This window comes from Azolla caroliniana, unplaced genomic scaffold (genome assembly GCF_043228905.1).
Source record: "Azolla caroliniana isolate FFs.n. ecotype wild unplaced genomic scaffold, voAzoCaro1.0.p SCAF_18, whole genome shotgun sequence".
Lineage (NCBI taxonomy): Eukaryota > Viridiplantae > Streptophyta > Polypodiopsida > Salviniales > Salviniaceae > Azolla > Azolla caroliniana.
The window spans coordinates 8,650,364-8,722,452 of NW_028230453.1; the positions used below are offsets into that span (position 1 = coordinate 8,650,364).

The 72,089-nt window shown below is 42.7% G+C and overlaps 3 protein-coding genes across 4 annotated transcripts in view; all 3 read left to right on the top strand.

The window, feature by feature from the left end:
- The window catches only part of LOC147852349 (uncharacterized), a 4,593-nt gene extending 1,217 nt beyond the window's left edge, over positions 1 to 3,376 (top strand). The window contains exons 3-10 of one of the 2 annotated variants that reach the window (XM_087334363.1): positions 1 to 68; positions 162 to 962; positions 1,086 to 1,159; positions 1,246 to 1,429; positions 1,595 to 1,693; positions 1,878 to 1,944; positions 2,095 to 2,266; positions 2,474 to 3,376. The exon at positions 1 to 68 is cut by the window's left edge and continues 524 nt beyond it. In XM_087334363.1, coding sequence (XP_087190489.1) covers positions 1 to 68; positions 162 to 962; positions 1,086 to 1,159; positions 1,246 to 1,429; positions 1,595 to 1,693; positions 1,878 to 1,944; positions 2,095 to 2,266; positions 2,474 to 3,281 — 2,273 coding nt within the window. In that variant the 3' untranslated portion in view covers positions 3,282 to 3,376. Of the gene's footprint in view, positions 69 to 161; positions 963 to 1,085; positions 1,160 to 1,245; positions 1,430 to 1,594; positions 1,694 to 1,877; positions 1,945 to 2,088; positions 2,267 to 2,473 lie in introns of both variants that reach the window. The other variant, XM_087334362.1, reaches the window with a different exon arrangement.
- A 33,743-nt stretch (positions 3,377 to 37,119) lies between these two features.
- On the top strand, positions 37,120 to 38,898 carry LOC147852350 (adenine nucleotide transporter BT1, chloroplastic/mitochondrial-like). Its single transcript, XM_087334177.1, has 5 exons — positions 37,120 to 37,230; positions 37,313 to 37,417; positions 37,570 to 37,776; positions 37,899 to 38,057; positions 38,160 to 38,898. The coding sequence occupies exons 1-5, from the start codon at positions 37,189 to 37,191 to the stop codon at positions 38,658 to 38,660; spliced, it is 1,014 nt and encodes a 337-aa protein (XP_087190303.1). The 5' UTR covers positions 37,120 to 37,188; the 3' UTR covers positions 38,661 to 38,898.
- A 14,152-nt stretch (positions 38,899 to 53,050) lies between these two features.
- LOC147852351 (vacuolar protein sorting-associated protein 55 homolog) lies at positions 53,051 to 54,705 on the top strand. The gene is made up of 4 exons (XM_087334146.1): positions 53,051 to 53,259; positions 53,347 to 53,386; positions 53,489 to 53,570; positions 53,664 to 54,705. Exons 1-4 carry the CDS (start codon positions 53,128 to 53,130, stop codon positions 53,839 to 53,841), a joined length of 432 nt encoding a protein of 143 aa, XP_087190272.1. The 5' UTR covers positions 53,051 to 53,127; the 3' UTR covers positions 53,842 to 54,705.
- The last annotated feature ends 17,384 nt before the right edge of the window (positions 54,706 to 72,089 follow it).

Here is a 72,089-nt window from a genome sequence, read left to right on the forward strand (position 1 = left end):
CTATGCCCACTCATATCCATAACAATGACCAAGTGTGTGATGAAAGCACGCAACAAGTCTCCTGCAGGGTTAGCATTTAGTAGTAGTTCCTTCCATTTATCAACAATTGTTTTATGTAATTAATCCTGAATTGTTGCCCTTTTTGCTTATTTTGCCTATAGGCTGGAATTCGAAGGCGTTGCTTGGACTTTGAAACTCTAGAAGACCAGAAAAGATCTTCCAATCATGTTCCTTTGTTAGACGTTTCTTTGGATAAATCTTGCCATCCTAATTTTTTGAATACTTTGGGTATGAAGAGTGGATTTCATACCGCTACTACTTCTACTACCTCCACTGCTACTGCACACACAGCATCCAACATGCATTTGGTTTCTGGATACACGATGGACAATCCGACAATGTTCGCTTCCACAAATGAGCATGCATTATATCCTCCTCTCCGACCTGAGTTGGAGATCTGTGCACGAGGTTCCAACTTGGAGGCTCCTTGTCTGAATACTATGAATGAGCTCTCATATAAGGTTTCAGCCATGCATAATTACCCTTGTATCCATCAAAGTCATGAATCTCCCTTAATTGACATAGATAACTCACATGGTCACGTGCCTACGAATGTCTCTAGAGACAGTAATACCAATCATTCACATGGAAATCACTACAATGTATCTGTTGATAACCTCGACCTCGAGGCGGTCCTTTCGCTTGTGGACAGGATTGGTATGAAACCACCAGATGTGAGCAAATCCTTATCAAGTGATGCCCATGTTGCTGGGCTTGGGATGCAAAATTCTTGTTTTCCTACAACTTTTGATATGGATTCTATTCACAACCTTGAGAATAGATTATTTACATGTGGAACAGTCCCTCCAGAGATTTCCCATTGTCATCAATCAGAGTCCAACCACGCCGAAGATGATTCAGGTCATATAAGCTCTGACTGTGGTTCAAACAAAAAGAGGCAAGTGAAAGATTGATACATTTTTGTGCAAACATGTGTATGTATATGTGTTTTCTTCTTCTTCTTCTTCTTCTGTTTTCCTCTCATAGAAATGACAAGTATTTGTTTTGGGTACTATACCAGAAAGCTCTCCATCGATGACAACCCAAGCGGAGAAGGCTGTAAAAATTGCAAGTGCAAGAAATCAAAGTGTCTCAAATTGTGAGTATTTTTTAATGTTTCATGTTTGACATGAAAAAAAACCAATACAAGAGTTTATAATTTTACCTCTTATACCCTTGCTGCAGATACTGCGAATGCTTTGCTGCTGGAGTGTATTGTGTAGGTGGGTGTAGGTGCAGTAATTGCTATAACCGACCCGAGTTTGAGGATATAGTGCTCCAAACCCGAGAACAAATTGAGTCGAGAAATCCTTCGGCCTTTGTCCCGAAGATTATCCGAGCACCTGTTTCTTCACCTACCACAATTGGGGTATATACATTTCTCTCTCTCATGCAATTCTGCTAGAAAAGAACGCAGCATAGTGTGTATTTTGTGAATTTTTGTCTCCAAATGCTCTGCTATTGTGAACATCTTTTGAACTGTAATTCTGAAACAAACAACACATTTTTTGGATCATGTATGCAAAAAACGAAGGAGGAATGCCTTGATGTCACTCCTGCACCCACACGTCACAAACGCGGTTGCAACTGCAAGAAATCTCAGTGTTCGAAAAAGTATTGTGAATGCTATCAGGTATATACATATATGTGCATGTGTGTGCTGCATGTGCATACATACACAGAGTTGGAGTGCATTCTTATTCAATGCAAAAGGAACCCAAATGTTTTCCTGTTAAGTTTTTGATATCTCATTTTCCTTTACTTTTTTCCTTTTGGTTTGAGTTTGTAATTTTTTTTTCCCCAATGGTTGATTGCAGGCTGGCATTGGCTGTGGCGAAGGTTGTCGGTGTGAGGGATGTAGAAATGTCTTCGGAAGAAATGAAGGTTTTGACATATCAAAGCTTTTCAATGATTATTTGATCACACATGATGTTATGATCTTTATGCAGAAAGCAAAAAATGTCTCTAAAACCAAGCAAAAGGAAATAAAAGGCCTATATTAATGCATTACCATCTGCTTGATGATAGGTTCAGCCGAAGTTGATGAAAATGAGCAACAAAAAACTCCTGTAGAGACAATGAGTAGTAGCAATGAGGAAATGATCCAAATGGATTCGAGGCCGACACCAGATCATCATCCTCAATCTGATCAAAAGAACAGAGTCCTTTCTCCAGTTACACCTTACCTTAATAATGAACACTCTGGGTGAGTTTCTTTGTGTGGTTTACTTACTAACAAACTCATTGTAATGCCTAGTTCATAACCATCTCAAATAGCCACCAATAACAACACCTAACTTGCATCGGAATGCATTGATAACTTTTTTTTATTACTAACATTTGAAAATGTAGAATTCGGAACCATTTAACACCTTAACACACTTTCATTTTCTTTTTTTGCAACATAATACAGACCATATGTTCAACCCCTGGTGAAGTCAGGTGAACAAAGCTGCTCCCCATTCACACTTTCAGTATTACCGACAATGGCTTTTAACTCACCATGTCGGATATTCGAGGCATTGGAAGGGAGCCAAAACTTTGGCCAAATCCTGATGAATCCACAATCGAACCTCTCAACTTTCCCCCATAACCTAACTGATGCACCCTCTCATCCTGATGGTCTTAATGACATCTACTCTCTTCATCGGCCTCTCCCACAACTCTCCGAAGATGATTATACTTTGTATTCTCGAATCAGCACATCCCAATCATACTGGCAGAACCAGGGACATTCCATCCCCACAGAATTGCCTGGCTTAACAAGCCAGGAATCATCTCTGATTGAGCATTTACGACCTTCGATCTTCCCTTCCGATAACTATCAATTCCATACACGAGAGCATGATGGTCTCACTGTACCTGTAACTCCCCTTCTTCTTCCCTCTTCTAGCGTAGCGCGACGTAATTTTGAAGATCTTGATGAAATGTCAGAAACACCGTCTTGTTCGCGGGTTTGGTTGGGCGATGAGAACAGCCCGAATGTCTACAACGATCCCAATAGCTTTTGTGCACCTGAAATTGTTCTGAAAACACGGTCGCCCCAACAAAAGAGGGTTTTCTCTCATCATCAGAACTCCAAAAGCGACGGGAGAGAGAGCGTCTCTCCCGGATCAGCATTTAAAAATGGAAGAAAGTTCATCTTGCATGCATTGCCATCATCATCAGGGATGCCTGATAATCATGAGAGCACGACACACCCATACATTGACACGCAGTGATTTTGGTGTAGTTATTCCTTGATAACCTTACTTGTGCACGTTTTAAACACATAATTGTGTGCTCGGGATGATTCATTCCTCTGATAGAGAAATACGATAATGATAGATATTCTTGCTTATGAAAAGTGGTAACGAAGCGACCAATAATCATTTCCTTGAAAGTTTCTCGGCACCAGAGCTCTCGTGACATTTCAATTGAAATCACCTACATGAATGATCATCTCCAACATAGAGTTGGATTATAAATACCCAAACAACAAATAGGCTCCCATTCCAATGTACTCATAATCACCTGTATGAATTTACTCATACATGCTAAAACTCCTTAAACAAGAACAAGAGCCAGTGACTCGACCTGTATTTTACAATGTAGACCTACCTAGTGAGAATTGTTTTCATCATTTCTTTGACAATTGGATGTGTAAAGTTTGTTTGTCTCCTTAAGGCAACAAACATTCATGGCTTAAGCTTACCTTAAGGATGAAATAAAAGTGGTGAAATGAGATTCCATTACAGTGCCCATTTTCCCAGCTTCTTTTTGGGTTTGATGCCATGATAGTTCTTGGCATTGAATTGCTGAAATCATTCCTTCTACATGATTTTTTGGTTGCTACTTCAACAAAACAAAGAGCGACATGTTACCCCAATTGACAGAAAACAATCTCTCAATTTTTTGTTGTGTTCGAATGTGAGCAATTTCTCAATATGGTTCATTTTGAGAACTCATTTTGGGTAATGTCCTTTTGAATGCCTCATATCTTGATGATTAGAGCCATCTTTCTACGCTTCACGTTTTAGAGCTACTAGAGTTTTAAAACCTAAGCTCTAGCGACCTTGACTAAATGCGAAAGTTTTCGACCAATTCATATAATAATGCAAAAGTTTTCAAGTTTGGTTGTTTTGTAGGTAGCTTGGCAAACACACAATGGTGATCACAACTTTTAATGATGATTTTATTTTTTGTTCTCTCTCTATTGCCAGCTTAAGTATGTATTTGTTTGGGTTTTTTAGTACTACATTGTGATTTTCTTCTACATTTCTTCATTGTCTCGAGAAGTTTGTGCAACATCTTGATCTGTTGGCAAAAGAAATTTTCACTATAGCAAATTAATAAACGGGGTTCCTAAAAATCATGAGTAGGTGCACCTATTCAAAATGTTAGAAGGTTTTTGATTTCTCACGATCAATTGTAATGTATTGATAAGGTGTTTTATGGCCTGAAATTGTGGCATCTCTCATTGGGGCTCCACCCTACACCCAATCACATTAATGTGCGCATCAAATTGTCTTGAGGCTTTGAGTGGTGAAGGCATTTGATCAATTGAACTCAATCAACAAAGTTGAGGTAATAATGTATATGACATTTGGATAGTAAATGGTTAATGAATGGTAAATGTGTTACATAATTGCACTTGAGTTAGAACCTAACGAAGCAAACACAAAATTGAATAAATCTTAGAGATTGCTTGAAATAGAAAAATGGATAGATTCATTTATCTTAGGTTGAGTATATCACGTAATGCTCAAGTAGATCCATATGGATGGAGACAAACCTCTTATGTGGAGGATGGGGGGGAGGGGGGGGGGCATAGGTAAGAATGGGAATGATTGAAGGTTTAGTGAGGAAACTAGCGAAACCTTGATAGCACCTTCAAGTTGGTTTTTGACATATATCCTAAGATGATATGCTGTAATGTAGTCAATAATTGATCTGACGTTGCCAATAAATAGGTGCTACTTCTTGGATACCAAGAGTGGGTATAGTAATGCAAAGGTTTACTTTTCTGATCTTGAAGGAACAATCCACAAACACTACCAAATACTCAATCCTGTCCATCTGGCCCATTGATAGTAGATTCTTTGCCTCAACTATCTGGCTAGACTCCTTAGCCAATTCATGTAGACACCACGTGATATTCATCTAGAATGTGTTAAGCGAGTGTTACGATGAATATCGATGGTTGACTGCGACATAAACTAACTAATAAGTTCGACCGAATAGCTAAGGTCCGACTGAGTGATGGTCAAGTATATCAGGTTTTCAACTATTTGTCGGAACCGTGTCAGGTCACAAGTCATTCCCGATTCGGGGCGAAGCTTGACATTCTTGTCAAGGGAGTCGGGATGGATTTGCAATCCGTCATTCTGAACTTGAAGAGCATACTCAACACATAATGTCGTTGCATGATCAGTATGCCTTCCGGGATGCGGATCACTTTGATCTTGAGGATGTAATGAAGGTCTCCCATATCCTTTATTTCGAATGATGCGGCAAGCTAGGACTTTACGCGGTTGATTTCTTCCAGGTCGGCGCCGGTGATGACCAAGTCATCCACATATAGCAGTATGCTAACCGGCCTATTCCAACCTTGTCGGATGAACAATGATGAGTTCGACTTCGACGGAGCAAACCCCATCCAACGCAATCTTTGCGTGATCTTCGTGTTCCAAGCATGCAGGGCTTGCTTTAGTTCGTAAAGGGACTTCTTTAGTCGGCAGGCGACCGATGTGTTCAATCCGGACTGAAATCCGGGGGGTTGCACCATGTACACCTGTTCCTCAAGCTCTCCTTGCAGGAACATATTCTTCACATCCATTTGGTGTAGGTATCACGACACAATGACATAAAATACAACCTACAACCTACAAGATGTCATGCTCAACCATTTTGATTGAACCTACAACCTCACATCAACAAGATGTCATGCTTAACCATTTTGATATGAGCATGCATTTGTATATAGTAGTTTAGTATTCTATAGTCCAACATATAATACATTTCAGAATCAGAATATTCTAGTCGTTAGTATATTCTAGAAATATTGTACGGTATATTCTAGAGATATTTCTCGAGTATATTCTAAAGATATTCAATCACCGAACTTGTATAAATACTTGTAACATCCTTGGTCCCTTTCAAGGGATTGAACACCAGTCATTGACACATCAATCTAGTATTCTCGTTTCATGTCATCTTGTCTCCTTCTTCCTCTTTGTCTTCATGCCCTCATGTCTCTCACAACTTCTAGAGTTCCTAACCTTGTCATTTCTAACTCCAAGTTCGTAGCCCGTCGTTCGTAGCCCCATCATCCGTGCTCTGTCCCAATCTGCACTTGGTGTGTTCGTGATAGTTTGAATCCCTTCCAATTGGAAGCATCATCCATCTTCATCATCGTCTTTGCTTCTAGAGTTACCATCATCACCATAGTTATAGTCGTTCCTTCTAGAGACACTTCCTCATCATCATTGTCTTCATTGCCTCGTCTTTGACATCATCATTTTTCCGCACCTCTTGTTGTCTTCATTGCTACATCGCCCAACCTTCATCATCATCAACATTACTTTGCATGGTCTTTCATTATCTTCATTGTTCCGCCCTCTTCATTGTCATTGTCATCATCTATAGGTATCATTTTGCATTCCGATTTTGGCGAGGATTGATTTCAATCGCTCACCTTCATAGTTCTGGTGGGGGTTACAATCGCTCACTTTCCTGGTGGGAATCGAATCATTGCTCGTTTGCAGTTCATTTTCATTTCGGTTCAAGTTTAACTCCACTTTCCTTTGATGAGGATCGATTTTGAACGCTCACCTTCTCAGTTCCGGTGGGGGTTACAACCGCCCACTTTCCTGGTGGGGATCGAATCATTGCTCGTTTTCACTCCATTTTCATTTCAGTTCAAGTTTCACTCCACTTTCCTTTGGTGAGGATCAAGTTTGAACGCCCACCTTCTCAGTTCCGGTTGGGGTTACAACAGCTCACTTTCCTGGTGGGGATCTAATCATTGCTCGCCTGCACTCCATTTTTATTTTGGTCTACATTTCGCTCCACTTTCTTTTGACGAGGATCGATTTCGATCGCTCACTTTCTAGTTCCGGTGGGGATCACAACCGCTCACTTTCTTGGTGGGTATCAACGTCGGTTTCTCGTTAACGCTACCATTTGTGCTGTGTTTTGGGTCAACCTTGACTATTTAACCTCGACCTCTTCACATGCACTCCTTCGCCCATTGTTGTTCCAGTTCCCAGTGAGGATACTTGTTGCTCCATCATCCGTGCTCCGTCCCAATCCGCGCTTTGTGTGTTCGTGATGGTAGGTACCATCCCTTCACCGCCGCTACTGCAAGCAGCACCCGGACGACTGGCATTTTGGCAATCGGCGCGAATGTTTAGTTGTAATCGATGCCGCGCTGCTATGTGCAACTCTTGGCCACTAGTTGGGCTTTGTATCAGTTAATGGAGCCGTCGCCGTTGTACTTCACTTTGTATACCGACCGAAATCCGATTGGATTCACACCCTTGGGAGCATAAACTAGATCCCATGTTTCTTTCTCCATTAGTGCGCACATCTCTTCCTCCATTGCGGCTCGCCAATTGGCGTCCTTCACCACCTCTGCATAGTTCCCTACCTCACACACTTCCGCCACCTTCGCCATATACACATAATGATGCACCATATGCTCATTATAGCAGTACCAGATCATGGGGTTCTTCTGGCAGGTGGATTGACGCAACTTCTGGTCTGCCGATTCTCTGACCTCAATTCTGGAGGTCCATCTTCACTCCTGGCTGCATCGGATTCACTTCGGTCCGATGCGCCGACCTCTATGCCGTATTCTGGCATCTTCATCTTCCCCTTCTCCTTGCGCATAATCCATCTCCTCGGCTTCTAGCGCAAGGATTGCATGACCGAGTCTTCGCTACTCGCCGACTTCTCATCCGGTTGGCCATCCTGGCTCAACCAATCCGGATTTGGCCCACAGAGCCAGAAGGCGATTGGACTATCTGGAAGTCCATATTCCACCCCATCTCTAACTGAGTTGGTCTCAATGACCTCATCCCTAGTAATCGGCTTGGAGTCTTCGGGAGTCAGAGACAGAAGGGAATACCAAGACATTGATTCCTTAAAGATGACATCATGGCTCACTCACACTTGCTTCGTCTAGGGGTTGTAACACTTGTACCCCGTATGCTCGTGGAGGGTCTTGAACTGCTGTCAGTACCACTTTTGTGACTCTGATCTTGCTCTTGTTGGCTGCCATTGTTGCGTGCCGATCCACCTCGTCCACCACGACCACGGGGCCGGTCCACCTCTGTGTACATTGATGTCAGTGTGCGCATTCGTCGACACACCCACATGATTTTCTTCAACGAGTAGCATTGATCGCAACTCGAAGAAAGAAGGCGTATTCTCCCTTGTGCAGACAGCCGTTCGGAATGCTCCAAACTTAGACGCCAGCCTGCTGACGCAGACCTGAACCATTTGGTCCTCCTCGATGATCACGTTGACGGAGGTGAGGGAGTTGTAGATCTCCTGGATCTAGGCAGTATAATCAGACATAAACAAATATTTTTGTTAGACATTGTTGAGCTCCTATTTGAGCTGCACCTTCCTGGTCGTTGTGCTCGCGGTGAAAATCCATTTGAGTTTCATGTTAGGAATATGTCCCTCTGGGAGGAGCCGATTGGTCGGACTGAGAGCCAACGCTTGAAGATAAGGAGTAGTTGACTGGTCGGACTGAGAGCCGACAATCGAAGATAAGGAGTAGCTGACTAGTCAGGCCGAGAGCCGATAATCGATGACAAGGAGGAGTCGACAGTATAGTAAGTGATCCAAGTCGAAGACACGACCAACTAGTTGGGCCGACCGGATTGTCGATGACAAGGTCGACCAGTTGGGCCGTCTGGATAGGTTACATAGGACTCGGCTAGTCGAATCGACTAGTCGACTAGTCGGCCGATTAACTATTATTGTTATTAGTATAGTAATAGGAAGATAGTAGTTACAGAGGCTACATTTGTAAATAACCCATACTGTGTATAAGTAGAAATACACTTAGGGCAAATAGAGTGGTAGAACAAGAGAGTAGAATAGCACAATAGTTCCTGTGTTAGTAATAGTACTAAAGACGGAGAGGGAATTAGTACTAGAGGTAGAGGAGGATGAGTACTATGAGTACTTAAGAGGAGAAGATGGTGTGGAACTCACGAGAGAGAGAGAGAGAGAGAGAGAGAGAGAGAGATGATGGCAATAGAAGATATATATTATAAGGAGAAAGATACAAGAACAACTAGGAGGCTTAAGACTGACGTTGAACCGAATTGGTTCGAAATAATGCCTTGTGCCTCTTTTTATAGTGTTGTCAGGAGTACTCCTGAAGTTTCTAGAATGTTCCAAAGAAATCTGGAATATACATCAATTTTCTATAGTGAAATAGTAAATGAAAACAAAATTCTTTGTATTATAATGTATAACTCAATGGTAGGGCTTCAACCCATGTGACACAAGGTCATGGGTTCAAATCCTTTTAAAGCCATACCATGCTATATCATGACATCTTGTAGCGAGTGTAGTTACAGAGAGACAAGAGAGTGCATGAGAGAGAGAGAGCGACGATAGAGTTTAATGAACTTACCAAGAACCCTATGTGGTTATCCTTTGAGCATCAAAGAAGAGTTGTAACTGTTCTTTGTGTTCTCTGTGTATAGTGGAAGATCTGCTCTCCCGAGGTTTTCCCCGATTCAGGTTTCCACGTAAAACTGCGTGCATTGTATATCTTTGTCTATTTGTTGTTTTCTATTCTGAGTTGTGTATTTCTGTGAATCTAGAAGTGAGATTCAAGATCCAATCTCTACAAACTGGTATTAGAGCTTGAGGTGCAAGCATGGAAGGAGGTTTTAGCGGCTTCCCAGGCATGATAGTTCTAAACTCGCAGAACTATGCAGATTGGAAGATAAAGATGGAAGACCTTCTCATCGTTAAAGACTTGTATGTGTCATGATATAGCATGATATGGCATTAAAAGGATTTGAACCCATGACCTTGTGTAACATGGGTTAAAGCCCTACCATTAAGCTATACATTGTAATATAAAGATTGTTTTTATTTATTATTTTATTATAGAAAATTGTTATATATTCTAGATTTCTTTGGAACATTCTAGAAACTTCAGGAGTACTCCTGACAACACTATAAAAAGAGGCACAAGGCATTATTTCGAACCCATTAGGTTCAACTCCAGTCTTAAGCCTCCTAGCTATTGTTGTACTTACTCTTCATATAATATATGACCTGTTATCATCATTCTCTCTCTCTCTCTAACACATTATACTATACATGTTGCACCTAACTACAAAACCATATTCTTTGCAGAACGGGGAAACCGTACACATCGATACATGTTAGAGTCCATATCGTTATTGGCTATGCACATTTTGTCCTAAACAAGTTCGCGAGTCTAAGTATCACACTTTGATACAATGCTCTGCCTTTGATCATATTCGACCATGCTTTCAACATGTCTTTGACCGAGCCCAATCCTTGCATGAATTCCTCTCACAACCACAATGTGCACTCTCGATTGCAACATTCATTGGTAAAGTTCATGAACATCAATAGTCACTACTCACTTTCACATGTATCACGTGAAATGTAATATTTTTGGTCTCATAGGTCATATTTGACCTCCGAAGACGATAATATAATCTCTCTCTCTCTCTCTCTCGTGTGTCTTACACACTCCCTTCCTCTTAGTATTAATCCTTATAGTACTTTCCTTCTCTAGTACTAATTCTCTCTCTTATCCTCTTATCCCTCCTTCCCTTCATACTAATCTTCTTATCCTCCCTAGTAAATGGAATCTGTTAGCACTCAAGAATACCAATCTTTTTTCTTAGAGCTCTAGTGCTTAACAGAGAAGTTTGTAGCACTAGATCAAGAAAATCATTGTCGGTTGGGGGATCTTCAACAAATAGCTCTACAAAAACAACAACACGGGGAGCTGACATTACGTGTGAAACAACTTGAAGTGACTATTGACAGTATCATTACAACAACAAGGATCAAATGCTCAAGGGACTCACAAAGAACCCAAGATCGGTCTTTCTATGAAATTTGATGGGACCTGATCATAGTTTAGAGGCTTTCTTAATTAGGTACGTTTAGTGATTCAAATGCATCCTTCTCGATATCCCACCGATGCATCACGAGTGGGAGTAGTAGGCACGTTACTTAGTGGCACGACTTTGGCATGGTTCGCCCCCCTGTTAGAAAAAAAGCTCTGAGTCCCTTGTTAAATAATTTTGAAGAGTTTATTAGCGAGTTTAAAGCTTGTTTTGGAGATATCGACAACGTTAGGATGACAATCAACAAAATCCGAAGATTGCGCCAAGGTGATCGGTCGGCCTTAGCTTATGTTGTGGATTTCCGTCTTCTCGCCACTGATAGTCCTTGGGATGACCACACATTAAAGGAGAAATTTTGTTATGGCCTACGTTATGATGTTAAGGATTTACTCTTGACTTTCCCCGAAGAGCCAAAGTCATTGACAGAAGTAATCAGTCGCGCGGTACGATGCGATAACCGCCTTTTCGAACGACGTTCAAAACGTCAGTTCCAGATGCCAAGGACAAGATCAGAGCCCACCAATGCCTTAGTTGTAGCAAAACCTTTTCCAAGGGAGTCATATAATGTGTCTCCAACAAATAGTCCAACTCCGATGGAAATCGACACCACACGTTGTTGCAGATCATTATCGGAAGAGGAAAAGCAACGACGCCGAGCAAATCGACTATGTCTTTATTGTGGTGGACTGGGGCATATTGTAGTGAACTGTCGCCATAGACCAAGAAGACAGGTAAACCAAATAGTCGCTAGTACTAATTGTACTAAACTCGAGTCTATTTTAGTAGGAATATCTGATAGTCCTAATAGTACTAATAGCCCAAGTTCATCGAACAAATTTGATGTCCTTAGTCAGTGAGAAGAAGAGTTAAACGACTAAGTCTAGCCAAAATAGGAGCTGTTTGGTTGGACAACCCTAGATCCGTGTAGCCCATTAGTGGTTCCATTCTCTCTAAGCAAGTTAGCAATGTGTTCTTAGCTCAAGAAACAATTAGTACTAAAAGTACCCCTCCAATACATATCTTAGCACTCTTAGATTCCAAAACTAATTCTTGTTTCATGGATAGGAATTTTGCGCAAGCTCATCAGATATCCCTAAGAAAACTTCCCTGCCCAGCATTTGTAGTAGTCATTGATGGTCGTCCCATTGCTTCTGGAAATATCATAGAAGAGTCAAAGCCAATTAGTATTGTCTTAGATAATTTGCCATGTGTAGTATCATTTAATATAATTAGTAGTACAAAACATCCCATTGTTTTAGGGTTACCATGGTTCGAATTACACAATCTGGACATAGATTGGAGAACAAGAGAAATTAGGTATCGACAACCCCAAGAACCTACTCATAAGGTTTCAACCATTTTGCTAAATCAATTGCGTGAGGAAGGACGCACAGAATCAATGTTTGTATTCGCAGTATCAGTGAAACCTTCCAACACCGCTGAGGAGTCAACAATTCAACTTCCAAAAAAGTATCATCATTACACCGATGTTTTTGATAAGGTAAAAGCTAGTACTCTTCCTCATCATCGATCGTATGATTATCCCATTGATTTACAACCAGGTAAAGAGCCAGCGAGGGGACCAATCTACAACTTGTCACGAACAGAGCTTGACGTTCTTCAAGCTTACATAGAGGAAAATTTGGCAAACGGGTTCATTCGACATTTAAAATCTCCTACCGGTGCACCCATTTTCTTCGTCAAGAAAAAAGATGGCTCACTTCATCTAGTCGTGGATTACCGTGGGTTGAATAAGGTCACCATCAGGAATAGGTATGCACTTCCCTTGGTCTCGAGTCTTTTAGAAAGGATTAATGGTGCCAAGTTTTTCACAAAAAATCAACTTACGAGGAGCATATAACCTCGTACGGATTCGACCAGGAGACGAATCGAAGACAACTTTCCGCACCTGATATGGGCACTTCGAGTATATGGTTATGCCATTCGGCCTCACAAATGTGCCAACAGTCTTCCATCACATGGCAAATGATATATTCCTAGATCTTTTGGACATCTGTTTAATCATATCTACTTGGATGATCTGCTAGTTTATTCAAAGACACAGGAGGAGCATGATTCTCATGTACTATTAGTACTAAAACGACTACAAGAACATGGTCTTTATGCAAAGCTGGAGAAGTGTAGTTTTGACTGTAGCCAGGTGGAATTTCTCGTCTATGTCATTTCCTCAGAAGGCATCTCTATGGATCCGGCTAAAGTCCAAATTGTGCTAGAGTGGCAGACTCCACGTTTGTTGCGAGATGTGCAATGCTTCCTAGGATTCGCAAACTTCTATTGCAAGTTTATACAAGACTACTCAAAGCTTATTTTGCCGTTTACACAACTTACAAAGAAGGGTCAATCGTTTATTTGGTCTAAGGAAGTGGACATGGCTTTTGAGGGTCTCAAGAAAGCATTTACATCGGCTCATGTTTTAACTCATATTGATCTGCAAAAACCATTTATCATGGAGGCAGACGCGTCAGATTTCGCCCTAGGTAGTATTTTATCACACAACAAGGTGACGATGAGAAGCTACATCCCTTGGTGTTTCACTCATGCAAATTTGATGCCGCCGAAATCAACTACGAGATACATGACAAGGAGCTATTAGCAATCATGGACTCTTTTGCACAATGGAGGCATTTTTTAGAAGGATCTCCTCATCAAGTCATTGTATTCAGTGATCACAAGAATCTTGCCTACTTTCAGAATGTTCGCGTGTTAAATAGACAACAAGCTCAGTGGGCCCCGTTTCTCACTCATTTTGATTTTAAGATTACATATCGTCCGGGCAAGCAACAAGGGAAGGCGGATGCATTATCACGACGCTCGTATCTAGCTCCTCGTCCGGGTGATTTGGTCTTCGACAATCAAAAGCAAGTAATCCAGGGACTGACACAACTTCAAACAATGTGGGTCTTTGACACTCCATTGGATTCCTGCATTATCGACACCATTCGTGAAGATTTGAAGACGGATATTTTCGCTCAAGCTATTCTAGATCAAATCGATTCTTCTCAGGCATCTTGTTCTCGATCACAATAACCTGGTATAGATTATCGGCAATTCAAATGTCATAATGGATTACTCTTCTTTAAGAAACTTTTGTATGTTCCCAATGGTTCGTGCCGCCTTCGAATAGTACAAAATTGTCATGACACATATACAACCAGAAATTTTGGTAGTACTAAAACATTGGATTAGTACACCAATCATTTTGGTGGCCCCATATGTGAAGATTTGTCGAAAACTACGTTCGGACATGTGATACATGTTGTAGAGCGAAGATGCCGAGACATCATTCATATGGTTTTTTGGAGCCATTACCGATCCCAAGCAAACCATGGCAATCTATTTCTCTTTATTTTATCACAGATCTTCCGGATTCGAGGGATTTCAATGCAATCCTAACAATGGTAGATCGATTTACTAAGATGGCACATTTCGTTCCCTGTACTAAAGAAATCACTAGTGAAGAAACCGCTGGAATTGTTATGTGTGAAGTATTTCGGCATCATGGTCTTCCCGAGAGTATCATCAGTGATCGTGGACTGCAATTCATCTCCAAATTTTGGAAGCATCTCTTTAAAATGCTCAAGGTCACTTGCAACCTCTCCTCTGGCTATCATCCCCAAACAGATGGACAAACTGAATGTACCAATCAAACATTGGAACAATATCTTCGGTGTTTCCTAAGCTATCAACAGGGTGATTGGGCGGATATTCTACATTTTGCTCAATTTGATTATAATAATTCTACGCACTCCTCTACTAGGGTTTCACCATTCTACACTTATATAGGCTATCATCCTCGATGGTGTATGTTAGAAACTCTTGAGTTACCCACAAATCCTAGTGTAGAGGATCATTTGGAGTGGTTACGACGAATTCAGGTAGAACTATCTACCCACCTACATCACGCCCAACAAACATGAAGGATTATGCAGATTGTCATCGACATCCATCCCCTTTTAATATTGGAGATTGAGTATGGCTATTACGATGGCACATCAAGACTACTCAACCGTGTGAAAAACTGGATTATCAACGGCTAGGCCCTTTCCATATTAACGGAAAAATTAATGATGTTACTTTTCACCTTGATCTTCCTCCGCAATTACGTATACATCCAATATTTCATAGTTCTTTCCTAGAACCCTATTAGGACAATACTATCCCAAGATCGTATTATACCACCTCCACTCCCCATCGAGCTTGAAGATGGACCTGACTTCGAGGTTGCTGCCATCCTCGACTCCAAGATTGTTTGCAACAAGCTCTATTATTTGGTTGATTGGTTCAGATATAGTCCAAGCAAGCATACTTGGGAACTAGTGACGAATTTGGCGAATGCTTGAGCTCTTCTTGAAGACCTCCATCGTCAATATCCGAACAAACCAGGTCCTCAATCAAAGATGACTCGTAACACTCGTCATTTAAAGGGGGGGATAATGTCATGATATAGCATGGTATGGCTTTAAAAGGATTTGAACCCATGACCTTATATAACATGGGTTGAAGCCCTACCATTAAGCTATATATTGTAATACAAAAAATATTGTTTTCATTTATTATTTCACTATAGAAAATTGATGTATATTCCAGTTTTCTCTGGAACATTCTAGAAACTTTAGGAGTACTCCTGACAACACTATAAAAAGAGGCACAAGGCATTATTTCGAACCAATTCAGTTCAACGCCAGTCTTAAGCCTCCTAGCTATTCTTGTACTTACTATTCATATAATATATCACCTGTTATCATCATTCTCTCTCTCTCGTGAGTCTTACACACTCCCTCCCTCTTAGTACTAATCCTCATAGTACTTTCCTTCTCTAGTACTAATTCTCTCTTTGTTTTTAGTACTATTCCTGATAGTATAAGCCCATGAACAGAGCAAAAATACCCACGAGGGTGTTAGAGTCTGAATGGAAACTTCTGAATAGAAAGGCAGTGGCCACCATCAGACAATATGTTGATGTGAGTGTCCTTCAACATGTGGCAAACGACACAAATGCTTATGAGATGTGGTAGAAGTTGTGATGTCTATATGAGATGAATAACGTCCTCAACAAATCATCTTTGATGAGAAAGATTGTGAGGCTGAAATATAGGGATGGAGAAAGCATAGTGGAGCATGTAAGTACATTCATGGGGTATGTGAACCAACTGGCAACAACCAAGTTTCCCCTTGAGGACGCAATGCAGGCCATCCTACTACTGTGTACCCTGCCAGACAACTGGGAGAATCTGGTGGTGACTCTCAACACCTCGTGTCAAGAAGAGAACTTGTCACCACAAGTGGTAAAGACAAGCAACTTAAATGAGGAGACTAGAAGGAAGGACAAGGGTGTCCTATGCTAGTCAGAGTCAAACTTGATTCAACATACCGACAAAGGAAGGAATCGGCAAATAAGTCTACCAAGAAGGGACAAGTCCTAAGGTAGGTCAAAGTCTAGAAGGAAACTGACATGTTTTTATTGTGGAAAGTTGTCATGACAGAGTGACATCAAATACGTAGTTAGTTGGGGATTGAACCTACATCCTCACATCTACAAGATGTCATGCCTAACCATTTCAATATGAGCATGTATTTATGTATAATAGTTTATTGTTATTCTAGCATATAGTATATAATTTTCAGAATATTTTAGTCTTTAATATATTCTAGAAATATTCTGTGGTGTATTCTAGATGGGTATATTCCACAGATATTTCTCAAGTATATTCTAGAGATATTCAATCTCAAAATTTGTATAAATACTTGTAACCTCCTTGGTCCCTTTCAAGAGATTCAACACTAGTCATTGACACATCAATCTACTATTCTCGTTTCATTCCATCTTGTCTCCTTCTTCATCTCTGTCTTCATGCTCTCCATAGCTTCCTAAGTTCATAGTCTCATCACTCACAACTTCTAGAGTTCTTAGCCTCATCATTTCTAGTTCCATGTTTGTCATCCATGCTCTGTCATAGTCTGCAGTTCATGTGTCCTTGCTAGTTTGAATCCCTTCCAATTGGAAGCATCACCCATCTTCGTTATTGCCCTTGCTTCTAGAGTTACCATTGTCATAGTCCTTGCTTCAAGAGTTACCATCATTAACATCCTTGGTTTTAGAGTCGCCATCGTCACCATAGTCAAAATCATTCCTTGTAGAGAAGCTTCCTCATCATCATTGTCTTCATTGCCTCATCTTCGACATTATGATTTTTCAACACTTCTTGTTGTCTTCATCAAATGGATTGATTTCGATCACTCACCTTCACAGTTCCAGTGGGGGTTACAACCACTCACTTTCATGGTGGGGTTCGAATCATTGCCCGTTTGCAATCCAATTTCATTTTAGTTCAAGTCTCGTGCCACATTCCTTTGGTGAGGATCGATTTTGATCGCTCATCATCTAGTTCTGGTGGGGGTCACAACCACTCACTTTCCTGGTGGGGATCACGTCTGTTTCTCACTAGCGCTATCGTTTGTGCCATGTTTTGGGTCAACCTCGACTATTTACCCTCTTATAATAGAAGAAGTCGAGTCGACCGCTTCACTTGCACTCCTTCGCCCGTTTGTGTTCCAGTTCTTGGTGAGGGCCGGATGGTCGCTCACTCCGGTTCGTGTTCCAGTTCCCGGTGAGGACTGCATGGTCATTCAGACTCGTTTGTGTGTCCGATGAGGACTGCACCTGGTCACTCACATTCTCATTCTCGGTGAGGGTTGCAAATGGTCGCTCACGCCTGCTCGTGGTCTAGTTCCCGGTGAGAGGGCCGCATGGTCGCTCACTCCCGCTCGTGTTCCAGTTCCCAGTGAGGGCCGCTTGGCCACTCACTCTCGCTCGTGTTCCAGTTCCCGGTGAGGACCGCATGGCCGCTCATGCCCGTTCGTGTTCCAATTCCCGGTGAGGGCCACACATGGTCGCTCACTCTTGATCGTGTTCCAATTCTTGGTGAGGGTCGCATGGTCGCTCACTCCTGTTCGTGTTCCAGTTCCCGGTGAGGACCGCTGTTAACTCTTAGGGCCGGACAATGGCCTAACATAGGGTGTCTACGGAAGACACTTCACCAAAGGGGTGTTACGGCAACAGGATTAGACTCAACGATTAATCCGACTTAATTAAGTTACTTAGCAAGATCGTCCTTAATATTCACACGCGTAAGATATAACAATGAATGCAGAACGACAATTAACACAGAGAGATAACAACACTAAGCTTTATTACTTAACCGTTGTTCATTACATTGTATCCGGGCCTTTAAATAGGTTTCCAGTATGTATTACAAAACGGTGCCATCCGCACCTGTTCGGGATCGGTCCAGATCCGGAACGGCATACCGATTCCGGTCCGTCCGTCCACACTCATAGCTTACCTACAACCATTCCTACTAATTAAATGACTCCCCGTTTCACACTCTAGACTCCTTTGCCGGCCGGGCCGGTAACACATGGCACGCCCTTGTATGTTGAATCCACATCCGACCCTTGCTATTCCTCGTCCAAAATATCCAGAATGCTTTGTTCGAGAGTCTCCAATGGTTCATCTGGAATTGGTTGTTGTTGTTGCTGCTCTGTTGATGGCTGCTGCGACGGGTCCGTTGGTGGCGGCTGCGGCTGCTCCTCCATTTGTTGCTCTGACACCGGCGTCTCCGTCGTTGCTCCCTCCGTCGTAGTGGTCTCCGGTGTACTGGTTCCGGGCTGGCCCTCGGCCGGCGACGGTTCCTCATCACTAAGGTTAACCGTTGCCGCTTCCCGTGCTTTTTCTTCCAGAACCCAGGACCGCTCGTAGCTTTCAAACTGGATTTGAGCGTCCAGCCTATCATCATCTAGCTGAGCTACGAGTTGCCGGACCTGCGCCAGCTGTTCATCCGCCAGGACTTGGAAGTCATCGGCCAACTCGTCCCGTATGGTGGTGAAGTCCTCAGAAGTCAACGTGTAACAATCATCTCCTTCCTTCCGCCGGTTTGCCACGTCTGCCCGTAGTAATTGGAGTTCCGCCGCATTTTGTGCCCACTTTGTCCACCATCTTACGGAGCTTTCGTCAATCAAGCGTTTTGTCTGATTCAACCATGCCCGGAGGATGCACTGAATCTGGCCCTTTCCCAACTGCGATTTGGTCTCCGCAGCTTGCCGTTCCTCCTTCAATTGCTTGATGATTTTGACGTTGTCTTCCACGTGCTCCTTGTAATGCGTCAATTGCCTTTGATATGTGCTTCGTAATTTCTGCAATACCGTTGACGCTCTCTCCTTTTCTTCCTGCTTTTGCCTCTGGAGCTCCATCCGGACCTTCTCCGCCTTGTCCAACCGTCTTGTATTTTCTGCACGTTCGTCGGCGATCGCCGTCACGGCCCGATCAACTTCCTGCTGGAGGTCGGCCATACGTTCCTTATGCTCTGTTTCCAGCCGTTTGTAGTCCCGGTGCAGGTGCTCAAAATCATCTGTCTTTTGCTTGAGCCGTGTGTTGATCTGTCGACGGGCCCGGTCCTCACGGTCCTTCTACTGGCGGAGCTCTTCCTTTAGCCGTTCCATTTCCGTTTCCGCCATCTTTCGCAACTTGTCCTTTTCCTGTAGCACTTTGTCTTTTTCCTCCCTTAGCCGGTCGTACGCTTGATGGCCTTTCCGAAGGCTCTCCTCTGCCCGGCGAAGGTTCTCAGTAGTCTTCTTTAATTCGGCTTCGGCCGCTGTCTTCAATTCCCGTTCTCGGCTCCTTAGCGCTTCTTGTGCGACAAGTTCATCTTTCAATTCCGCAAGCTCCTGGGCTTGCGCCGCATCTCTCTTTGGAACGATTTTCGTTGCCGGGGTCTTATTGGTATGTACAGGTTGATCTGTTTCTTTATTCTGTACACTTACCGGAGTCACCGGTGATTGGATCTGTGTTGTCGTTAAGGCCATTTTGGCCATCTCTACCGTGACCTGATCCAAGTCTCTTTCAAGGCACCGGATTCTGGACCGGGCCGTCTCTAGTTGTTCAGTTGTGACGAGCAACCGTTCGCTTTGCGCTCTTTCTTCCGCCTCAATATACCCCACTGCTCCGGCAATCTGTTCGCTTATCCACCGGAGCCACATGCTACCGGTGCTTTGTGATTGCGTTTGCCCGGAGGTTTGACGGATGGGCTCGCTTGTAGATGGGTGGTCCCGCTTGATTGCGCCGAGTTGCAATTCCGTTTCTGCCCGTGGACCACCCTGCTGTCCTGGTTCCCCTTGCGCTTCTTCTTGGTTGGCCGAGGGAGGTTGCATTGACCTTTCCGGCTTTGGCGGGATGGGACTTGCCGGTGTTGCCGGTGGTGCCGGGGCTTCTGATTCCGGTGCCATGCGCACCGGTTCCGGTTCTTGCCTTGGCATGGGAGTCTCAGTATGGGGAGCCGGTGTTCCCTCCGTCTGAGGGTCCGAACATTTCCCGACTGCCTCAAGGGTCCTTGCCGACAACCGTCGCTGGAGGTGCTCCGTAGGCTCCTCCTCTATTTCCTCTTCCTGAGTCCCGGCATTGAGTTTTGCCGCCAAGGGGTCCGCTTCTCTATTCACCGGTCGGCGAAGTGTAACCTTTACGGGCCGTGCCGGTGGTTCCTCCTGCGCATCCGTTGGCCGCTTCCGGCTGGCGCTCTCCTTTCCCGCCTGTTCTACGTCCGCCGCCTTCCCTTTAGTGGCCTTAGAGGCCAACAACTGTTGTCTTTTGGAAGCCATCTTTGGGGTGCCGTCCGCCACTCTTCCTTGCTTCTTGGGCTGGACGGGTGGCACAAGCAAGGTGAGCCACTGCGTTACGGCGTGCCATATCCTCCGTCCGTCTCGGCCTTCTTTGCCGTCTTTGCCTCTAACGATCTCAATCGCCACACACAACCCGTCTGCGATCAATACCGGCCAATCCACCTTGATCCCTTCATAGGTGGCGATGATCATTCTTGCCCGGTTATGTGGCATGACAGGGGGTCTAGGGTACACATGGCCGTATTCGTGGAGCACACGAGCAATCTCGCGGAACATCATATCTCCGCCGCCCTGTGTCCGGTAGCCCTTGATGGCTAGGGAGTACTCACCAAAATACCTGATGAGTTGCTCCGAGGTCGGATTGTCAATCGTGAGTATGCCTCCCTCCGGAAGGCTTGTTAACGCTCGAATCGCCTCCGCCGTTATGACCTCTGTGTCGATTTCTTTGATCACCTTGTCGGCTTCTTTGTGTGGTGGTACCTTCATAATCATCAAGAAGCCCTCGAGCCCGTGTTGCTTTAGCCAGGTCTTGGCGGCTTCCGACAGCGTTTGCAGGTCCATGTTTGTGTCGAGGTCGGCTTTTGGTGGCGAGATTGGCTGGTGATGAGAGTGAGAGTGAGTGAGAGAGAGTTCAGAAGGTGGGGGTTCTCTGTGTGTAGGTTCTCGTCTGATGATCTTGCAGTGCCTTGGTGCTTCTGTGCTCCTAGGTTCGTGAAAGTAGAGGGTCTCCACGCGTAGTGGTTTTTCTCTGTGCATTCTGGTGCCTTTTTCGAGTGTGTGCACGTCGTGTACTAAAATAGCATTATGTCCTGTGGTGGCGCTTAAATGCCCACTACGTACCTTTTTGCTCCTCGCTCTTTCGTCCATTCATTCCTCGCTTTTGCATGATTACTTCGTTTTATTTATTTATTATTTATTATTTTATTGTTAATGTGACGTTACTTGTCCGTTGGTCCAATCGGACCCTTACCGGCCTCATTCTCCCCAGTTACCTGCTCGCCGTTTCTGCCGTCTTGGTGGTTGCCGTTTCCCTCATAGGTTGCCATTTCCGCACTGGTGTCGGTCCTTTGCTCAAATGGGTTTTTGGGCATCGGTCCTCTATATGGCTTCAATCGGAATCCGTTGACCCATTTGCCTAGCACTTCGCCGGCAAGTGTCCCTAACTGGTAGGACCCATTATACTCACGTGTCAGCCAATACGGTCCGGTCCATCTAAACCGTAGTTTACCCGGCATCTTGCTCATCTAGGTCTGAAATACTAACACCGGTTTGCCGATTGCGAACATTTTTTCGTTTCCTTTCCTGTGCCGGTCGACAAATGCTTTCTGTCGCCGTTGTTCCAATTCTAAGTGCAGGATGCTTTTCCAGTCGTTGTTCCTTGAGTTCACACAACGTTGTTAACCGTATTGCCTCCGACTCCTTCTCGTTCAGCCGTTCCCGTAGCTGGATCCGTAAGCTGGGTACTTGGAATTCCACTGGCATTACCGCCTCTAGTTCGAACACTAACCGGAACGGTGTTGTTCGGATGCTCGTTTTATATGCCGTCCGGTATGCCCAAAGCGCGCTATGTAGCTTGGTATCCCAATCCGTTCGGTTTTCGTTGACGATCTTCCGGAGGACATTCTGGAGCGTTTTGTTCATCGATTCCGCTAACTCGTTTGCTTGCAGATAGTATGGTGTGCTCCGTTTATAGGCAACGACATAGAATGTCGTCAGGCTTTCAACTACTTGGCCGAGAAAGTGCCCCCCTTGGTTGCTTATTAATTCGATTGGGCACCCGTAACGGCCCCAGATGTACTCGTATAGAAATTTCTCCGTTGACGCAGCGGTGATGTCTCTTAAGGCTTTGGCCTCCACCCATTTCGTGCAGTAATCCATTGCGACAATGACGTACCGATTACCCGTTCTCATTGCCGGTGGTTTGAACGGTCCAACAAAGTCCAGTCCCCACTTCTGGAATGGCTCGAGTGGTAGTACCAGCTGGTGTGGCATACGAGCCTGCTCCGTTGGCTGGCCCATTCGCTAGCATAGGTCACATTCTTTTGCGTATCGTACCGCATCTCTTAATGTCGTTGGCCACCATAGGCCACTTTGCCATATTTTCCTAACCGTCGCATCTCCGGCATAGTGACCTGCGGCAACTCCGCAGTGGGCTTCCCTCAGTATCAGGACCTTTTCATCGCTGCGCACAACCCGTCTCCATATGCCGTCCGCGCCCTTGTGGTAAAGTGTGTCTTGTAGTAAGCAGAAATGTCGGCTTTGCACCGCCAGACGTTTCCGTTCGTCCCGGTTCATCTCTTCCGGAGGCAGTCCTGTGCTCAGAAACTGGTGCATGTTTGTGAGCCACTTGTCTTCTTGTGCCACCGTCTCATCTGCTGCCGTTTCCGTAGTATCGGAGCATCCGGCTGTGCCACCGGATCTGGCCTAAGAACCGGCTTAATGCCTTTGCCGTTGCCGGCGCCGGCGCTTCTAATATGGCTTTCACTTTGTCCGGGTCGACTGCAATACCTTCCTGGCTCACAATATGTCCTAATAAAGTTCCACTAGACACGCCAAATACACACTTTGCCGGATTCAAGCTTAGCCAGTACGCTCTACACTTTTCTAGACAAAGACGGAGGTGCTGAAAATGGTCCTCCTCCCGGCTATAGACGGCGAAATCGTCAAGGAAAACCTACATAAAAGCCGGGATATATTCACCAAAGATTTCCATGATGATTCGTTGAAATGTTGCCAGTGCCGTTTTGAGTCCGAACATCATCACCATGGCCACAAACACCACCCATTCGGTGACGAAAGCCGTTTTCTCTTGGTCGTCGGGGTGCATCCGGATTTGATTATACCCGCTGAATCCGTCTAGAAAGCTATAGACCTCATGGTCGGCGACGGCATCCAACACTCCATCTGTGAACGGGAGTGGAAACGCATCCGTTACCGTAGCCGCATTGAGTTTCCGGTAGTCCACACAAACTCGAATTTTTCCGTTCTTCTTCGGTACGACTACGATCGGGCTCAACCATGTCGCTTTCTTTACCGGACGGATAAAGCCAACTCTTAACAGTTTGTCGATTTCCTCCTTGGCTTTGGCGGCATAATTGGGATTCATCCGGTACCGTCTTTGTGCCACTGGTTTTGCGTCCTTGCTCAAGTGAACCTGATGCTGGTATAACTGAGGGTCGAGTCCTCGCATGTCTTCGTATGACCAGGCGAACACATCGCGAAATTCCGTGAGAAGTGTGATCATCGTCGTTTTGTCTCCGGTCTTCATCTCCTTGGCGATGTGCACCGGTTTTGTTTCGTCCGTGGTCCCTAGGTTCACCTCTTCAAGTTGCGACGCTTTTACGCGCTGTGAAACGGCCATTTCCCGTTCCAACGCTTCCTGCGCTTGCCGTAACTCCCGGATTGTGTCTTTATCCGGTTCTGCTTCAGCCTGTTCCGGCTACGGTAAGTATGGTGCTACTGCTTCAGCAATGTCAATTTCGAAGAGGGGTATGATCTTCGGGTTTTCCTGCAAGTACTGAGCTTCTTCTTCGTCAGCTAACCCTTCTAGCATGTTGACGCACTCTGCATACAATGGTGTACATTCCTTGCCAGTGCTCGTCCTTGGCTGTGTTGGTACCTGTACCTTGGCTTTTCCTCGTCGGAAGGTAATTATATTTTTCCTCCAATTCTGTTTGATATGTGCCATTTTCAACCATGGCCGCCCCGACAATAGTGGGTATGCGCCTTGTGCCTGTAATTGTAGCACTACTGCCGAGATGTGAAATGTATGACCGCCCACGGTGACTTCTAATTTCCGTATTAATCCTGTCGGCCGTACTGAGCTTGTATCGGCCATCCGTAACCAGAACGGACACGGCTCCCACTCGTGGATTCCTAGGGCATCACACGTCAGGAGGCTTATTACATTCACCCCGGAGCCTCCGTCTATAACTGTGCCGGGGAGTTCTTTCCCTTTTACAATGGCAGTGATTACCGGACTGTTGGTGTCTACCACCATTGGTCCCTCCTCCGGATTCGAGAAGAGTACCAGTGCCGGTGATGATTCTCCTACCATCATGGCCGTCTTCAGTCCTTCCGTGAATCTTGGCACGAGCTGTAGGAGTCTTCCTAGTGGCAGCGTAATCTGGCATTCTTGCAATGCCTGCCATATCTCGTTCTCGAAGTGACTGCCGCTGGCATGCCCTACGGTGTTCTCCTTTTGCCACTGTAAGTCTGTGACATTCTGCTCGTTTGCTTTCTTTACCCATTCCGTCGCTTGCTTCCGAATGGTCTCCTACGTCTCCCATTCCTTGGCCATGCCCTTCGACCTTGTGGTCACATGCTGCAGATCTGCCACCTCAGGGACTACCATATTTACTGCCGGTCGTTTTTCATAGCTCTTCACCGGGCATTGATTACTATAATGACCTTCCTGTCGACAGTAGTAGCAGTAGGCTTTCCGGGTATTGCTGGATTCGGCATTGTCTGTTGTACCCGAGGCCGGTCCTGTGGTAAGTGCAGGGTTTTGGGCCGGTTGGCTGCTTGAAGCTCCTTGTTCCGGATCCCGTAGGTAGCTGCCTTTTTTGAAATGCCGTTTTTTGTTATAGTTCTTCTTATTGCGGTACTCTTGACGAGGTTGCTCGTTATATCTACCGTATTCCTCCCGTTGCTGACGATACCCGGGGGAGTGCTCCCAGTCGTAATGTTCGTATCGTCTATTGTAATCCCGGTACCGATCATATCTATCATGCCGGTCATAGTTATCTCGCCGATCACCGTACCGGACATCATTCTCCCGTCGATCGCCATACCGGACATCCTGTGCCGGTCGGTCGCGGTCCATTCGCCGCCAGCGTTCCTCTTCTTCATCCTGGCTGCTGCGTGGCTCTATTTGTCGGATGGGCGGTGCTTGCCGATTCAATAGATTATACTCGCACCTATTCGTTGTATGGCCCTTGGATTGACAGATTACACATTGTGTCCTCATAGTGCATTCTAGTGCCGAGTGTCCGGAATTCAAGCAAGTTGTGCACTGTATTATTGCTTGCCGAAACCGGAGGTCTTCATCGGACGGTAACGCCCGTTGGAGTGCTCCCAGTGTGAGCCAGGAGCTTGTCTTTTCCATCTCTCTCACCCGGTCAATGACCTGGTCGATGGTACTTGTGCGGAAGTCAATTACTGTGCAAACCGTGCGTAGGGGTTCCCGGAGCACATTTAGGAATATAGTCCGTAATTCCTCCTCCGGGGGTGCGCGGGCAAGCTGACTATGCATCCGTTGAAACCGGATGACAAATTGGGGAATGCTCTCCCCTGCCTCCTGTCGGATGGTATAAAATAAGCCCACCATTATTGTCTAGTCCACCTCCTTTTGGAAAAAATGCAAGAATTTAGCTTTTAAATTTGCGACGGTGGTGATGGTAGATGGGTCCTGCGTCCGGCGCATCTTGCTGCCGGTCCCTCCAATGTGACGCCAAATTCTGCTATCTTAGAGCGTTCCTCTTCTTCCGGGGTCAATTGCTAGGACACATGGTTTGCTTCCCATGTCTGTTCAAAGGTGTGAACATGAGCTTCCGCGTCCGGATCATCTCTATACTTGGAGTACTGGAACGACATGTCGTCGTCCGGTATCGGTGCGCGGGCTGGCAGTGTTGGTGGTTGTTCCGGGATTTTCTCCGGTGTCAGTGGTCTTTCCTGATTTGTTTCCGGCGTCGGTGGTCTTTCCTCTTCTTTTGGTAATGGAGGCCTCTCCTCTTTGACTTCTGGTGTCGGAGGTCGCTCTTCCTCTGCTGGTTTCGGAGGTTCCAGTCTTAGCACTTCCGGTTCCGGTGTCGGTAAGGTGTCCGATCCTTCGTCCTCCAGTCCTCCCGGGGTTTCGCTGCTGCTACGGTAGTTCGTGTGCACGCTGTATTCCCCTTCGGAATCCGATTCATACGCTGAAAAGGCTTCTGCTTCGCCTTCTCCGTTTGCCAACGCCTGGAGAAGGGATTCGGTTTCCCGGAGGTTGCTTAGGCTGCTGCCGTCATCCGGGTGCGATGTTTGCTGTAACCAGAGGGAGTCCTCCGCTACTCTTCGGATTACGTTGGAAAACGAGCGATCCGCTCTAATTTCCTGCACCGCTTGCTGGAAAGCCTCTCGTCTCCTTTGCCTTTCGGCAAGGCGTTGAGTTTGATCTGTAACCAGGTCGTCCGTTGATCTAGTCATCCATCTGTGTCGTCGTTCGCTGCAAAAATAGGAATCGTGGTTGCCAAAAACTGTGTTAACTCTTAGGGCCGGACAATGGCCTAACACAGGGTGTCTACGGAAGACACTTCACCAAAGGGGTGTTACGGCAACAGGATTAGACTCAACGATTAATCCGACTTAATTAAGTTACTTAGCAAGATCGTCCTTAATATTCACACGCGTAAGATATAACAATGAATGCAGAACGGCAATTAACACAGAGAGATAACAACACTAAGCTTTATTACTTAACCGTTGTTCATTACATTGTATCCGGGCCTTTAAATAGGTTTCCTGTCTGTATTACAAAACGGTGCCATCCGCACCTGTTCGAGATCGGTCCGGATCCGGAACGGCATACCGATTCCGGTCCGTCCGTCCACACTCATAGCTTACCTACAAGCCTTCCTACTAATTAAATGACTCCCCGTTTCACACTCTGGACTCCTTTGCCGGCCGGGCCGGTAACAACCGCATGGTCGCTCGCGCTCGTTCATGTTCCCGATGAGGACTACACATGATTGCTTGTGTTCCAGTTCCCGGTGAGGGCTGCATGGTGACTCACTCCCACTCGTGTTGTAGTTCCCAATGAGGGCTTCCTGGTCGCTCACTCCCGTTCATGTTCGAGTTTGAGTTCTTGGTGAGGGCCGCATGGCTGCTCACCCCGTTCCTGTTCTAGTTCCCGGTGAGGGTCGCATGGTCGCTCACCCCGTTCGAGTTCTAGTTGTTGGTGAGGGCCGCATGGTCGCTCACGCCCGTTCATGTTCCAGTTCCCGGTGAGGGTCGCATGGTCACTCATGCCCGTTCATGTTCTAGTTCTCGGTGAGGGCCGCACATGGTCGCTCAATCCTATTCCTGTTCCAATTCTCAATGAGGACCGCATGGTCACTCACGGACGTTCATGTTCTCGATGAGGACTGCACATGATCACTCATGTTTGTTAGTGTTCTAGTCTTTGGTGAGGACCACACATGGTCGCTCACACCTGTAAGGGTTCTAGTTTCCGGTGAGGACTATACATGGTCGCTCACACCTGTTCATGTTCCCGATGAGAACTGCACATGATCGCTCACACCTGTTGGGGTTCCAGTTTCTGGTGAGGATTGTACATGGTCGCTCACGCCTGTCGTTCCAATCTCCGGTGAGGACCGCACATGGTCACTCAAGTCCCTTGTTGTTCTAATCTCCGTTGAGGACCACACATGGTGGCTCAAGTCCGTCAGTGTTCTAGTCTTCGGTGAGGACAACATATGGTTCCTCACTCCCGTTGGTGCTCCAATTCCCATCCACCCCTACACCACGCTTTCAAAAAGGTGGCCTAAAGGGGAGGATAATGTCATGACAAAATGACATCAAATACGTACTTAGTTGAGGATTGAACCTACAACCTCACATCTACAAGACGTCATGCCTAACCATTTTGATATTAGCATGTATTTATATATAATAGTTTCTTGTTATTCTAGCATACATAATTTCCAGAATATTCTAGTCTTTAGTATATTTTCGAAATATTCTATGGTGTATTCTAGAGATATTTCTCAGGTATATTCTAGAGATATTCAATCTCAGAATTGGTATAAATACTTGTAACCTCCTTGGTCCCTTTCAAGGGATTCAACACCAGTCATTGACACATCAATCTCGTATTCTCGTTTCATTCCATCTTGTCTCCTTCTTCATCTCTGTCTTCATTTTCTCCATAGCTTCCTAAGTTCATAGTCTCATCACTCACAACTTCTAGAGTTCTTAGCCTCGTCATTTCTAGTTCCACGTTCGTCATCCATGCTCCGTCGCAGTCTGCAGTTGGTGTGTCCGTGAGAAAATCCTAGACACTTCCAGAAGGACTGCTGACTGTCAACTCAAGAAGGACAAAGGTGTTGGTAATAATGTCGAACCCAGGAAGATTCCTAATGAAAAGGGCACATCCGCCGTACCTACGAGTGCAGAGGAGATCTTGTTCATTTGTGAGCAGGCAAGCACAAATCTTGCAAATGAAGAGTGCACCTAGGTGATCGACTCCGGTGCATCTTTCCATATCACTCCTTTGAGAGAGTGCTTCTCGACTTACATAGCTGGGGACCACGACTATGTAAAGATGGGAGATAATGGTGAGTGCAAGATAGCCGGCATAGGAAGTGTAAGGCCGATGACGTTGACAGGTTGTTGACTCACTTTGAGGGAAGTTCAACATGTCCCCAATATCAGATTGAATTTGTATCAACTGGAAGGTATGATGATGATGTCACAAACATGACTTCCACGTTTTCGAAAAGGCGGCTATAAAGGGGAGGATAATGTCATAGACATGACAACAATCATGTCAAGATTCGAATTGTTCACCTCTTGTATATAATTCAGTGTTATATTCTAACCAACACATCCATATACATGGTCATGTTATCTATATCTTAGTAGATTATCTATTCCAAGTTCTAGGAGTTTTTAGAAGCTTCCAAAAAGCTAGCTTCTGCATGAACATGGGTTGATGCATGGAATTACATGTAGAGGCCACAAACATGTATAAATACATGTATCTTCCTTGATCCCTTTCAATGTCCATTCAACACCAGTCATTGACACATCAATCTAGTCTTCTCATTTCATGCCATATTGTCTCTGTGATCTTCATATTTGTCTTCATGCTCTCGAGTTAATCCTAGCTTCCTAAGCTCATAGTCTCATAACTCACAACTTCTAGAGTTCCTAGCCTCGTCACACTTCTAGTTCCAAGTTCTTAGCTTGTCACTTGTAGCCCCATCATCTGTGCTCCACCTGAGCCTCTGGTTGGTGTGTCCGTGTTAGTTTTAATCCCTTCCAACTGGAAACATCACCCGTCTTCGTCATCGCCCTTACTTCCAGAGTTATCATCATCATCCCTATCTTTGCACTTCTTATCATCTTCCATATCCTTATCTCTGCGTTTTTTGTCATTGTCATCCTTCTCCCTGTGTTTCCTGCCGTTTTCATCATTGTCTATGTGTTTCTTATCATCATCATCCCTATCTATGTGTTTCTTATCATCTTCATCGTTGTCCCTGGGTTTTCTATCGTCCTCTATATGTCTGTCTTTGTGTTTCTTTTTATCCTCAATGTCTCGATCTCTGTGTTTCTTATCCTCTTCATCTACTTCTTTGTTTCCATCATTGCCATAGACACAATCATTGCTTTCGGAGACGCGTCCTCAACATCGTTGTCTTCATTGCTTTGTCTTCGACATCATCATCTTCAACACCTCTTGGTGTTGTCATCAACACTACTTTGCTTAGCCTTCATCGACACTACTTTGCCTAGTGGTCATCGACGTCATGTGTCCCAGTTCCTGGTCGCTCACGCCCGTTCGTGTTCGTGTCTCTGATGAGGACCGCACATGGTCGCTCACGTCCGTTCGTGTTCGTGTCTACGGTGAGAACCGCACAAGGTCGCTCATGCCCATTGGTATCCCAGTTCCCGGTGAGGACCACACATGGTCGATCGCACCCATTGGTGTTCGTGTCTCCAGTGAGGACCACACAAGGTTGCTCATGCCCGTTGGTGTTCGTGTCTCCGGTGAGGACTGCACATGGTCGCTCACGCCCATTGGTGTTCGTGTCTCTGGGAGGACCGTACATGGTCGCTCATGCCCGTTGGTGCTTCAATTCCCGATGAAGGACCATACATGGTCGCTCATGTTCACTCATGTTCCATTCTCCGGTGAGGACCACACATGGTCAGCCACTCCTCAACCTACTTCAGTTTTCTCTTTCAGCTCACCCCTACACCACGCTTCTGAAAAGGAGGCCATAAAGGGGAGAATAATGTCACGAACATGACTACCACGCTTCCGAAAAGGTGGTCGTAAAGGGGAGGATAATGTTACGGACATGACAACAGTCATGTCAAGATTCAAACTCTTCACCTCTTGTATATAGTCAAGTGCTATATTTTTTATAAAAATTATCCTCCATTAGTATTAAGATTAAAATAGCCAAAGGCAAGATACTCAAGTGCTATATTCTAACCAACACATCCATATAGATGCTCATGTTATCTATAACTTAGTAGATTATTAGTAGATTATTTATTCCAAGTTCTAGGAGTTTTTAGAAGCTTTTGCATGAAAATGGGTCGATGCATAGAACTATATGTAGAGGCCACAAACATGTGTTGAGAGATCAAGCTCAACTTAGTTTAGTTAGTTAGTCAACCATGTAACTTCGTAGTTACCTAGGTAGAATCTAGTTAGAAGTGTTGACTATAATGCCTTAAATAGGACCTTGTACTTAAGTGGGATATTCTAGATCCTCCACTCCTAAGTACATTTAATATAGGACTTACACCGTGGTACCTATATTCCACTCATACATGTGCACCCTTGCACATGAGATGTATATATACCTCATTGTGGGTATTTTTGTATTTGATGATGATAATGCTAATTTAATATACTTACTCATCCCCCATCTTGTGTTGTTCATAAGTGTATCTCTCTCTCTCTCTCTCTCTCTCTTCCTCTCACACATACACACACATATCACATAATCTTCCGCTTACTAACTTTATCACATAATTAGGTACTAATTAACTCTTAATTACTTACCTAATTCTTAACATGGTATCAGAGCGTGTGGTTTAGCACATCCACTAAGCCCACCCAACTCTTCATAATTGTGTGTTCGAAACGCCGACGACAAATTCCGGCCATTCAAACACACAATTGTGCCGCTATGTGATTGAAGGAAGAAAAACAAAAGAAGAGAAGACACAATCAACATGAACACACAAATGGGTAGCTCGCTCCCTAGTGAAAAGCTAGACCGGAGCAATTATTCATCTTGGGAGTACAAGATGACCCAATACCTCGTCGGCCAAGGGTATTGGAGCTACATCAACAGTGCACAAGAAAATCGACCCAACTCGAAAAATGCCGACTATTCAACATGGGAGCAAGCGGCAAGTCGAGTCATGTATTGCTTGGCAACATGTGTCCACGACCACATGCTTAGTCACATTCGAGACACCAAGACGCCCAAAGAGGTGTGGGAGAACTTAAAGAAAATGTTCGCCGCGAACACGACCGCCCGAAAGCTTCAACTCTGACAAGAGTTGAACAACATTCGGCAAAAAGACATGTCCATGTCGGACTACACCGCCAAGATCAAGAGCATTTGCGACTCGCTTGGCTCCATCAAAATAAACATCGACAAAGACGAGATGGTTCAAGTATGCTTGGGTGGCCTCGCACAACGATTCAATCCATTACGGACGGCAATCTTGGCGAGAGAAAACCCTCATTCATTCTTCGACCTCCAATCAATGCTATTGGTCGAAGAGAACCACGTCCGAACCAAAAGAAAGACGTTGGAAGGACAAATGTTCTTCTAGAATTCGGACGGTGGCCGAGGAGGAGGTCACGATGGTAGAAGAGGTCAATTCAACCCATCACACGAAGGGAACTCAAACCTTCACAGAAGCCATCGAGGAACCTTGGGAAGAATGGGGAGCTTCCACGCCGAACATGGTCGGGAAATGAGGCCCGCAACTTGCAACTATTGCAGAAAAATCGGCCACCGCGAGGAGGAATGCTAAAAAAGAATAAGCGAGTCGGCTTCCACAAGTCGACAACACACGAATTACGCCGTCAACTCCGAATACACTGATTACGGAGGACTATTCATAATGAGGCATAGAGCGAACTCTATGTCGGCCTCCAACTCTGCAAGCACCTCCAACTCGGAAGACATGTGGTTCGTCGACTCCGGTGCCTCAAATCACATGACATCTCACGAAGAGTGGTTTTGTGATTTACGAACGCCGGATCAACCCGGCTTCATAGAGACGGGAGACGACACCACGTACCCCATTCGGCACATCGGCAATGTCCCATTCGGGAAAGAAGGTGAGCAAACTTGCATCAAGAATGTCTTGCATGTGCCCACGATAACGAAGAATTTGGTCTCGGTAGGCCAAATCATGGACCAAGGAATGGAAGTTCGCTTCAACAAAGAAGGATGCTTCATCGAGAAAGATGGGCGACTCTTAGCGAAGGGGTGGAGAGACGACCGAATGTTCATCCTCGATTCGAACGAGGTGAAATCGGCAATGTACGCTAAAAGTCTCAAAATTGAGACAAGCATCGAGTTGTGGCACAAGAGAATCGGCCACATAAACCTCCAACGGCTTCGGGCGATGCAAACCAAGGGAGTCGTCATCGGACTTCCGACATTCGAGTCGAAACAAGTTGATCGAGTTTGCGAAGCGTGTCAACTCGGCAAACAACATCGACTCCCATTCCCGAAGGAGAGCCATGCAAGCAAAGGCCTCCTCGACGTCATACACTATGTAACCTTCATCGACGACTACTCCCACTACGTGTGGATCTACCCGATGAAGAAGAAAAGCGAAGTGCTCTCCCACTTCCAAAAGCTCAAGCCCGAAGTCGAAAAAGAAACCGGTTGGCACATTCGATGCCTACGATCAGATGGAGGAAATGAGTACTTATCCGATGAATTCACCTCCTACCTCCAAAGTGAAGGCATTCGGAGAGAATTCTCGTGCCGACACACACCCCAAAAAAATGGAGTAGCCGAAAGGAAGAATCGGCAAATACTCGAGGTAGCACGCGCCGTGATGCATGAGAAGCACATGTCGAACTTCTATTGGGCCGAAGCGGCATCCACGGCCGTCTATCGCATGAACCGGTGCACCACCAATGGAGTCCATGAGCTAACTCCATACGAGCTCCTCATCGGAAGGAAGCAGATCCTGTCGCACCTAAAGGTGTTCGGAAGCATTGCGAATGTAAGCATCCCGAACGAACAACAATTGAAGCCCAATGCAAAGTCGGAGGAATGTATCCTCATAGGATACTCGTCCGGGAAGAAGGCATACAAGTGCTACAACCCTTCTACCCGAGTGGTTCGGGTAAGTCGAGACGTAGTCTGCGACGAGTCCGCATCCTGGTACGCACCAGAGACAACTTCGACTCCGACTACGCTCGACCCGGAATCGGCTGAACAAGAGGTAGAAGATGGAGATCGCTTCGAACACATGTTCGAAGAATGTCTGATTATGGCAAGGCCTAGTGGGCCACAAGAGCCCCCACGCAACCCAAGCACGTCGCGGCCAAGTACGAACTTGGAGAAAGGCAAAGGTAAAATGCCCGAATACGAAGTCGACCACCTTGACGACAATGATTCGGATGGATCGACTCCCTCACTAGACAGTGAGTTTGGTGTACCCATCATGCGTACACCCGGAGTAAAGAAGGCGCTCACATCGGCGAGCGAAAAACTTCGATGCTCTTCTAGAGAGAAGAATCCTGTCACTCCGCTCGGCTACAACGAGTATAGGGACCATCATTACGCCTTCGTGATGAAGGTAGCGGGCGAACAAGAGCCCAAGAGCTCCACCAAAGCTGCTCGTAACCCACGATGGGTGGAAGTAGTCGACCTTCACCCACACGCTACAAGCCTTCGTCACCGGCTTGAGTGAATTGGACTGGAGCCGACTACATATGCTAGCAATACATCCTCTTGACTGATGAAGGTGAATTGGAGTGCTATGAAGAGGTCATGACCAATGAGCACAAGATGAAATGGTTGAGTGCAATGCAAGACGAGATGGACTCTTTGCACAAAAATTATACTTAAGACATGGTGGAGCTACCAAAAGGTAAGAGAGCACTCAGGAACAAATGGGTCTATAAGGTAAAGATTGGAGAAGTTGACAGTGCACCTAGATATAAAGCCTGCATTGTGGTGAAGGGGTTTCAATAGTAAAAGGGTGTCGACTTTGACGAGCTATTCGCTAGCAAGGAAATGATTTGGATGCAAAAGTTTATTTTAGAATCAAGTTTGAATCAACTGACTTATGTGATCTTTTGTGACAGTCGAAGTGCAATAGGTTTGAGCAAGAACTCTATGTACCATTCTAGGAAGAAGGATATTTCCATGAGGTACGATTCAAGAATTACACATAGATGACAATGGTGTTGACTTGTTGACTAAGGTGGTCTCCAAAGAAAAGCTTCAACTATGTGCCAAGCTTGTTGGATTAGATGGAAATTGAGTCACTCAACAAAATTTTCTTCGTATGTGATTGAAGATGGAGGTTGTTAAATGTTTTCTTCCAAACAATTTATGTGTGTGAATGCTACGTGGATGCCCAAATGTTATATTTTTAATATAATGTAAGCAAGTCACAAATATAAATATTTACATATATACTCACTTTTAAAAAGTGAGAAAGGGGATCAATGGAGAAGTTTTGGTCAGTGTCTAGAATTAAATCGTTTGGTTTATCCATTGATAGTGAGCTATTTTTGGGCTTGGTCCCATGGCTTTTAATCACTTGTAGAAGGGTTTCCATAATAAAATTTGGTTGGTGGGGTATCGTGCATTCCAATGTTGTGTTTTTTGTTTTTTTTTTCAATTGACATAAGATAATCTTTGCCTCTAATCAAGTTGTGAAGTTCTACTTTCATTCCTAACAAAATGAAATGTCAAGGGTCAATGATGACGAATCACTTATTGACTTCTAGGAGAGTTTTTTGGAATTGGTGCAGTGATACCCCATACCAGAAAGGGAGGATACAAACTCCTTCCAAATGGAGGAACTATTTACATAGAGAAGGGTGTTTAAACTTTCTTTCTAAGTTCAAATTAATCAAATGGCATGGTAGAGGTTGGTTCAAGTACAAGGTTCCAGGTTGGCTATTTGGTTATATATGTATTGCAATGTGGGTTTCTGTAACAAGTCCCCCATTCCAATGGATCTTTGCACAAGTGGAATTTACAGTTTCCCCTTCACCACTACTCCCAAATGCACTACCTCTTACTAGGTTATGCTCTTGGAAACATGTGTTCGACCCATAGAAATATTGGCACTCTAAAGAGTACATAAATACATTACAAAAGTCAAGAATATGCCGAATCATCAATTACCACATCTTGCTTGGAATGTTGGATGTAAGTTACAAAAGAATCATAAGAGCAAGATTCTCTCATCTGGTTGGGTTATTGACATAAGGAAATAGTTTAGAAGATGGGGTGTGGATGATCTTTTAGAGCTTTCAAGCGATTCTATGCATTATGTAATGATTGAGGAAAGGTCAGTGGAATAATGAAGGATGAAGTGGGAAGATGCTAAGAGGACAAAGCTATAATACTACATTGCAAATGTCAACCATGAATGTTGGTCTCAATATAAAGCAAGAATGCCTATTGATCGTATCCAACCTTATGTCAGTACCAATATCAGGAGTAATGCTCATAAATCCCTTACACTACTTCGCACTCGATCTCACAAGTTAGGTATTGAAGTTGCATCATGGTATCAAAATGTAACAAATTTGAAGACATGTAAAGTATGCAACGAAGGCAGGGTAGAGGATGACTGTCACTTGCTCTTCACATGCTTGACATATAGTGCAATTCGTTCAAGATATGTTGACATACTAAGAGGGAGTGAAAACTTAAGTGCCAGACTTAAGAAACCACCTAGAAGGTTGAGCTCATATGTGTAACATGTATGCTTTATTCACACATAGAGACATTGTGCTTCAATGTATGAATACCCCTTCTTAGGAAGGAGACACAGATCAAGAACACATGTATACTCTGGACCCATAGGTCAAAATTGGCCTCTTTATGGACGATAAAAATTCTAATTCTAATTCTAATTCCCTTGAGTTGTTGCTTGAGATTCGAGTATAATGGTGTTCGTGAAATGTGACTGTACATGAGGCGCAATGAGGGGTTAAAACACATATATACGGATGTTGAAGAAAACAAAAGGTATACTACTGATAGACGGTTCTCAAGGGCATGGTAATAATACACGAAGAGATCTAGAAAATGATCCGGCCTATCTACGGGTTTCTTTTCGTAGTTAATACAAGGAAAGAAAGATTGGCAATTTCACACACAAAGAAAGGCCATGGTCCTACTACACACAAAGCTAGAGGTTTTACAGAAGTATTTTTCCTCTTGATTTCAACTATTCAATCATCACTTGTAGACATGCCAGGTGGCACAAGCATTCTCCCATACAGAGGCAGAGGCAGAGGCAGAGGCAGAGGCAGAGAGAGAGAGAGATCGGCTGTATTCTGCACATCTTCCTGAACATGGCCAATTTTCCGCATTTGAATGAGAATGAGAATTTACGTGTAAGTTAATCATGTTCTTGGTGGACTAAAAATGAGCACATACTGTCTAAAGAATTTACTAGGTATTTGAATCAAATGTCAGGATGTGAAAGATTCAGTGAAGAGGGTAGGGCAGGAGTCCCGGGTCCCGGTGCCATCAGCCGAAGTGCCGGGGGTCGGACACGTGAAGAGCTTGGCTATGAAGCAAGTAAGAGAAATGACGAAGAGTTTCTCATTTCTCTCTTCTTTTCCCCATCAAAACATGTGCCTATGCATGCTTATGTGTGTGTGTAGGGGTAGTGGTTAGGGTAAGGTGTGTGCATGTGCTTTGTGTAATCATGTGCATGTCTCGTTGGACAGCTTGTATGCGGGATTATCGCGGGCACGGTGGCCTCGTTTGCCATCTCACCATTTGAAGTGGTTCACACCAGAGTTGTGGCGGAGCATGGAGGGAGATCGGTGTCGGAAGTGCTCAAAAGAGTGGCCAAATTCGAAGGGATAGAGAGCTTACTGAAAGGAAATCTAAAGGTCTCCTTATTTGCAACTTCCCTCCAGAAAGGAGTACAGGTAAAAAATACATGTATTAGATCTATCAAGTGATGATACAACTCTTTAGCTTCTTGGTAGACTAAAATGAGCACATACTGTATAAAGGATTTTACTCATAATATTAGGGTTTTTGGCTATAGTTTTCGGTGTTCGAAAGCGTGAAGAGGAACGTGGAAGCAAAGTTGGGTCGGGGCCCGAAGTGGCTTCCGGTATCGGCGGTAGCGGGTGCTTCGGCCGGGCTCGCATCCACAATCGTTGTGTACCCGTTTAACATGCTCATGGATCGCCTTCTTTTGGAGGTAAAATAACACACCCGAAATGCCCTCCCCCCAAAGGTTGATTCTTGACTTTGTTTTCTTATGTGGAGGGGGGTAGTACTTCAACTTCCACTTGATTTGTAGCCAAATAAGTACCCTTCACTATGGAAAGCTGTGACCAAGGTAGTTCAACAAAATGGTGTTTCCGAACTGTATCGAGGGTTTCTCCCGGCCATCATCACTCTGGTACCTCAGGCCGCGACTAGCTTCTATACGTACGAGACCTTATCGAATCGCCTAAAAGAGAAGAAATTGCACTCTCCGATTGCCGACGCGGTTGGCTCCGGCACGGCTGCAGGTTTGGTTGCGACAGCCTTGACCTACCCATTAGAGCTTGCAAGGAAGAAGATTAGTATGAGTGCTATCCCAAAAGGAAGGGTTGCCACGGGTGGGTGTTATAACAACCTTTCCCAGGCATTGAACGGAATCGTACGACGAGAAGGTGTGGGTGGTCTTTATCGAGGATTTGTTGTTCAAGCTCTACAATTCGTTCCGTTGACCACAATCTCATTTGTGGTCTATGAGGTTGCTAAAAGGGGGCTTATTGCCCAAGATGAGGAGGATCGGGATGAAATCAAAGGATAGTTGTTAAAAACATTGTCGAATGAATGTCCCAGAAACAAAACAAAGAAACTTTGAAGTACAATAGTTTACAATAAGGATCCACAAGGACGTCAATCTTTGTGGATAAATATTATGAATGTTCTCCACAAATACATTGGACATAAATTAGATTTTGAATCACCCATATCCATTTTTAACAAGATGGGAAATAGTGTTTTTATTATTGTGGATAAAATGGAAAGTAGAATTTAGCTCGTGATATATTCCGCTATGTGAAGTGAGTGTAAGCATCATCGCCTCTAGGTATGACATTTCTCCAACTTTTTTTGTTCCCAAATTAAATAGATTTTAATTAAACTTTGGAAATTAAGTTTCTGTCTAAATGAACTTTGTCCTTGGACATCGTTTGGCATGCTCAAGTTTTTGTTTTATATTGAATGGACATTTTCTTGAATCTTTGAGATTTTCTTTGAGCTTTAATGGAATTTTTGTTAAATATAGGAAATCTTGTCCCAAATCAAGAATACCTTGTTCTCGGCTTGATTTTTATATTTGTTTAGATCAACACTTACATTCAGTAATTGTTTATGGTTTGTTGAGGTCGATTTAGATTAAATAGAAAATAGAACAAGAATCATCCTGATAGTCATAAAAGTTAAGCATTAGTCTTTATTTTCGTTAGAGATCAAGCCAACGCATTAATTATCCTTTGTCCTTGGTCAAGGCAATTATGTTTGTTCATCCAAGCTCATGTATTTTGATTTGAGCCAAAAGGGACTTCATCTTTGTACAAATTAATTTAGAGTTAACATTATGTTAGTCTTGTTTATGGATCACTAATCAAACCCATTATTGCTTGTTCTAAACCCACAAATTGTTGACACATGATCATTCGTGGTTTTGAGAAGAGGTTTGTTTGATGAACGGAGACAAGAATCATTCATATGATCATATTTTTGTTTTAGGTTACATAGTTCAATGCTTATTTGATTGATTTTTTTTTTATCTTGGTACACTTGAGGTTTTTCTTCTAGACGAATGATGAAACATAGTTTCGTATGTACTTTTTACTTTCTGGGCTCAAATATTCTTTTAACAAAATGACCCAACTTGCTTTGGCTTATGGTCTTGAGATGTACTTGACTCAAGATGTCACTAATCCGGTTTAGAGGGTAGTTATGTCTAGTCATCACTTCCAAAAGTGCTTATTCACCAAACAAAGAATGATTAAATGTTCCCGCGATATCAAGTTTTACTTCTAAATCAACGTGTCTTTGAATTTCTATGTTTGTTCATTGAGCAAAATATCATTTTTTCATGACATTTTTAATGTTTTGCTCTAAATAAAATGCAATGTACAATTCTACTTAGTTTTTGGTCACTCCTACCATGTTAATATTGAGGTTCATTTTAGATTAAATGGAAAATAAAAGTAATCTAATGTTTTTCCACATGATGTGCATTTTTCTTTATTCTATTGTGTCAAGGAAGTTCGTCCTCGTCATGATTTTATCAAGAAAGAGATATGTTCCTTTATTAGGGAGTTAGTTAGCAAGAAAAAGAGCCCTTAGCTCTTTCTTACCTTCTCTTTTAGAAGGAAGTTCACCCTCAAAAAGTTAATTTAATAAGTATCTTTTAGAAATTTGGTGTTGACGTTAACTTTTGAAATATGATGTTTATAATTGTTCATAGGGTTTACATAGAGGAGGTTGTTGATTATGGCATTAAACATTTATCAATCATTTCATATCCCATGCTATAGTCTAGAGATACTCAAACCCCTTGGCTACAAAGACAAAATTGACAAATATAAATGTAAATGATGTTAAGGGATATAAGGGTTGTATGCATAAATCTTAAACGTGTAAACCCTCTGAAAAGGGACATATGTTTAATTGTGCTAAATGTAAAAGAACTATCAAGAAGAAAGTATAAACCTTTGAAAGGGGTGCTTTAATCTTCTCCGTTAGATCAGGTCAAGACTAAATGCCTAATTATTATATTAAGCCTAAGCTTGCAATTTCTTGAAGTGGAGTGATGAAAGTTTGAATGTGTCTGTGACTTCCTATCTCTTTGCTCTTCTATTAAGTGTTTTAAAGTGCATTAAAGTCTTGTCATGTTTTAAATAATTGCTAAATCATATATTTGTGATTAGCTCATTCAGTAATATTAGAGTTTGGTTAGCGTTAAGTGATACACTAGTAGCTCAAAGTTGTGGATATCCACTATTTCCCATCTCACCAACAAAAGCATAGATAGTGATACGATCCCCCACAATGACCTAGTGGTGGATCTTATGACAAGTATTGGAGGAAGATGTACAATATCTAGTGAAATAATGAAAGATACCACATCTTTGGCACCATTGTTAAGGACTAGAATCTTTGCCTTAAGCTTGGAAGAAAACTAGCACAAAGTAGAAGAAACTAAAGAAAGAGGGAGGCTTCATAACAATGTTGAACAAGGAATACTTGATATTAGAACTCTATTACAATGTAGTGTGAGAGACCAGCTTCATAGACTTACCACCCTTTGAACTAGTTGGTGAGACTGTTAACCACTAGGTATGGCTACAACAAAGAACGAATGACAAGAAATTGCTAACAAAGACCATGGTTAAGAAAACTTAAGATGAACGAAGTGGCTAACCCAAAGCTTGTTGCCACACTCTAGACCATCCAAACCTTTTTTATCCTAGTCCCTAGAGAGAGGAGGCCAAGTCTACGTCATAGTCATGACAATGAAAACAAGAAGTCGGCACAAATAAGTAAGCACTTACCCCATTTGATGGGTATAGGTGATGCTTATGACCCTATAGAATGGCTCATTAAACAAATAATATGAGCTTATAAAATAGTATCGATTGAATAGTAGTGTCATCGTATTTGGGTTTATCTGTTGATCATCAACAAAATCTTATGAATAAGTTCATCTATGGGCTATATGACCCAACCTACAAAATTTCTTCATAGCTAACGAGTGTCATACTTTCAATCACACGTGCATAAGATCTATAATGAGGAAGACCTTAGGCAAAATGATGAAATAGGCCCACATTATCTCGAAATAGATGGCGACATCTATCTTGTGTGCTCACTCAACAACACTTGCAATATCTCTTCACGTATTCTCTTAATCATTTGCTAGTTCCACAAAATTATGTTAGGTAAGTCAAAAAACCTTTAATTTAGTTATGCTTTCTTAAATTGTACAAAAATTATAATAATGGACCTACATGTCAAACCAATTATTATTTTAATGTTTCCTCATCCTTTTTCTACTGTATCCTCAATAGCTTAGTTGATCCGTTCTTCTCGATCCACTTCCTCAATGTTGTTTGTACCATGACTTTTCTGTGTTTCTATGTTTGCATCGCTCTAGACAAGAGTTGTTTGTGCTTTGCTGCTATTCTAAATCGTTCTCCCACTATGTGCTCTCAAAAGTTTTCTGTCTCTTAATGAGATTCCTTCTTGCTTCGGGTGTCCTTGTATGCCCATCTCTCTCTGAGCCCTCTGTCCATGTGTCATCGCCTAATTTTGGTTCTTGTGCCTGCATGTTGTGGATAATTATAGCATGATTATGAAGCTTAGTGTTCATGAAATAGGCAGTTGACGTCATATCTTTCCACTCTCTTCTCCATCATTGTTGTTTGAAATATCGTACTCGATTTATTTTTTCTCACTCTTGTACACACATCGTACGACATAATCTACCTGCAGTCTCCGGCTATTGTAGATGGGTGAAAGAATGTGAGTGAAAACACTATTATAGCTAATTAGCTACTAAAATGGCCACAGCTAATTAGCTATTTGTTTAGCTAGTTTTTTTGTGGGAAAATCATAAGGATGGTTTACGAAATTTTATGTTTTATTAGTTAAATACATGTCTTTTAATTGATGAGAATATTCAAATATTTGAACTTTGGTTTCTGACGTAGTGGAACATGGGGAATAGTGTCATCATCTAAGGTCGACTTGAATGTCATCAAATTCCTGATAATCCTGAGTTCGAGTTTGAACTCCAAACAGATGGAGTACACTGAGCATGAACTCAGATGAAGCCCCCACAACAACACAAAAACTCTGAGATCGACATTGCACCTTCAAAGCTACAACACACGAGCTAGTCGATCCTCGTCCAGGTATGTATCAGTTACATATTAAAAAAACTTTTTTTTTCCTAATTTATAACTGTCTGTAACTTTAGTGCATGTTCATCTTTCCCAAAAATCGAATAGGGCGAAGTCATTGGAGTCACAAACAAGGATGTCTTGAAGATCGGGGTGTAGCAACAGGTGTGTTTCTGATTGACAAAATTTTGTAGTACGGTTGATTTCTGCCTTTAGTGATGATTAGGGTTTGTGTTTCCCTTAAGTGGTTTAGGGTTACTGATTACAAATTTCAGATTGCAAGTTTCTGGTTACAAATTTCTAATTACTATCGCAATCTGTTGTAATTTTGCACCAATTCTCATGACAATTTCTGATTAGGGTTTCTGATTTTTTAAGTGGTTGATTCTGATACATGTTGAAAAGAACAGATTACAAATTTCCGATTACTGTCTCAAAGTGTTGCAATATTGCACCAAATTCACATTAAAAATTATGTTTTTGCACCAATTCTGATAATTTACTGGTTTTCTATTTCAGGTGGCTCGTTCCTCCCTATCCTAGAGTGCTGAACTTCGCAAAATTTTGCGAGACAAAGGAGGACTTTCACAACATATATGGTCTGTTGCTCGAGGGTATGGACCCTGCTGTTCTAACTGATAGATTGATTAGTGATGGAGACTGGATGTCAGTATATAAAGTGCCTAGAGTGAAAGGCAAGGTCAAGATCAAGCATGTACGACCGGACCTGTATGACGACTGCATGAGACTGCACCAAAAAGTACATCAAGAGATCCCGGTCAACAACGACTTGTCAGTTTCATTTGCCAGAGCTTTTGCATACGAGTATTGCAAAACAACGAAGGAATCTCGAGACCCTGAAATGTACATGGTAGCTTGGGCAATTTATGGTGAGGCATCGGTAGAAAGATGTCGAAAGATGGGGAGCTTGCAACAAAAAATGGCAAGATTTTGGAGCATGGCAGTTGATGATGCAACTGCCGACTCCCAACAAACCCACAAGTATAGGCCACACCGACACAAAATGAAAGCCAATGTCGATGATACAAGTGAGACATTGATTAGCTATATGCTAAAAAAATTCCATGAAGCCTGTGAGACATTGGAGTTTTTTAAGATTGATTTAGAGAAAGCAACATTAGCTGTTGTGATGGAGAGCAAAGTCACTTTGGCAGTTACAACAATCAGAAATAAGATTCAGGTACCTATTGTTTTTGTTATGGGCATGACCATATAATATCCCGTGGTGAGAATTTACCGTAGTATTCTATACACGTGGATAAGTGTCAGGGTTAAACAAGAGTGTAAAGAAGGGGAGGATTACTTTTAAATCCTCGGGATTGAGACATGGCTGGGGGCCTTGGGTATTGCTATAAATAGAGGCCTAGCTACCCTCATTTCATTATCTTTTTGACTATGTCGAGACTCTGTCTTGTGGTGGGTCAACTCTTGTAGCGAGCGCGCCAGCACCAGGTATGACTCGACACCACGACAGTGGTATGGGACGCTGATCAAGGCTCAAGTCCGTCTCGATCACTTTGCTCGGGGGTGGTCGGGTGGATCGGCACCCTTCTTTCTCTCTCTCCTTTCTTTCTATCTACCTAGATCTATCCTTATCTAATGCTTACTTTAGTACATGTCTCTAATAGTTTTGCTACTATGTAATATGTTATAAATAACTTGTACGTGAAAATGTGCTACTGAGGCATTATCTAGAACAGGTTGCTCAACATGAACTTGAAATTGAGGGGTCATTGGATCCCCAACGGAATATTCAACTCCAGATAGAGATCCAGGTTCTTTCAATGAACCTGGACCTTCTAGGTGTAAATACTGTCGATGATTACAATTTGGAAAAGCTACAATTAAGTTAATGATTCTTGTTTCTTGTTGTTGTATCTTCCTCATTAAGGAATAATTAATCGGTAAATTTTCCGGCTATGTTGAAGGAACAATACTCCCGTCAAGAACAGGTAGTTAGCTGCCTTAAGAAGCAACTACATTTTGCAGTGGGGATGGTAAGGAGCAGACAAGAATTGGACCTGAACATTCTTGCTCCCTTACCAAATGAAGGAGAACTAGGAAATGATATATTGATTGTTCAAGCACGTTGCATCGCTTGTGGATTACGTGTAGAGGACAAATATGCTACTCTCTTGGTTCACCTACAACCATGCCAACACACATACCATATCGTTTGTTTTCAATATGCCTGTTGCATTGCTGCATTCTGTTTGGGGGATTGTAGTATAGCTCTCCCAGATGAGTGGAGAAAACACACAGGTAAAATTGCTGCTTGTGACCATAGTGTAGCTAATTAGTTCCATCTTTGCTAATTAGGTAAGCTATATAAAGTGTGGAAACTATTTAGCTATTATGGTTGTAGTGTAGTAACTAATTACCTAACATGTAGTTAATTAGCTAAGTGGTAGCTAATTAGTTAAGTGGTACCTAATAAGCTACTACCATAGTTTAATACATTAGCTAATTAGCGACTACCATAGTTTAGTACAATAGCTAATTAGCAAAGTGGTAGCTAATTAGCTACTACCATAGTTTAGTTGAGTAACTAAGTAGCTAATTAGCTAAGTGGTAGCTAATTAGCGACTACCATACTTTAGCTGAGTAGCTAATTAGCTACTACCATAGTTTAGTACAGTAGAGAATTAGTTAAGTGGTAGCTAATTAGCTACTACCATAGTTTAGTACAGTAGCTAATTAGCTAAGTAGTAGCTAATTAGCTACTACCATACTTTAGTTATAGTGGCTAACTAGCTAGTACCATACTTTAGTTGAGTAACTAATTAGCTAGTACCATACCTAAGCGAAGTAGCTAATTAGCTCAGTGGTAGCTAATTAGCTACTATCATAGTCTTGAAGAATAGCTAGTTAGCTAAGATGTAGGTAATTAGTGACCATGTTGTTGTAGAATCTTGTTGATTAAGGAGGGCGCATGACCTATCTGGTGCTGATGATGCTGCAACCGATGAGGAGATAGTTGCCAACGTGGCTTAAAGTAAGAGTCTTGTTATCACATCTCCTTCAGATTAGCTCCACCCTATTCTTTTGGAAGATGGTAATGAATTAGGCAATGATGTGAAAAGCCATGAAATATTGGAAACAACATGTAAATCTAAGGTTCACAACAATAGTGTTTTTGAACACTTGATGCAACATTTCTTTAAATCCCAAAACCTTGATTCCACCCCACTGAGCCCAACTACTGATAATGTCCAAACAGATCCCACTATACTGGAAAAGCTAGTGCAAGACGCGGCGAACCTGCAAGCCGTTGCTGAGGTGATGGAAAGGTTGTCGGAGGAGGACACACTTGTGCAATGGTGAAAGAAGCAAGGATAAATGGGCAACCGGCTAGAAAAAGGGTGAAGAAGGGGCCACGATCGGGGACAAGGCCAATTACTCGGTCAAGGGGCTCTTGAATTGGAGCGAAATACTTATTAGTGGGATATGATTGTTAGCGATTTTCCTAGGGTTTTATGATGTTTTACTATGATCTATTTGGACTAGTAAAACCTCAAATTGGTTGTTGCTTGATCCACATTATGTAATGGAACTCTATGATGTTTCTCCAAGATAATTATGTTCATGTTTCTATGATGGAAAATATTTCATGTTCATTATGTTGTTTTGTGAGACTGTTAGTTACTTTGTGAGTGTAAATATGTTGGTGTTTTCCGATGTTGCAAAGTCTAAAGGGTTTGAAACTATTGCTCCTAAGGCCGATGGTAGTGTGGAAACTGTTGATGTTGCTGCGTGTTTAAAGGGCCACATCTTGAAAGTAGATGTAGCAACTGACACAAATGATCTGGTCACGCAAGTTGATCAAGCATGTTGCACAGATGATCTGATTTTGTAGGTAGATGTAGCATGTGATACCAGCGGGCTGATATCGACCAGATCAGTATCTACATGCACTGAGCCAATGACTAAGTCAACAACACAAGACCACCAGAATGTGAAGCCAGGCCCAACACAGTCGACCAGGGGTTTGAAGAGGAAAAGGACACCAATTGTGCCGACAGAACCTGAGTTGATTGACCTTGATCGTGTGCTACCAATAATTGGTGTAACAAAGACTCAGTTACAGGAATGGAAACCTAAACCATTAGAAATCGAATGAAGAGCCTTGATCTTGGAACTTGAGAAAATCCAGATGAGTGTGCGATATATGACACCAAGGAGGGACGCAAATCAATTTCTGGAGTGGGTTGTGCAATATTTTGATTTGTTTATTTAGAGCGAAAAACCACGTACAGATGTGTGGAAGTGTGTAGAAATATTCTTCCCGAAGTGGCGACAACATTTCAAGGGTCAATGGACACGAGAGAATTGTGAGCAGAATGATGTTGCAAGATTCAAAAGACTTTCTGACTTTTGGGACACTTGGCCAGATTATAATGCTGACAATACGTTGATTCTGGATACAGAACATTTCCGACATTACTTCAACATTCGCAGATGCTGTCTCATTCTACCCGATGAAATGCCTGAACATTATTTGGTGAAAACATTGAGCTGCCAACTAGCTACATGGTTGTGGACTCCATACCGTGCTTGGTATGCAGATCATATATGTAGAGAAGTTCCACTAACCAACAAGAGCTTAGTTGTTTATAGACGATTTCAAGACATTGGCAATGGGATGTTATAAATATGTAATTTGCTACCACATAATCAATGAAGAATTAAATTGCTTGTTTTGAGTAAATTATCTACTATGTATGTTCAGGATTGCTGATTTCATGATAGTGCTTTTTCTTAAAATTATGCAAACTATTTTAACTTGTACATGGTTCATTTGAGTAAATCTGTATCTCAGAAAGAAGAACCCTAAACGATATTATTAAACTGTATATCTAATAGAAGACTGATAGAAGAAGCACAAAAAGTAGACTGTGTATGAAAAAAAAAACTCCCAAACAGGTCCATTAAACTGTTTATTTGCAATACATGTGCTTTGTTTGTTTTACAAGAAAATTGGTAATTGCTACTTGTAGCAACAAATTCCATGGCATACTGTTGTAAATACTTTCATACACATTAGCACTAACTGTATATAAACTTGAGTAGCTATTGTATTGCGACATTGGGACATTGATGCACCTGACCAAATGAGAGTACATGCACACCACTGGTTTGTCTTCTAATAGCCTATACACATAATCGTAATCATCTAGTCTTGCATAAAAAATACCTTCGATGTAGAATGTCCCGGTAGATACAACATTTCCTCAAGCATCTAATATATTCTGCGTTGCACACTGTTTACTAACCGTGCACTTCAATATATAGAAATCAACACCCTCTAAATTGCCTTCTTCTGCATTTACAACAAAATTATCCCCAACATTTAAGACATCACTCAGAATATCTCCACATCCTTGATATGTGAAGTCAGCATTCTTTTCTGTTTCCCCATCAATTGCTTCCTTATCGTTCAATGTATGATACTCCCAATTCTGAATATATGCTTTGTTTAAACAATACCTCCAATTTCCCTGCACACAATGGAAGCAAAAACAAGTTAATTCTCTAACCACAATACAATGACCATCCAACCTAGAATAACCGCGAACAGCATGGAGAGATCACAATTCAGGAATTCCTTGGCACTCCCAGTTCTTCTCCCTATTTACTTCATCTATCTTCACTTCCCAAAATTCACGTTTGATATCTCGGACCTGCAAGGAATAAACACCAGTTGCACTCGTTGACATATTAACTCTTAAAAATTCAACTACATGTGCTGCACAATTCATCTGCACACCATCTGCCTTTAGTTGTTCATGGGTAAGTGCCCGCTTTATAACAGCACCTACACCATCATGTTCACCTTTACCATGGTTAGACCCAAAAAAATTCCATCTCATCTCCAAACCTGTTATAGCAGGATACCTCCCCACAAAATAAAATGGACGTCTAGCCTTGAATTGTGACGCAACTCCATCAGACCAAACCCAATGTTGAGTAAGCTCCAAACGTTTAGCTAATAACCATTGCCAATGTAAGTTAAAACAATGTTGGATGAACAAGGTGTCATGCTTCTTATCATCAGAAATAAAAAAATGAATTACTATTTTAACATCACCTAAAACTCAAAAATATGTTATGTGCACAAAAATGGTTACCTGCGCTGAACACCAATGCATAGATTGAATTTCATTCTGCTGCTTGAAAGTATAATTCTCTGCGAAATCTACCACTAAGACTACTACATCATTTAGAAAATCAGATATGCAAGTCTTAAACTGATGGGCTTGCCATGAATAAATGAAGTTGTGTTTAATGAACTTTCTTAGAGATACTACAAATAGAGACGCCAAATCCCTTGGTTTAAGCGACTTCCTAACTAGATCCTTTATTTTACACACCTTTCCTTCGAAATTGGTGTCAACTGACTCAAATAACTTGACAGAGATTAGTATTTCACTACTCAATTCATTTGGACACCACCTAAATCTACTAGGGCCACAATCTTGACATAAACCCATGACACATTTATGATTGTGGAAGATGGCCTCAGTTTCTGTTGGACACAATATTGAATCTAAAAGACAACTCATGGAAGAGATAACATGCTCAGATGATTTACAGTGCTCATGCGGGCTGGATTGACAAATTGGGCACACACAAGTGCAAATTGCATTTGTTAGGGAGGCACTATGGTGACGTACTAGATTAACAAAGTCCTTGAGAAAACCCATTTGTACATGGTAAATGCAACAACATGTGTATCGATCCTTCAAGCGTTGTCATGATGTGGCGTGCTCGAGTGTGAGAAAAACCGGCGAAACGGGGGTCAAAATGTGCATGTGCAATGTGTGTGCACACGAAGGCAATTAGTTGTGCACATACAAAAGAAAAGGGAAAAGGAATGGTGAAAAGGAGGTATAGGGTTTCGTGTAAAAAGTAAGAGAGAGGAAAGTAGGGAGGAGAGAGAGTGTGGTTTTCTAGATGTTTACTTATTATATAAATAATAGGAAGTGAAAGGGCTAGTGGATAGATGTACTATCCCCTAACTTAAGGTACATGGTTTGAGTCCAAGTAGAGGGTGCAGCGTGATTTAAGGAATTTTATTCCTTTTGTATTGAAGGGACGACGTGTCTAGAGGGGCTCATTAGGGTCGGCCATTTTGGGGTTTGAGAGTTATCTTCTTCTCTTCAATTTCTAGGGTTTTCTAGGGTTTTTGGGGATCGCACCATTAGGGTTTCGGTTTTAGGGTTTTCTTGTTTACTTAGACCTCTACCTTCTCTTGGGTTTAGGGCAAATGAGTTCTTTCTCGTCTTCTTCTAGCTAGGGTTTAGGGTTTAGGGTTTCAATACTTCTTCTTTTCTTGCTCATTTGTTCTTATGGGTTCTTGATCTCTCTCATTCACATTCTCATCTTGAGGTGTGTCCGTGGCCTTGTGATGGTGTTGGTGCTCGTGAGCCCGAGGCTCGTTGGTCCAACGTACTTTCACTCCGTTCGTCATTGCGAGCCCGTGTGCTCGCCGTTCGGGTGGTTCTCGGTCCATGGTGTTGGTGCCCGCGTTCGTCGTCGCGAGTTCGTGAGCTCGTGAGCTCGCTGTTCGCGTGGTTCGAGGTTTATGGTGTTGGTGTCGTCGGCTCTCGTGGTACATGGTTCTCGGTTCATGTGGTGTGGTCGTGCTCTCGTTGTATTCGAGATTATGCTTGGTGTGCTCATGTTTCGTGGTCATCGTCGTCACGAATTCCCATTTCCGTCCCTCTCCATTGTAATCAAACCTTGTTTTATAAAGGGCTTTCACTTTGAGATGGTCACCATTTTGTTGTTTTGGGTAGACCATTAGGGTTTCATTCTTCTCCTACTTTACTATTCGGTTAGGGTTTCGGCTAGTTATGCTTGAGCCGGTGTATATGGTTGCGATTGTAAATCATTGTGTGTCTTGGTAATGGAATTTGCTTGGTGAAACTTGGCTCAGTCTAGCCCATTCTCTTGTCAATCTTCGCGCCTTGTTCTTCCTCTTTTGTGCTTGAAAGCTCGTAAGGGCTAAGCTCCCACTTCCCCTCTTACTCCCTAGTTCAAGACCCCAGTGGTCCCACCTAATCTTACATGCACGCGCGGATTTCCGCGACAGCGTCTCACAAAGTGTGGCTTAAGAGACTCGAATGTTCGTAGTTGAACTTTGATATTTGGATGCATTCACCTGAACCTAGTAAATAAATCAACCTGCGTAATAAAATGGACATATTGATTAGCTCTATGGCTAAGCCCTACTGTGGTGATGCCTACAATGGCACAATACTGAGAATTTCTGACTCATGCCGAGCCGAATACTACCAGAATTGAGTTCCGTGAGGGGTCACGTCATACGATGCACCCGAATCGAGAAGCCAAATTGTGGATTCTTCAGTCATATATAGAACTTCTTATTCAACCGAATTCTCGATAAACAAGATGTTCGGGTAGTCGGATAAGATTTCGGCCGAAGAGCCGACAAAATTGACCTCCTTCTGATGGTTGCTCCTTTGCTCCGATCGTTGAGCCTTTTCATTTTTAGCTTTGAGAGCACGAAAATCAGCCTTAATGTGTCCAAGTTTCTTGCAATAGTTGCATGTTCTCGTGTCCTTGGACTTGCTTTGACTTCTTGCATTTGTCGGTTGTCGAGAATAACTTCTTCCTCAACTATTCAGTTGGTTGGTCGAACTGTGTACTACATAAGCATCACTACCCGATTTGTTTACAAATGATTTCCCTTGAGCATCTTCCGACCGAATGGAGCTCGTAACCTAGGAGTACTTTATGCAATAGTCGATGCATTACACACTGTGGTCACAAAAGTTTCCCATGAAGAGGGTAGACTACTCATAAGCAAGAGAGCTTTTAGCTCATCATCGATCGTCATTCCCTGGGCCGAAATCAAGGAGTTGATGCATTTGTATTCATTCAGGTGTGTCTAGACCGAGTCAGATTCCTTCATCCAAAGATTGTAACAGGGATGGATTCTTTTCGTAAGTGTCCAACAACATTTTCCACGATTTGAATGTTGTCAAACAAGATTGCATCGTGTAATATACAATGTCAGACAGGTGCATGTGAATGGTGGCACGAGTTATCCAATCCAGCTTCATCCATTCATCCGACTTGTATTCATCAGGAGCATTTTCATTCTCAATTGGGCCAATTTGACCCTTCACGATTAGGTAATCTTGCATTTGCTCCTTCCAAAATTTGAAGTTCATGTCACCAAACTTATTGAGACTCATCTCTAATGAGCCGGATGCTAAAGCCATACATGTCTTGATTTGAGTCGACTAGTCGAAAATTTAGTTCGGGAACTACAATCAGTGGGGTTGGGTGCAACCAGCTGGTTCACCCAAATTCTGATCTAGCCGAATCAAACAAGAAATTTAGTCAATTGATCGGCTTGTCCTGCCAGAGTGGCTACAACCGAAAGCAGAGTATAGTCGACTGGTGTATCCGAAGTGATGCGTAGCTGAATTGAGTACAAACGGTGTGGAATATGTTGTCGATCTTGCTGGGTTGACTACAACAAAGAGAAGGGTAGAGTCAACTAATCTTGATCGATGGAGAAGGGACACTTCCACATATGACAGAAGTAGCGGTTGGGTGTCGGTCGAGATCAACGTTGTCTCAAGAGTCCTCCACCCCTTATATCTCTAGTTTTCACTCTATTTTCCTTATCTCAGTTTTCATTATTGACCTTCTGATTTTCAACATTTGGTTTTGTTTTTCTACGCTACCCCTCTAATAATGGCATATAAAGAATAAGTAAAAGGTAGTGTTGAAAATACACAAATAGCCTTTACCTTTTACTTATTACCTTCATAATTGCGGGTCCCACGTGAGAGGGAACCCCCCCCCCCCCCCCCCCCCCACCACATACGATTACTTATCACGAGGAAATGATCACGTCCAAATGGGCTATAATCTATCTGGCTTCTAATTTTTCTTAAATTGTGCTTAATCTTAATGTCCACGTGATTAGAGAGAGAGAGAGAGAGAGAGAGACATCGCCCAGAATGAAACTAGAAGAGGATGATCATGGGGTCACTTGTTTGATACACATAGTACATGGTATAGGAGAGTGGGGTAAGGAATATAAGTATGCGTGAAAGACCAGGGATTCGAACCCTAAACCTCAAAATTGACAGAACTTGACACTATAAATCACTTATAAGAGACTATGTATATAGTAAGTAGGTCCATCATATCCATTAAGTTTGATTTGTGCAGTGTGAAATCGGAGTTTCATACTCTTGAGGCCAAAGGTTATGCGAAGAATAGTTCCATGGAGAGGAGATCCATTTCTTCTGCTTTCTCTTCGTCCTCCATTGCTTTTCATGCTCAGATTCATCCATGGGTTTTTGTTGCTTTGAACGAGATTTCATCGATGATGATAGACCTCCATATCTCAGAGGTTGTCTTGATTCTCTGCGCCTTGCTGGACTTGCCCTGCTTCTTGCTTGCTCCATCACACTTCAAATACTTGTAAGTCTCTCTGCTCTCTTCATTACTCGCAGGGGTTTCTGTTTCTCAGTTAAATCCATTGTTTTCTCTCTATTCTTCTGATGGCAGGCATGTGCAATCTACAGTAACTGGTGGCCTATGCTAACATGTATGCACAAAAAATTTATATTTGTTTGGATTTGTTCCTAATTTAAGCTAAAACGGATCCACCCTAATCTCAATCGTTGTGTTTCCTGATTTTGTTGGGCAGTCATAATGTATGTTTTGTTACCGATGCCATTCTTGTTCGTCTCAGGCCCCGGTTCATCTGACATCTTGTCGGAACCCAACGAGTTAAGATCTTTATAAGAAATAGATATGCTCTGTTGTTTTCCCATCCTTATATATGATCCTTGATCATCAATGTGGGTGGCCTGTCTTTTCAGATGGGTCGATGTCGCACGATTCTTGGTAGGGTTCTCGATTACCGGAAGCTTCGCAATCCCATCCATCCTATACCATGCCAAACTCATCCAAGCAGCTTCATTAGGCCTCACCTTTGCGTCTTTTTTCACTTTAATGGCCACCATCTTACTATTCTCATCTGTTGTTAACATTGATTAAGGTGAACCCGTGTAGTATACTTCTATTCTCTTCCATTGCTCACATTGATTAAGGTGAAGTCAGGACAGGGCCCTTGGTTGTGCCCATTGTATCATTTATTTCAGAAACTCGCAAATCCTTGGTTGCATAAGATTATTGTTTTTTTCTTCAATTAAATGATAAAATGAAAGAATTTAAAACATACATCAAACTCTTCTTATTGGAAGTGTATCAAGGACTGCCAAATGCCAACAAAGGTAGAAAGAAAATTAAATCAAAGACAGTCAAATTGATGAGTGGCATGATTTACCCACTCCCAACAAATCATAACTGGGATATCTGAGTTCAGAGAAACTATTAAATGGAGAGAAGATATAGGCCAACGCCACGCTGGAATTTCAGGTGATCTGTTGTAAGTTAAGCCAAGACCCTTTTTGCAAAGTGAAAACTTTATGCTAATCAAGGAACATGAAAGGCGCAGAATATAGAGGTCAAAGGCATACTGGAATTTCAGGTGATCTCCTGTAAGTTAGCTAAGACCCCATTTGTAAGGGGGAAAGCTTTGTGTGAAGAGCATGAAGTCTGTATGAACTATGGTTTATTAAGCATAATGAAACATGCCTTGGCAATCTTCTGTATGTATGTTAAGTAAGGGGGAGGGAACTTATATGAATATGAGAGGCATTCTCAAGATATATTATGCATGTGTTGAGATAGAGGAAGAGACTTAATGAAGAGTCATGTGGAGAGACTGAGACTCCATCATGTTGGGCTGTGATTCGGGGCCATATTTAGAGTCATTGAGTGACAGATGTCTGGGCCACAGACAATGAATTGTAATCATACTCAATTGACAGATTAAACGGAAATTTCGTATATTTAAGGCGGGAAACAAATTTGTTTCAGGTCATTGTGTCTCAAGAAGAAAGATCTTTTATTATAAGTGAAGCATTAGCCAAAATTTCACTAAACAGAGGCCAATTCGGCCATGTTTAAAAACCAAAATGAGCCAAATAGAAGAGATTGCATGCAAGTTTGTGTTTGTGGAGTTGTCACTCAAGATCTTAAGCAGAAATTTTGTATCTTTTAAGGGGGGAAACAAATTTGTTTCAGGTCAATGTGTCCCAAGGAGAAAGATCTTTTATAAGTGAAGGATTAGTCGAAATTTCACCAAACAGAGGCCAATTCTGCCATGTTCAAAAATTGCTTTATTCTCAGGTTTCTAAAGCATAAGAGCTTTGTGTTTAATATAGAATTGCTATGCTTTTATTGTATTGCAAAAATCTACTTTACCACTTGGCAATGAACGGAATAGAAGAGATTGCATGCAAGTTTGTGTTTGTGGAGTTCTCCCTAAAGATCTTAAACGGAAATTTTGCAGTTTTAAGGGGAGTCAAATTTGTGCCATGTCAGTGTCTGAAGAAGAAATATATTTTTTAAGTCAAAGATTAGTCAAAATTTCAATAAACAAAGTTCAATTTAGCTTCTTCAGATTTAGCTTCAAGACCAAAATGAATAAGAAGCTTGAATGCAACATTCAAATTTGAACAAGGAATTTTGGGTGGAAGTAGTGCTAATTGTTGTACATATCATCAATTTCTCTCTAATCAAACATAAGGGCTTCAGGTAGCACATGAACTCTAGAGCAAAAAAGTGCTACATTATAACTACTTGTAGCTATTTGGTTGGAAGGCATTTATTCACATGCTTAGGAGTTCCAAATCGACAAACTGCATTTTTGTTCGATATGGCCTCAGTGCAAAATTAAATTATTGCATGTGAGATCCAACAACTTGAACAATGATTTGGAGCAACAATATAATCTTTTGTGAAGAGACGATGCATCGGTAACCAACAAAGGAGTGCAAAGTTTTTCCTTTTCCAAATACTAATAAATAGATGCACATGGAATGTCGTGGATATAGATGCTTATAGAAAATTTGGCATAGAGTATAGGCAAATTGTGGAAAGGAGATGAAATGAACATTGGATCTTGGGAGATCTAGACATTGTTGTGTTCCCTTTGGCATGTAATGCAAACCAACTCTAAACCAAATATATTTATCAGTTCTCAGGGGGTGTGAAAGGAGGATTTAGGTTAGGGTTTAAATTAAGAGTCAAAACATTGTAAATGAATTTAGGGAATGGATTTTGCAATTTGTACCTCAAAGTTACAAATGCAAGATGATGTTCAGCAAATGAAAATGGAGGAAACATAGGAAAGAAGAAGCAAGAAAAATGAAGAGGAAGATAATGCTAGATAGAATTGAATGGATCTAATAATTGATGTTGAAATTCTTGAGGACAACTATAGTGGGGAAGCAAGAAAAATGAAGAGGAAGATTCTGATGCTAGATAGATTGAATTGATAGAATTGAATAAATCTAATAATTGATGTTGAAATCCTTGAGGACAACTATGGTTGGAACCCCCTTCATATCCAAACAAGTATGCAAAAGTTAGGCCATGAATGTGTGCCACTTTGCACTTCTCTATGTAGGACATGCCGCCTACAAGCCTATGCATATAATTTACTTTGTGTCCCTTTAACATTAGAATAAACATAGAATATAGTAGCACATAAACTCTTATACTTTCATGTCTAGTATCACATTGATTGTGACAAATCCTCCCCTTTATTGTTGACTTTAAGACAAAGCGTGTTTGTGAATGGCTTCACACAAAGGATGACCCTTCCATGACACTAGATAATGAAGTTTTTGAGCACCAATTGAGACTATTAGCTCAAACTCCTTCCCATCTTCAAGTATGACTCAAGGGGGTGCAATGAGTTCATGCTGATGAATAGAAGATGGATGGTAAGGATCCAAGGATGTTGTATAAAACACATTGTGGAAGTGGACATGTGGAGGTAGGCGAGTTGTAAAGCCACTTGGTTTGTTTGGCGACAAAAGGACCTAGTATTTTGTTGTATGGGCGAGTTTTGTTCCTGACTTTAAACCTAGGTGGTGTTGTTCATCAATGCTCAACTTTATTTTTATATTTATCTTGTACATAGGAGAGTTTGACATCCACATCATGGTGGACTCACACCTTTAAATTTTGAGGGCATTCTTGTTTCAAGGGGTATATGGAACTATTTGGGTTATTGACATTAAATCATGAATGGAACCTATAAATGGCAAAAATGGAGTTGTGCTAATCGACAAAAGTATAGTATTGTTATAGGCAGATTTAGCAAGCAGCAAGGATTCTATCCAATTTTCATATAAATAAGTTATGACATATTTTTGGTATCATTGAAGAATTTGGTTGACTCGTTCTATTCAGCAATCCATTTGAGAGTTGATATGTTGAGGAAAACTTGATGGAGGTCTCAAGAGTCAAGGCGGCGCTTACAAAAACACAAGATGCACGTGGGACCTCGATCTAAGTGTTGGTATAAAAGGCCGACTCCTTCCAAGTTGTATCCGTCCGAGTGTGAACTCGTTAAAATGTTAGGGCTTAGTATACAAGCGAAGACCTAACATTGTAATAGATGATGAAGAGCATTGTAATCTTTGAGTGAGAAATGCGTTGTGAATAATCGAGAAGCTTTCCATTAGAGCTCAGATCTGTGTAAGTCTCAAATCTGTCATATTTCTTGTTTTGTCCATACGTTGTCTATTGTACACAGTCGTAAGATCTATACGCTTCCACATAAACGTAAGAACATCAACAAGTGGTATCAGAGTTGGTTTTGCTGTGCGGCGGCAACAGAAAACAGAAGAAAAAGCTGAAAGAAAAGACCAAGTCAGAAATCTCAAATCCACGAATAGAATATGGCTTCAACGTCTGGAACAGGAATAGGAGTTGAAATCAAAAAGTTTGACGGCAAAAATTTTGCCCTATGGAAAGAGATGATGCAGGATGTGTTGATCATCCGAAGGCAAGTCGAAGCCATTTGACATAGAGAAAAGCCTGAATCGATGAAAGCAGAAGAGTGGAAGTCATTGGACGAGATAGCAAGATCCACCATTCGAATGCATCTGGCTGAAAATGTCTATTTCAGCATGGCGAAAGAGTCAACAACGTTCTCGTTGTGGAAGTCATTGGACGAGATAGCAAGATCCACCATTCGAATGCACCTCGCTGAAAATGTCTATTTCAGCAAGGCGAAAGAGTCAACAACGTTCTCGTTGTGGGAGAAGTTACAAGCTGTTTATGAGTCTTCATCTTCAAAACTGATCCTGATAAAATAGTTGTTTAACATGAAGATGAAACAGACCGATCCGGCGACCTCCCACATCAACACCTTCAGCCGAGTGTTGTCAGAGCTCTCGCCCCAAGGGATCAACTTCGAAGAAGAAGTAAAAGCCCTTGCCCTCCTGTCAAGCTTGCCAACGAGTTGGGAGGTATTCTGTACGACATACGCCAATAGCCGGCCGATCCTAAATTTGGACGAAACAACCGGCCAAGTTCTCACAGAGGACATCAGGAGAAAGTCAATGGGACTGACCATCGTCGAGTCAATAGAAGCGCACCACTCGACTGATTTGTTCGACCGACAAAGTCGACCGAAAGAAAAAGCCGACAGAACCGGTCGACAATATAGTCAATCGAGACTGAGGGGAGAACGAAAGCGGTCGAAGTCGAAAACGGGCCGAACAAGTGAGTACTACACACACTGCAGGAAAGTTGGCCATAATGTTTCTGACTGCTGGTCGATAAAGAGGAAAGAGAGTGGTCGGCGATCCGAGCAGAACAGGGGACGTCCCGACTCGAACCACTCTCCTGTCGGAAATCAGATAAATGTAACCGACACCCGATCCGGAGAAATCCCCTCTCTAGAAGACTCGATGATCGGAGAAGTCCTATACATTGGACAAGTTGCACATACGTGGCTACAGGACTCCGGTGCCACATTCCACGTAACCCCCAACAAAGAGTGGTTTTCGGACTACTCAGCCGAAGCCAACGGCACAGCCCGACTAAGCAATGGGCAGGAGTGCAACATTGCAGGAACTGGAGAAGTTCCTATCAGATTGTCGAATGGAAACACGATAACCCTGCACCAAGTTCGGCATGTACCTGATCTGAAGAGGAGTTTGGTCTCCATCGACATGGTAGCCAAAGACAGGTATAGAACGACTCTACACAAGTCAACTTGGGTGATCAGCCGCGGAAACCTCAAATTTGGGAGCGGGTACAAGTACAACAACATGTACCCGTTGATGACGATCAACCCTGAAGGGGTCGTGAACGTAGCCGAAAAGACCGACCCTAGCCTATGGCATGGCCGACTTGGCCATATGTCACAAGCCGGACTTGATCGGCTGATGTCAGTAGGTGATGAGGTGTTTAAGACAGATGATAATCGTACACAATATGAGGGCTTGACCAAGCCGATTAGATGGAGTTGTGACTCATAATATATTATATAGATCAAGAGAGACTCAAGAAATTAAGAGAAAAAGATAGAGAAGATGAGAAAGAGATAATATTGTTATGATATTCCATCATCAAGACAATACAAAGGAGATAAACTCCACATTCAACTAAGAAACCAAAGACCTTCTTACTACCAATCACTCAAAAACCACAATTAAGACCCTTCCTCTTTCACTAAGTTTTCTCTTCCTAAGACTCCCTCTCCTCTATTAGGATCCTCTCCCTATTAGTTCTCCCGTCTATGACTATCACTTCTTCTTTTATAATTTTCTTCTTCTTCCTCGTTCACGCTATTTTTAGAAGCTTTTTATCTCCTATTTTTAGCTAAGACCCAACGACCTTCTAATCGTCATATCTCCCTCCTCAGAGCTCCGAATTTAGTGATTTAAAACGCTATAGATAGCTCTCGTTACAAGCTTTCTAACCCATATTTAAACATAATATTTGGGTGAAAAAAGAAGGATTTATGACCATTCCTTTTTTATTGTTTTTTATGGTCCGCTTTTTCTCTTTGTACTTTTCTCTTGGTCTCTTACTTTTACTTTTGACTTCTTCCTAAGGTCTTGATTCGTGTTCTAGCCTCCAAATGTGAATTATCCATACTTTATATTCTTCTAATGTTCAATGGCTTAGCTTCTAAAAACACTTTCACATTAGGCTACATCCCAAAACTCCAGACAAAGACGGACTTCTGCGAGCATTGTCGGTATGGGAAACAGACCCAAAGTCCGCATTCTCTCCATTACGAGATGGTACGACAACCCCTAGAGCTCGTGCACATAGACATATGCGGGCCCATGCCCGAGCGATCACTAGGAGGATCCCGATACTTCATCACTTTTGTAGATGATTGTACATGGAAAGTCTGGGCTTATTCCATCAAGTCCAAAGGCGAAACGCTCGAGGTCTTCACTCTGTGGATAGCCGAAGTAGAGAACCGGTTGGGATACAGAGTGAAGACACTCATGTCCGATAACGGAGGTGAGTACACCTCCAGAGCCTTCAAACAATAATACTTGTCCAACAAGGGGATTCGGCATCAAAAGACCGTTCCCTACACACCCATGCAGAATGGGGTGGCTGAACGGATCAACCGAACGATCCAGGAGAGGATGACGGCAATGCTCCAACAAGTCGGACTGAAGCTGGAATTCTAGGCCGAGGCATTGCAGACGGTAGTGTACCTAATAAATCTAGCGTCATCAAGAGCAGTCAAGCTCGAAGTGCCACAGGCACTATGGTCTAACAAACAGCCGACCTATGACAGGCTTCGTATATTCGGATGCGAAGCCTATGCGTTCATCCCCAGGGAGAAAAGGACGAAGCTGGCACCCCATGCAACGAAGTGCATATTTCTCGATTATGGAACCGATGGGGACTTCGGCTATAGGTTGTGGGACCCTGAGAACCGGAGATTAATCCGGAGCAGTGACGTGGTCTTCAATGAAGACTCTATCTTCTCTCAACGGAACCAGCAGAAAACAGTGGGCAAGAAGGTATCCTTTGAAGACGATCACATCATAGAAGGACTGACCCACCGGGACGAAACAGAGAACCAACAGATAGTTGAACTCGAACCAGCTCACAACGTCCTAGCCGACATCGAAACGGCAACAAACCACAATGTCGAACTCAAAGACAAAATCATCAAAGACAGAGCCGAGTCGACAAAGACCAACAAAGGCAGAGTCAACAAGAGACAAGTTCGAAAAGAGTCGACAACAACTGCAGGGGAGGACGAACAAACACCGCCAAAATCCTAGAACGGGGTCGGGACTTCGAACAAGACTCCTGACAGACATGGTTCAACAAAAACCGATCGTCAAACTGAACCGATCGAAGAATCTGAACAAAATAATTTGGCACCTAGGAGATTTGGACGAGCTCGACGGCAAACAGAGTTCTATCAACCGGGCCTTGACTACTTCAACTACACAGATGCAGGTGAACCAAGCACGTATGACAAAGCTATGGCCGCACCTGTTACGGGCATGACCATATAATATCCCGTGGTGAGAATTGTCGTAGTATTCTATACACGTGGATAAGTGTGAGGGTTAAACAAAGAGTCTAAAGAAGGGGAGGATTACTTTTAATCCTCGGGATTGAGACAACCCATGAGGCCAAGTGTGAACATGGCTGGGGGCCTTGAGAATTACTATAAATAAGAGGCCTAGCTACCCTCATTGGGGCATGCATTGACTACGTCGAGACTCTGTCCGTGAGTGGAACGACTCTTGTAGCAAGCGCGCTATCGTCCAGGTACGACTCGACGCCAAGGCGGTGGTATGGGACGCCGATCGAGGCTCGAGTCCGTCTCGATCCCTTCGCTCGGGGGTGGTCGGGTGGATCGGCACCCTTCTTTCTCTCTTTTCTCTCTATTCTTTCTAGATCTATCATTGATATATCCTTATTTTATGCTTACTTTAGTACCTAATCTCTAATATTTGGTATCAGAGCATATATACTAACGTTTCTTTTGGTTTTCTTTTTGTCTTCGCGTGGGATGGCGATTGATCGTTGTGCGGTCGCCTTCATGCAGACAAGGATTAGCGAAAGAACTTCGGTAAATTTTCCTTAATTTTTTATCTAATTTTTCTTCTCCCTTCTATACATGTGTATACTTGATATGTAGTTTTTTTTTCATATATTCAATGATGTTGACGTGGTATTTAATTGGTTATCTTAAACGTTTACATATGTCCACGAGGTCAATACCTCGTTTGACATATAAATCATATGTGATGAGTGTCGTATGCGTACGAGGTTACTACCTCAATTGCGTATTACGTTCACGAACATATGTTACGTTCGCGTACGAGGTCAATACCTCGATTCGTTCGAAATGATATGCGTTGGATTTACTATGCGTAAGAGGTCAATACCTCAATTGCGAATTACGCTTAACCTTATTTTCGGATGTTTCGTGTGCGTAGAGGTATATGCCTCGATTACGTATCCCGAATACATCATTGTTGGCTATATAAAAAAAACGATTCATTTAGTATACGCATATGTGGTCACTTATATACGTCTCTGATCGTATATATGTGATATATTGACATATGTGTATATTTTAGATTACGTGATTCATATCAAATGTTTTCCTAATTGGGGAGAGGATTTTGGTGGCCGTCCTCACATTTTTGTGAGAATGGCGTTGTCACCATCCCTTTTATCAACAATTTTTATTGTTGAAATTCCCGTTGGTCACTTTGATCTTTCGTTACGTAACGAACCTCGTATAGCCAAAATGATGTTGAATACGTCGGGCTTGATCCACATCAAGTAGGGTCGCTCTAATGACACACGTATCCAACATCTCCCCTCGTTACATGGATACGATGCCACCATGAGCTCGTTCTTACGAGCGCCATTCGTAATGACGTGACCATGTGATGGGCCACATGAGCCTACGAAGACACAAGGGCTCATTCGGCTTGACCATTAGGTTACACTTTGGCATATGCCATTGTACTTACGAGGCTTGAGGGTAGGTAGCGTACAACCATAGTGGGTAATAAATGAGGGAGAAATAAGGCCACTTGACCTATATGTTTCTTTTAAAAAAAACATATAGGGGCAAATGCCTCGCATATCTCGAATACGCCTCAAACATTAAACATTCAAGACGCGCAATCTACTTGGTTGGCTCAAGTATTTAATGTATTTGTCCTCGAGGTCTCGAGTTCAAATATGACCAACACCATACAACATCGTTGATACATATGACTATAATACATGTTTAGACTTTAGGTCTAAGTGCACTTCGGGGTCCTCGTAATAGGACTTAAAGAGCCGAAACCACATATGTGGGCACAGAAACATAGTTATTGTTAACATTTTTTTCGTGTATAAACTATTCATGACGCGAACATACATGGTTGAGCCTCGGGGAGCCGCCATGAAAAAAATCGATATAGAGATCAGGGAAAGGCATTCATTTGTCACCCCCATGGTTTTTAAAACACCTCTGTGTTACCATAGTAACCTGATCTTGAACCTCATCTCATACGTCTAGAGGGGTATTGACGTGAGATCATGATATCGATTAATGTTTGCCCATGATATGTTTACACCACGACAAGATGTTATGACTATTTGTCTGACCTTATCTTATTTCTTTGCCAGAAATAATCATTCAATGGCTCAGAATAACGACCCGATGCCCTCCGCTCAAGCGGAAAGACCTCAAGGAAATCCTCCTGGGACAATGTCCATTGAGGCGTATATTTTACAAGTACAACATTTCCTTAGTTCAACCGCGCAGCAGTTGACCGAATTTCGGCAATCTCAAAGTGCTCTCGAGGCACGAGTCATTAGTCTCCAAAATGAGATTAATAGACCTGATGAGCGTCAGGGTGAACCATCATTTGTCGTAAAGCCATTTACGGGAGATAAAAAGGAAAGAACCGAAGAAGCAATCTGCACGTGGCTGGGCCGATGGGAGTCTCATTTTGAGCTCTATCCCACGCCAGATAGTACGAAGATTGCATATGTCGGCCGAGAACTAGGGGGTAAGGCCGCCGCTTGGTGGCGTGGGCTCCGAACTTTGGGGAGATTGCCCGAGACCTGGACAGACTTTGTCACAGTTTTCAAGGGTCAATTTCTACAACCTCCCTCTCGAACCGAGGCAGCACAAGCTTTAATGAACCTCTCTAGCAGGAAGTTTTCCTCGCTAGAAGACTATGTCCACCATGCTAGAACCCAAATCCAAAAATCGGGTCTAGAAGGGGACAATTGGTTAATAGCTTGTTTTGTCAATGGCATCCCCAATTCGGACTATCACTGGATAGTGCACGATAAGGATCCAAAATCCTTCGAAGAGGCCGTTGAGATAGTTCTTCGCTATCAACGCACTTCGAAGAAGGACCATAACAAACCCAACGAAGCGCCCGGGACTAAGCAGTCGCAATTCGTTGGGAAACGCAAGACACCCAACGAATTCATGGATCGCGATTATAAGCGACAACATCCTTTTTGCGTATTCTGCAAAAAGAAAGGTCATACAAAAGAGCAATGTCGTAAGCTCCAACGAAAAGAGCACGACGCCAAACCTAAAGCTACAGACCATAAAGGTCAGATTCCTAATGTCCTTCAGGTCTATACACATCATTTGAGTAATTGTCAATGTTCTTTCCCTCATTATGTATTGGGTCCCAATGATTTACTACGTGCAAACGGGTATATCAATGGATCTCCCGTACAATTTTTATTTGATTCGGGAAGCTCACACAATTTTGTGAATGATCGTTTGGTACAGATATGGGGAATCCAACCCACCGTAAGTGATCACACCTACACGGTGCACTTGGCTGATGGAAGAGTACAACACATCAACGGGGCGATTCATTCTTTAGGAATTTCTATTGATACCTATATAGAGGAAGTAGACTTCCATGTAATGAATCTTAGTACCACCGATGTAATACTGGGTTATCCCTGGTTTTATAATAAAAGCTCTTCTTTATTTATTGATTGGGTTCGCCATTCCATTTCTTTTGTACTCAACGATTGTACGCATTTTATTCAATGTGTAACAAAACAATCCCTCTCGATTGTTTCCTCGTGTCCATCAATATCCGAGTTGTCTTGTTCTACGTTATTTTATTGTGTACTTGATCCGGACATTCACGTTTACAATATCGATAATGTCTCGGGTCAATTAACATATTTTGAACAAAAACAACTTGATGAAATCGTAAACGATTTTCGTGATGTTTTTCCGAGCGAACTACCCGATGGTTTACCTCCTAAACGTAATATAGACCATCGTATAGATATTGTACCTGGCATTGCACCCATTAGTATACCTCCGTATCGCCTAAGTCGATCTGAAGAGGATGAGGTAGCTAAGCAACTTAAGGACTATTTACGAATGGGTTATATACGTTATAGTAAATCTCCATGGGGTGCACCAGTTCTCTTGGTTAAAAAGAAAGAGGGCACATGGCGTATGTGTATTAATTACCGACGCTTGAATAAAGTGACGATCAAGAATTCGTACCCATTGCCCCAGGCTGACGATCTAATTGACCGTCTCCAGGGAGCTCGGTATTTTACGAAACTTGATCTCCGTACTGGCTACCATCAAATACGAATAAGTGAGGACGATGTTCCTAAAACAGCATTTCGTACGCACTACGGCCATTATGAGTTTTTGGTTATGCCTTTTGGTTTGACCAATGCTCCGGCTACATTTCAACAAGAAATGAATGACATTTTCCGAGAACAACTTGGAAAATTTGTCGTTATCTTCTTAGATGATATTTTAGTTTATAGCCGTACATTACAAGAACATGCTAGACATGTCCGCTTTGTTTTACAAATATTGCGTGACAAACAATTTTACACGAAGATCTCAAAATGTGAGTTCTTCAAGAAATCAATTACTTATCTTGGACATCTCATAACCGAACGAGGAGTTGAAATTGATCCTTCTCGCATCGAGAAAATCAAGCTTTGGCCCACTCTTCGGAATATTCGAGAAGTTCGATCATTCCTTGGTTTTGTCGGATTTTTGCGAAAATCTCTTCGTAATTACTCACAATTGACGACGCCGTTTACTGATCTTCTAAAAGGTCAAACGCGTAAGTCTACAAAACCTATTGTGTGGAATGCTACACTAGACCTCGCCTTTAAGGAACTCAAGGACTTGGTATGCAAGGCTCCTTCACTTCTTTTACCCGATCCTTCAAAACCTTTTGAGGTTGAAACCGACGCAAGCGATTATGCTATAGGTGCTGTCTTGTATCAAGATGGTAAACCAATAGCATTCGAGAGTAAGAAACTTGATTCTGCTCAATGTCGGTATACCGTTGAAGAAAAGGAATTATTTGCGGTTATACATGCGCTCAAAACATGGCGCCATTATCTTTATGGAAATCGCTTTGTGGTAACTACGGACCACGAGTCCTTGAAATATTTTTGTGACCAACAAGACCTGAAAGGTCGTAAGGCACGATGGGCTGATCTCATCCAGGACTTTGATTTTTCCATACGATATCGTAAAGGTTCCATGAATACTGTCGCTGATGCACTAAGTCGCATCCGTGAAGTTAACATGCTTAGCTTCACTGAAATAACATCAGATCTTTATGATCACCTTCGAGGAAAGTATCCTGATGACAATTATTTTGCAAAATACTGGGCAAGAGTCGAGTCTGGAACAGACACCACCACACCCTCGAAGGAATACTTCCACATTGCTAACGGTCTGCTCTACCGTAATGGGAAGGTTTGTGTTCCAGATTTACCTGAGGTCAAAAAGAGAATTCTTTTTTAATGCCATGATGCACCCTCAGCAGGGCACCCTGGAATACATCGTACACTCGTTCTCATCTCCACTCAATTTTATTGGCCTAAGATGCGTCCTGACATACATAGCTATGTGACTAAATGTCACCAATGTCAGGTTAACAAAGCCGAGCGACTTAAAGCCGCAGGACTTTTACATCCCTTGGACATTCCCAATAATAAGTGGGAAAGTATATCCATGGATTTTATTGTTAGCCTTCCTCGCACCCAAAAAGGTCATGATGCCATATGGGTTGTGGTTGACAGACTAACTAAAATGGCCAGATTTATTGCTACTAAAACCACGGTAACAGCTCCTGAATTGGCTTACCAATTCGTTGATGAGTTATTTCGTTTTTACGGGTTACCGATGGATATCGTGAGTGACCGAGATCCGAAGTTTACTAGTGACTTCTGGACGCAAGTCTTTAAGAAGTTAGAAACTACGTTGAGCATGAGCTCCACGGATCATCCTCAATCCGATGGACAGACAGAACGAGTAAATCAAATTATTGAGGACATGCTTCGAGCATACGTTGGTGCAAAACCAACAAAATGGGAACGTTACCTCCCAATTTTGGAGTTTGCTTATAACAGCTCCAAGCATACGTCGACGGGATATAGTCCTTTTATGTTGATGTATGGATTTCAGCCACGAGCCCCGATTGATGTTAATATACATCATGATGAGTTGCGAAGTACGCAAAACTTTCTTCGGGATATGCAAGATATGTTGCATATTGCACGGGATAATATAAAAACAGCTCAAGATAGAGCGCGTTTTTATGCCGATCATCACAGGCAACCTCGTGTATTCAGCCCTGGACAGAAGGTATTTTTACGTGTACCTCACAATTCTAAGACATTGTCTACGGGTAAGTGCGCTAAGTTAGCCCCACGGTTTTGTGGACCTTTTACAGTCCTCAAACGCATTGGATCATCAGCCTATCGTCTCGCTCTTCCCGATGGTGTTGGAATCCATCCAGTCTTTCATGTAAGTCGTCTAAAAGAACTTCTAGGTTCTGGCGACAATACAGTTACAACTGAAACTCTGGTTACTTCTGAAGATTTATCTTCTAAACCACATGTACCAGAAAGAATTCTCGATGTTAAAACAAAAAAATTACGTGCTAAGGAAATCCGAGAATTTAAAATAAAATGTCGAACTCAAAGACAAAATCATCAAAGACAGAGCCGAGTCGACAAAGACCAACAAAGGCAGAGTCAACAAGAGACAAGTTCGAAAAGAGTCGACAACAACTGCAGGGGAGGACGAACAAACACCGCCAAAATCCTAGAACGGGGTCGGGACTTCGAACAAGACTCCTGACAGACATGGTTCAACAAAAACCGATCGTCAAACTGAACCGATCGAAGAATCTGAACAAAATAATTTGGCACCTAGGAGATTTGGACGAGCTCGACGGCAAACAGAGTTCTATCAACCGGGCCTTGACTACTTCAACTACACAGATGCAGGTGAACCAAGCACGTATGACAAAGCTATGGCCGCACCAGACGCCGACACATGGCTACAAGCCATGAAATCCGAAATGGACTTGATTCATCAAAATCAAACATGGGAGTTGGTCGAACTACCAGCAGGAAGAAAGCCGCTACCCTACAAATGGGTATTCCGATACAAATATGTATCTGACTCGGAGAAACCCAAATACAGAGCTCGACTTGTCGCAAAAGGATTCAAGCAAGAATACGAGGTCGATTACGACGAGATATTCTCACCAGTAGTCACGATGACCACCCTTCGACTCCTACTAGGAGTTGTTGCGACAGAAGACCTAGAGCTCGAGCAGATGGACGTAAAGACGGCATTCCTACATGGAGATCTGGAAGAGGATATATACATGTCTCAACCGGCAGGCTTCACGGCGATGGGGGAGGACAATCACCTTGTATGCTGACTGAAGAAAAGTCTATATGGCCTCAAACAAGCGTCGAGGATGTGGTACCAGAAGTCTGACTCCTATATAAGGCAGCTTGGATACAACAGATCAAACTCTGACCCATGCATGTATGTTCGGCAACTGGCCGACGAGTCCAGGATCTATTTGATCCTATACGTCGATGACATGCTGATTACAGGAAGCAATCAAGCAGAGATCGGTAAACTCAAGCGGAGCCTTCACGCAAAGTTTGCGATGAAGGAACTAGGACAAGCCCGACACATACTAGGCATGAGGATAGAGTGAAATCGGACGAACAAGACTAGACTCTAACTCTCACAGTCCGACTATATCCGCAAAGTGCTGAAGTGCTTCAACATGGAGAGTACGAAGCCAGTACTAACACCGCTTCCAACGTCCATCAGACTATCGGACAAAGACTCTCCTGCTATAGACAAGGAGAGAGAGCTTAATGGAAAGATACCCTACGCATCGGCAATAGGAAGTATCATGTACGCAATGGTGGCGACCCGACCCAACCTAGCTTATGCCGTAGGGGTGGTTAGCCAGTACATGTCAAACCCAGGAAAGAAGCATTGGGAGGCCGTCAAGCACATCCTAAGGTATCTGAAAGGATCCTTGGATGCACGGCTGACTTTCAAATTGACAACCTCGACCAAAGTCGAAGGCTACACCGATTCTGACTACGCTGGTAACACAGACAATCGGAAATCAACGTCAGGCTACAATTTCATCTATGGTGGCGGTGCGATATCATGGAGGTTGAAACTTCAAGAGTGCACGGCTCTGTCTACCACAGAGGCCGAGTACATAGTAGCATCGGAAGCAGCGAAGGAAGCGATCTGGCTGCACCAACTATCTGCAGATTTCGGAACCAAGAGCCGAACTGACCGACCAACGTCGACCATCCATTGTGACTCACAAAGCGCAATACACCTCATCAACAATCCCATCAATCATGCGAAGACGAAGCACATTGAGGTGCGGTATCATCATATCCGGGAGCTCGTGACAAAGAAGAAACTCGAAGTCCGGAAGATCGACACTGAGGTGAACATCACTGATTGCCTGACAAAGCCACTCCCAGATCAACGCTTCAGAGCACTAAGGACGAAGATGGGACTACGACAAGCGACCGAACAGAAGAAAGCCGAACGGGGAGCAGAAGGTAAAAACTGATTGATGATCATATCACGCCTTTGCCGACTCGGCTGCATGCCGACAAACTTGTAAATATTAAATCTAGGTAAATTTGTAATCTAGGTTTACGGGGGAGATAAACCCCAAAACATTTGTATATACTAAAAAGAGTAGTCCTTTTACAGGGGAGTTTGTTGGTATAAAAGGCCGACTCCTTCCAAGTTGTATCCATCCGAGTGTGAACTCGTTAATAAGTTAGGGCTTAGTATATAAGCGAAGACCTAACATTGTAATAGATGACGAAGAGCATTGTAATCTCTGAGTGAGAAACGCGTTGTGAATAATCGAGAAGCTTTCCATTAGAGCTCAGATCTATGTAAGTCTCAAATCTGTCATATTTCTTGTTTTGTCCATACGTTGTCTGTTGTACACAGTCGTAAGATCTATACGCTTCCGCATAAACGTAAGAACATCAACACTAAGGTGATGTCATCTAGGAGTCCATTGAACCTAGCCACATTTGCAAGAATGACGCTCATTGTTTCCTTTATTAAAATTGTCTTATTATTACAAGAAACAAAATATATGGGCCATCTTTGTAAGAGGCCCACTATAACTAACGTAAAGTGAACCCTATTGACTAATGGCAAGTCTATGATGAAATCGACTCAAATGGAGCCTAAATGATTATTTGTGGTCAAAAGAGGCTAATGAAGATGGTGGGGCACCTTTGAGTGAGTACATATGATATGTCTTTACCAATTCGTTAACTAACTTCCATTGTTGCAACCATCGATAGTTTTGTAATACTAGTTCCAAAATGTTTTAAGAGCCTGTTCTCATGATGTGGTGTGGCTGAAGGTGGAAAGTGGAAAGTGGATAAAAAGAGGGTCTAGCCACAACTACAAGAAAATATGTATATACGAAAATGTATATAGTTAGAGCCATTGACTAAGTACAAGAGGGGCAAAGTTTGAATCTCTATTAGCACGCATAATGGAATTATTCCCTTCAATGTTTTCAAAGCAAAAGGGAATAAACGCATTTGATGCCGAAAATAGGCACCTCCTCTATAAAAAAGGAGAAGAGAGCTTATTTGGGGTTGCTCATTTTGTGTTTCAAGAGTGCACCATTAGGGTTTTATGAGATTGTTCTTAATCTTCTACCTCTCCACTAACTTGCGATTTCAGGGTTTCTTCTTCTTTGGACTTTAGGGTTTCCTTCTTCTTCTCCTCGACATACTTGTGGTTTTAGGGTTTATTTTCCCCCTTCTTCGTGAGTATTAGGAATTCTTCTTCTTCTTCTCAAGCTTATCTTCAGACCGATTTTCTATCAATCACCATTACGTGTTGGCAACTTCAAGAAGGGGTTCAACAAACTCACGCAGTGACTAGTTGTGAAAGGGCAGCACAACGTGACCAAAGAACCCTACATCAACCCGAAGGTCATTGCCGATCAATGTAGGTGAGGTCTCGGCAACCAACTTGACTCGCAACTTCACGAAAACTCAATCCCCTCCCCAACATTCATTTCCATTTTATGCTTAGTGGTCTTCTTGTATCTACCACCGTTGTACTCACTTGTTGGTCATTTTGTAACCATTAATGTATAAAAGTGAATCTAGCATCTAATTCTTAGTATGAGACCATTTTAGTCTTAATCTCATGTACTTACGTTAAAATCTTGTGCGTTAAGCCTAATCTTTTGTGTTACTCGCTCCCAAACCCTCATGAAAAATAGCAGAAGAGGAAAGAAACTCGTTGAGGCCGAACATTTGAGTCCTTTAAGCTCACCTCCTCTATTGTGGGGTAGGTCTCCTTAACATACACACAGACAAACACAATACATCCTCTATTGTGGGATAGGTCTCCTTAACATACACATCGACACACACAATACATATTCGTGATTAGTATTAGGGTTTATCATATGCACACACATAATAATTAACACAAAAATTAATTATGAAAATCACGAATGGATATCTTTAAAAAGAAACAATGACATATCACATACATACGTACATACACCTACACACATACATGCATGCATGCATAAATACACATGCATCTAATTACAACACTCCTTATTGGCATTTTCAACCTCCGAAATGGTTGTTTCCCCTGCCGATCACATAGAGTTTAAAATCTTGTAAAATGTTTACACTAATGACATGATATCTTCTTCTTCTTCTTTTTTAAATACACATGCATACATACACACACATACACTACAAACATATACACATACATATATTTTAGGTCGAATTCATTTTTATTCATCAAAACAATTCATATATAGCATTGCATGATCATAATGTGCGATACACTAGTTGTGAACTAAACAATAGGAATGACTTATTGCTTGATGGGACAATCATTAAGGCACCTAAACAAGTAGCTTATATGCCATCAACTATGGGATGAATGAATTTCTTATGGGTAGAAGATTCTCTTGAATACAAACTAGAGAGGTGACCACAAAATGGAACATTCCGTCCTAAATCTCCTTTGAAGT

Bases quoted from the DNA above. Each gene is read 5' to 3' on its own strand.
- LOC147852350 (XM_087334177.1), top strand. From the start codon at position 37,189: ATGGCCAATTTTCCGCATTTGAATGAGAATGAGAATTTACGT. The intron at 37,231-37,312 runs GTAAGTTAATCA...ATCAAATGTCAG, and splicing joins ATGAGAATGAGAATTTACGT to GATGTGAAAGATTCAGTGAA. The intron at 37,418-37,569 runs GTAAGAGAAATG...CTCGTTGGACAG, and splicing joins AGAGCTTGGCTATGAAGCAA to CTTGTATGCGGGATTATCGC.
- LOC147852351 (XM_087334146.1), top strand. From the start codon at position 53,128: ATGGGTTTTTGTTGCTTTGAACGAGATTTCATCGATGATGATAGACCT. The intron at 53,260-53,346 runs GTAAGTCTCTCT...TTCTGATGGCAG, and splicing joins CCATCACACTTCAAATACTT to GCATGTGCAATCTACAGTAA. The intron at 53,571-53,663 runs GTTAAGATCTTT...CTGTCTTTTCAG, and splicing joins ATCTTGTCGGAACCCAACGA to ATGGGTCGATGTCGCACGAT.